The following is a 59,004-nucleotide window of genomic DNA, read 5'->3' on the forward strand; positions in this document are numbered from 1 at the left end:
TTTTTTATTTTAAAAAAATTTTAAAAAAATATTTTGGCTGGGATTCTGAACCAGACTCTGCACTCTAAACAAGCGCGTTACCACTGCACCACGGGGAAGTTATACGAAGATACATGTAACTTGAATAAAATCAAATAATTCTAAATTTAGAATTTCCATTTCGGGTTTGTAATCCTTAATAATTTTGAGGTATTTTTTCAACATATAACGTTGTTTAACACTGATGTAAATAATTTACTGAAAATCTTCTCGCCAAAACAGTCTGACATACAGTATAATTATATTCCACTACTTGACGTTCAGATTTATTTGTGTACTATGCTCTGCAGTATTCGGTAATCAACATCGCTAAAAATAGCAGTTTCTTTGATTAAAATGCTATTCATCCGCCAAATTTGTGACTGTGCATTTGTTGACATTTCTATAAGCCAACGCTACTTGTAAACTTTGAATGCATTGTAATTTGTTGGATACTTGTAACAAAATAAAAATATTTCTTTCTTTTACATTGCTAATTTTAAGCTGTTTTGAGAACTACTTGTTGTTAGGTTTGTCGTGAAATTCTGTGCCAGAGATTGAATGTCAGCATTGTATTTCCTGATCTGGAATCAGAAAATACAAAAAGCAATGGTTTTAATACATGGCCAGTGAGTTCCATTTCAGAAACTGCAAAGCAGTGCACCAAAAATATTAAAAGCTTTTGAGAAATAAAATATTCTATTTCTGGGACTTAAAAGGCAAAAAAAAAAAAAGGTCAAGGGTCACTGGTTTTATCAGAATCCTAAATTTGAACAGCCAACAATACTCAAATGTTATTAAAAGCAGACAAGCCCTCAAGACCAAATTGTAGAGTGAAAACTGCAATATGATGCATGCTGGGATAGTTCTTATAATGCTTGTGGTATTGTCTAGTCATTATAGCTGTTTTATGTCCAGAGGTTATTAGCAATATTGATAAAACTTGGTCAAAAATATTTTCATACATTTGAACTTTTTTTGATGATCAAGTGGAACCCCTTATTTTAAGAAATTTGTTTGAAAATATGGCTACAGAAAGTGGGAGTCTCCTGCTAAAAGTGGGAGAGTTCACATGTATGTATTTTAGAGCAATAAAAACAGTAAATAGGTGTCCAGCATCCATTTTTGGAACTGTCCATTATAAATGTTAGGGATATCAAGATGACAGTGTTAAGCCAGTTAGCAAACAGTATATATCATGGTTAGTCTGAGATGATACACAGACTCGGACATGCCACTGTGCTGGTGCAGGGTTTTCATTAACAGATTGGCGATCTATATCATTGGTTAAAATGCTGGTGAAATAGGTTGTATTTTCAGCCTGTTTATTAAAATATCCTCTTTGACCCTCGGCCGAATTGGTTGTTTTTGTTGGCACGTTTGTTGCCTCAAATGTTAAATGAAAGCCCTGAAGATGGCAAATTTTGGGTTCCAGCATAATTATGTCAGCACTTTAAAGGTAAATAGTGAACCGGTCTTCTCTCCCTTTTTTTCCCTCAAAGAATCTTGAATAAATTTTAAATCTGCAAAATTTTACAATAATGAAAATTATTGTTAAAGATAAATTGTGAATGTGTTGTTTTTATAATTAAAAAACAAAACAACAACAAATGATTGAACTCTTAAATTTTTATAATGCTGCTTATTTGAAAAGGCTTGATTTTTTTTCTTCAAATCCTATTTTTTTTTCTTTCAAGTTTTAACTTTTCTCACACATTAAAATTTTGTTCTCTTTACCTTAATTGCACAATATAGTAATTTATAATGACAATTACAAAAAAACTTTTTACTGTATTTAAATATGTACATGTATATAAATGATTAATACGTAACCTTCATAATAATTTAATGTTTTATATTTCACTGGTGTATTTTAATGTGCCCATGTATAGACAATATCTAACAGTTGTGTTAATGTCCTTGAGCCAGTTTTAAGAGTGATTATAATGCACATTTCTATTACATAATATTGGAAAAAATGTGCTCAGCAGACGGACAGACAGTATGTTTGTTTAAGAGATGAAGCCTCGAGGTATTGTTTATGAAAAGGACTTTCAATAGTCAAACACTGATCTGTTTTAGATGTGAAAAGACACATTTATTTATCTGCTCCAGTGATTTCCTCAGGGCATATTACTGTGTCATCTTGACTGTACAATTTTCAAAGTTTGTACACATTTGTACAGTTAAATTTCATATATTATATATATAGTGTGTGTGCGTGTATATGAATTTTGTGTATCACAAAAGCATGGAATTTTAATCGCCGCATGTAAGGATTTTAAGACCATTAGCTGACTGCTGGAATATTGAACGATTTATAAGGTAATAATAATATAAAGGGAATAACATTTTATCTGTTTATTTATAGAGGGAGTTTAATCACTTAAAATTGTGTTAATTTTCACATAATATTCTGGTTACAGGCATTTTGGTGTCAATATTGTATCATTTTATTGGTCATGAAACTAGTTTATCGAATGACCTAAATTGTCTGATTGGTTTTACTTTATAGTCATAATTTAGTTCAATATTTCAACAGTACACTTGAAACTTTGTTTATCATAAACGGCCTTAGCGTTGGTATTGTAATGACTGTTAAACCTGATATCCATGTAAAGCCGTGTTCAGGTTATTCAAAACTGGGACATTCTGTTTATTGTGTTGGTTATATTTTGGTAAGTTTATAATGTTTTGTTGAATTCATTAATGATATTTCACTTTAAATTCTCTTTGAAATCTTAAGTCAGATTTTGTATCAAATTGTTAATTATGTGTTATTTGAGAAAAGCGTAAATTTTTTTAAAATGATTGTTTTTTTGTTAACTTTTTTGACCGATTTAAATGTGACCTTTTTAATGGAAATTTGCCTCTTGGTGATCTTGTATTGGCATGCACAGTGGATTGAGGATCTATTAACATTGATTGAGCAAAGGCCACAATACTATTTAATTGATTGAAAATATAAAGATAAAATATAGTAGCATAATTCAGGTTTAACCTATAGCCTGTTTGTGGCAACAGATTCTATACACCCATGCAGCCAGTGTAGACATGTGAGTCTCAGCTGGCACGTCCCTGCAGTGTCAGATCACCGGGTCTGCACTGTCTCACAGTCTGCACTGTTGGCTATTCAGTCTGTTACTTATTTTCAAATTTTCTCCTAAAATGATAAATGGTTTTGCCCAGATTAGAAGATGGAAGAGTCCAGTTATCTTTGTTAAGGTGACAATTACTTAATATCAAGCTATAATTGCATAAATAATATATCATCTGATTAATGCATGATGCATACAATGGCCAATCACAGATCACTGTTTAATTGTTTTGTAAAATGTATTTCTGTGAGCTTCTGATGCATAGAAATGATTATGTGTTGGCACCTATACATGTACATTATAATATTATAATAAATAATTTGAGGCGTGATTGGTACATCAATTGGTATAAATTGGTGTATTAATATACCAAGCAATGAATAAGACAATATATTGACTAGATAAAGTTGCCTTATGTAAGTTAGGACAAGCTCAACCAAGCTTTTGGACCTTTAGCAGTGTTGGTGTGATTAGGCTTTAACATAATCACAATGATATTTTTGATGTATTTGAACCCTGGATAAAAGATATGTGTATATCAGTACATTGTAGGTAACCACTTTCCCCTCACCGCTGTGGGCTCGAATCCCGACAGGGACTTGGGATTCTTTCATGTGAGTAAGCTATCCAGCTAGCTTACGGAACATCGGTGGTTCTACTCAGGTGCCCGTTGTTGCCTGAAAAAATGCACGGAACGGCACCTGAGGTCTTCCTCAACCAGTAAAGCTGGAACATCTCCAAATGACCTTTACTGTGTGGGTGTGAGGTAAAACCCAATCAAACGTTAATTAATGTACGGCAATAGTGTGTCCACCTGCTTAGTTTAATAGGACGAGAGCATTGGTTTAGTAATCCTGGGGTAGCAGGTTTGATCCTGAGGAGAGGTGTAATTTCTCTGTGACAACTGATCCTAATGGCCATTTGTGTTAGAAATCATGCGGGATTAGTATTAGGCAGTCACTTGCAAAGAAATTGGTAACAGAACATTTTATATATTGAACTATGAAATGAAACCATTATATAACTAAAATGATTTTGTATCAATAATAATATATAGTAAGGTTATTAAAATGTCACATTTGTGACTTATAAAATGAATACTGTTATCCAGAGCTGGGCAAATGTAGGTTTTTTTCCTCTGTCTAAAAATCCTGGAAGTACAAACAACCTTTTACACCACAGAGCACTACTGTTTATAGTGTTAACAATAAAGTTATCAACACAATGTGGTTATTACCGGAACAGGGGAAATGTAGGTTTTTTTCCCCATCTATCCTGGAGTACAGACAACCTTTTGCCTTTTTAGCTTCACTTTTCACTACTGTTTACAAAAAAGAGGAATCAACGCGGTTGTGGTTATCATTGGTATATTTGTAACTGTTGAATTTGTTTGTACCTCAGACAGAATTATTTAGGACACACCAACATTTGCTAAGTTCTGGAGTATCTCTTATAATCGTTAAAATACTTTTATGTCATTAAGATTGTGCCAGTCACTGCCTTGAACAAGTGCAGTAAAAGCATACTTTCTGTTCTGTACTTGCAAACCCTGTTGTTTTAGACTAATAACTAAACATTCACAATTAAACAAGTTATAACGAAAACCATTGGATTTTCGCCATCCCCAAGACTTGTAAAAGGGTCAGGGCCACTTGAATTGTGAATATTAGTGTTGTAATGCCATTATTTGTTTACATAGTCTTTTTTTGTACTGTTATAATTTAGTGGTATTATTAAACAGGAGCAAAAGTTCAAATCTGACATGACTTGTGTTAGAAAATGCATCAATTTAGATTAACACCGTATAAAATAATTCGCATATGATTATGCTTTGTCCCTGTTTCTGATTGGCTTTAAAGAAGACATTGACAATTTTGTCAATGATGACTTCAATTTTACAATTGTGAATTTTCATTAAACAATTAAGTGAAGTTTTCACGTAAAAGCTTAAGTTTGCTTGGACCTTTTGACACCAAACTTGCTGTGTTGCATCTTGGGATTGCCACTTAGATATCTGGGAGCAATGTCAAGGTCATTTGCTTACAATAGAATTTTCAGATTCTACTCAATTACTTCAGTACACTTTGACCTATTGATTCCTGTCACAGTTGAAAACCTGGTTTAGTCGCATTGCCAGTTTATTGTTGATATTTATTTTTGCTGTGACATTGTGCTCATTAATTCACTGTCAAGTTAAATTGATTTAGGGATATATTTGAGCCTTGTCACGACAAAACCAACATAATGGGTTTGCGACCAGCATGGATCCAGATCAGCCTGCGCTTACAAACCCTATTACAAGTAGAGAAACTGATAGTGAACAGTATGGATCCTGATCAGACTGTGGGGATATGCGCAGGCTGGTCTGGATCCATGCTGGTCGCAAACGCATTATGTTGGTTTTGTCATGGCTCGGCTCATTTCAAGAGATTGACTATGATAATTGTGATAGACCAATAATTGATCATGAAAATGTTAAAGACAAAATATAAAATCTTTCTATAGACTGTCCCACTCTTTTTAAAAATTGACCATTACCGATACATTCCGAATGATATTTATAGAAGTATCCATAAGTCACACAGATTATTGATATTTTTTGCATTATAAGTCAAGGATAGATAGATCTATTTATGGAAAAATATAAACATATTTTGACTAATTTACATGTGCATGTTACATTTACCATTTGATGGGCATAATGTCGCTTTATAATAATAATGTATTCTTGGTCTAGTATTCTTCTACAGTTACATTGTAATTATATTCATTATAAAAGAGGGTTCAAGGTTTAAGGTTAATGAACTTTCAAAATAGCAAAACTATTTTGTGCCTCTAATTATCTATCTTTCAAGTTTGACCTTTTGGTTGAAATTAGGATTTTATTTATCTCAAAAATTTGAAAAGGCTAGGAATTCTTAAAGACGTTTGAATATTTTCAATAATAAGAAATATATATTTAACTGGTTTGATGTACACATAGCATTTGAAAATGTCACGCTGGGAAATAATGTCACTGGTATGCTTAATTAAAATAACAGATAAAGGTTAACCTGTGAATTAAAATGAAACATTTAGGGAGTGACAAAACATGTGTTTAATTGTGTTTTAATGATCATTATCGGCAACTCATATTATCAGACTTTTTGTCTTTGAAAAAATCTGTTTTAATTTCGTTTTATATTTAAGGATTATTATTATAAATTTATAATGCATATACAAGTCATGAACTTTATTAAATCACTTGATCACCAGATTTTGTATTTGTGACTGTTTAATGATTGATTGATTGTTTTATGATTCTGGGGCTTTTGCCATACAGAGATGGTGGAGCAAAATTTGTCCTCCCTTTACAAATTTTAGAGGAGCAAATGTCCACCCTTCCACAAATAATGAGGGGGCAAATGTCTGGGGTGGGCTAAGGGGCAACTGTTAAGGTTCAGGGGGCAAATGTCCATTTACCCTGTTTTATGCATAATAGTACATTTGATGTAAAGACAAGTTCAAACTTCTTATATCGAAATGTCATTCAAAATTTGCTGTAATATTATAATTTATTAATACCTGTGTGTGTAGGAAATGATCGCTTCTTATGGTCATCTACAAAAGTTGTAGCTACTGATCAATTTTTTACTTTCAATGTCACTTTTGTTAATTGGACTTGCATAAAAGCACATTCAGTCATCTTCTTTTAAACTGCTTTGTCCAGAACTTTTCGTATAAAGCATAATCATAAACTTATACAATCAAAGCACTAGAAGTGCTGTAAGAGGCAAATTCATACAATCAAAGCAAAATTCAAGCACTACATGGTTGTTAGCAGCAAGCCTTGAAAATTTTATTCAAATACATAAAATCAAATGAATAAGTAAAGACTCTTAGCTTGCAACTGATGGTAACCATAAATGTAATTTAAAAGAAATGAAAAATCTAAGCGTGATTTCTGTTGGTTCTAATCTGTCAAGCAAGCATCCTATTAGCAGTACATTTCCCGGTGAAATGGGTTCTTTAAGTTCATGAACTTATTGATAAACATGATTAACTTCATGAACTGGTTCACAAATAGCAGAAAAATGTTCATCAACTTTAGATTCATGAATAAGTGTTTATTCATGAATATGTTGAACTTTATGAACTAGTTTAAGGATTGTTCAAAGTGTTCATGAATATAAGGGAAAGGTTCATGAATGTCAGGAAAAGGTTCATGAATACAAGATACATAAGTAAAGCCTGTTCATAAAAAAATGTGTTGATTCATGATCCACACTTAAAAGTACTTAAGAAATTTTTTAATGGGGGCAGACATAATTTGTGACAAGTTCTAAAGCATATCAAAGGAAAGTTTGTAAATGTCATTACATACATCCGTTACAATAAGTTTAATATTGGAATGTACATGGCTTAAATACGTTTTAAAAATTCACCAATCTTCATTCACAGAGGAGAAATATTCAAATCTATATCATATTCAATCAACTGAATGTGCTATATCATATTCAATCGATTGATGTGACAATCTGACATAATCAAAGCCATTTAGTTTTATTTTTAAAAAAAGCGATGCATTACCAAAGAACCGTTTTGGCAAGTAAATTGCCCCTAATAAGCCCGGAAAGAATTGATTACAATGCAATTATGGGCATAACTCAAAAGTGTACAAAAATACTGAGTACAGAAGTGGCATGAATGCACATATTTTTTTGTCTCTCACAAACAGTATCAAGCTGGAAAGTGATGTAAGTCTCCAGACCAAAACTGAGCCAATTTTGTCAAAGAAAGTATCTTAACTTAGACTATTATTTCATGACTAGAAATAAAGATGACCAATAACACGTGGCAAATAAAAGGGTCTGTCAAGTTGTGTTAAACTTAACTTTTCTCAGGAAAATGAATTTAATTAAAGAACACAGTCTTTGAAGGTAAAATCATTTATTATATCCATATAAATGAAATATTGAGAAATATTGATGAAATATAATGCATATTTTCATTTTCCCTAATTTCACTGCTGAAAAATATTTTTCACTACAGTGAAATATATTTTCCGTATTTTCACTGGTGTCTTGAAGGACTACTTTCCTCTAAATATTGCCAGTACACAAAATTTTACTTTTTCAAATTGTAATGTCAAAATAGAGAAAAATGTATAAAATAAATATAAATATATGAGATTTATTTTCGTCTTGTAGCATGAAAATTATCATATTTTACTCGTGGCTACCGCCACTCATGAAATATTTATTGTCATACCACTCCATGAAAATAAATCAAGTATTTATAGAAAAAACTTGAATATCCTCTATTTATTGAAATGGTCTAAAGTATTTACTGAGTCCATAAGTTGGTTTAACGGCCTTAGGATTTAGGATACACTTAGAACTTTCTATGAGTCGCAACACTGTGGTAGAATAGAACTTTTCTGGGAGACCTGAAAAAAAAAAACATTTAATATAAGCTGCCCTTACCTGACCTTTATCATTTGATGTCCAGTCAAACATTTATATTTTATTTAAGCACTGAGAACCAAAAAAAAAAAAAATGGATAAAAATGACCATCTGTTATATTATTAAAACAGTCACTATTTTGGCAATATTGACCCGAGACCGATAATCAACTGATTAATCTTTGGTCGGTTTTTCATTAGATTACATGAATTAATAATAACTGAATTAATACGACTTAAGCATTTGCTGTGTAAAATATGAGCCACGCCATGACAAAACAAACGTAATGCGTTTGCGACCAGCATAGATCCAGACCAGCCTGCGCTTCCCAGCAGTCTGATCAGGACCCATGCTGTTCGCTTTTAAACCTTTTAACAAGTAGAGAAACTGATAGCGAACAGCATGAATCCTGATCAGACTGCGAGGATGCGCAGGCTGGTGACTGTATCCATGCTGGTTGCAAACGCAATACGTTGGTTTTGTTGTGATGCAGCTCATATGTTTTTGGATGTAACGTAATGTATATAATATATAAATATGGCTTGATTGCTTTAAAATACCGGTATTCAAGTACATCAGAATAGTGAGAGCAATGCTGCAGGTTAAAACCCTTGAAAAACAATAATTCTGAATCTTTTAGTATAATCAAATTTCTTTCAATTAAACATGTATGCAGCATGGATGAAATGATAATTTGATTAATTTGTAGTCAACTCATTCCTTAGAATGAATAAAAACGTTTTGATGATATTTGGTACATGTATGTAACTTCACTGAAAAAACCAGTTGGCATCAGACCAATCTTTTTTTACAAAGTTATGGCCCCCTTACCAATAATTTTTCAACACAATTATGGCCCCTTTTTCTAAAAGTATCAACAAACACATAACAGGTAAAAATGTAGGCGGGCAGATGGCCTGCTACTGTGTGCAACAATTCTTTAGTGATGTCAACAAAATTTTAGCAAAATGATCATTATCAAGTGCCCTGGGGTATTTTTGACAGGATTTTGTAATGTGATCATATTTTGCATAGTTTTTGCACTTTGTTGTTGTTTTTTTCCACAGATGTAATAATGGCAGAAAACCTGTGTTTTTGACAGTTTCCTATCACTTTATTACTTTTTTTATTTTGAAAATATATTATTTTTTTTGCTTAATAAAATGAGATGAGACATCTGTTGCAAAGTAAACAATTATTGCCTCAATGTTTACTAATGAAAAGATGTTTCCCATATTGTCACATATTGTCCAGGTTTCATTTTAATTTACATAAAATAAAAGGTAACATCATAAATACCTGAATGTAGTCTTTTCTTGTCCTCTTCATTTTCATAAATTTACAATTTTTGTTAGAAATACCTTTAAATGAACTTTTCAGTACTCTATGGTGCTAAAAATGTTTTGCTTGCCTCAATCATGTTAAGCCTCCCTTAAAATGGCTATTTATACTTTGCGGAACGGAACGAAACGGAACGGAACAAACATTGAGGCACCACACGGGGCACATCAATTTTTTACTAATATGTAAATATATTAAATGAAAATAATGAAATATTGAAACTGCCTAGCGAACAGTCGATCTAGGGCTTTTTCGAACTGAACCATCTGAATACCCACTTCTAAATGGACATTATTTATATAAAATCTTCGGGACTGCAAACAGTTGTTCCGTTTCGTTCCGCAAAGTATAAATATCCCATAGAATAATGATATTCTACGGAACGGAACGGAACAAGATTTATTTTTTCTTCTCAATGGAATTTTTCATCCTGGTATATTACAGGTACATGAATTTATTACATGCAACCTGTTTTAAAAAAACTATGTTCTTGACTTATTCAATATAGGAAATCCTATCGCCATAAAATTTATATATTTAAATGTTTTACACTTGTTGCAGAAATTTAATATTTATTATTCACATAAACTGACGAATGAAAAAAAATGAGTGGACAATCTAAATATTTTTTGGCGATATCAGGACCTCTTTAATATGTGTCCAATGGCCGTCATATCCAGTACACTCATTTTGTCATCGTAAACAAATTAAATTTGAAAACATGCTTGTCATATATAAATTGATATTACATGCACTAATAAAGCTGAAATATCACTATTACAGTCAGCATTGTGTACAAACCATGTCTTCAACTCTATTTATTGTGATTCCGTTTCGTTCCGCAAAGTATAAATATCCCCTAGGATAATGATATTTAGCGGAACGGAACGGAACAAGATTTGTTATTCAATATCCATTTCCTCCTTTATAATGCTGGTATAAACATCACATCTATATAAATTATCATTCATGATGCATAAACAAAGTCGCAGACTACCTATCCTGCTAATGAAGACTCGTCACTTTTAGAAGTCACAACATATAAATCAAATACAGAAATGTGGAAACTATCTTTGTTTGTTTGGGGTCTAACACCGTTTTCAACAGTATTTCAGTTATGTAACGATGGTCAGTAAACATAAACAGTGTTCCTGGATTCTGTACCCGTACTTACTTGTTCTCCACAAGTAACTGCCAACTTCCCCACATGAATCAGAGGTGGAGGACGAATATGTCACACACAATGTGTTATCAAATCGCCACGGAGAAAATGGCCCGCCCGAGGATCGAACGGATTGCGACTCTGCAATCCGAAGACCGGCACTCTTACCTACAGATATAAGTGTGCGGGTTGGAAACTATATTATCATCGTAAACAAATTAAATTTGACAACATGTTGGGATTATGATGGAGAACAAGTGTGCAACGTTTCAAAGCCATATGTCAATGGACTTATAAAATATTTGAGGTGGTATACAGTCAGCGTTGTGTACAAACCATGTCTTCAATACTATTTATTGTGATTCCGTTTCGTTCCGCAAAGTATAAATATCCCCTAGGATAATGATATTTAGCGGAACGGAACGGAACAAGATTTAATAATTGTTATTTATGGTATAATGCTTGTATAAACTTCACTTATAAATATTCATTCATGATGCATTAACGAAATAGCAGGCTACCTATCCTGCTAATGAAGACTCGTCACTTTGTTTTTAGAAATGACAACATATAAATCAAATACAGAAATGTGGAAACTATCTAATTATCGTACACAAATTAAATTTGAGAACATGTATATATATATATATATCTAATTTGAAATTAAGTGCACTAATAAAGCTGAAAAATCACTATTACAGTCAGCATTGTGTACAAACCTTGTCTTCAACTCTATTTATTTTGATTCCGTTTCGTTCCGCAAAGTATAAATATCCCCTAGGATAATGATATTTAGCGGAACGGAACGGAACAAGATTTGTAGCTGCCAACTTTCCCACATGAATCAGAGGTGGAGGACGAATGATGTCAGACTAAATGTCTTATCAAATCGGCACGGAGAACATTGCCCGCCCAAGGATCGAACTTAGACACCGACGCTCCTACCTATTGATCTAAGCGGGCGGGTTGGAAACTTATATAATTATCGTAAACAAAATCAATTTGAAAACATGTTTGCCATATAATTTGAATGTGCATGCACTAATAAAGCTGAAATATCATTATTATTGTCAGCATTGTGTACAAACTATGTCTTCAACTCTATTTATTGTGATTCCGTTTCGTTCCGCAAAGTATAAATATCCCCTAGGATAATGATATTTAGCGGAACGGAACGGAACAATATTTGTTATTCAATATCCATTTCCTCCTTTATAATGCTTGTATAAACTTCACATATAAATAATCATTCATGATGCATAAACAAAATCGCAGGCTACCTATCCTGCTAATGAAGACTCGTCACTTTTAGAAATCACAACATATAAATAAAATACAGAAACGTCGAAACTATAACACCGTTTTCAACAGTATTTCAGTCATGGAACGATGGGCAGTTAACCTAAACGGTGTTCCTGGATTCTGTACTCGTACTTACCTGTTCTCCGCAAGTAACTGCCAACTTCCCGGATCGAACTTGCGACTCTGCGATCCGAAGACCGACGCTCTTACCTACAGACCTCAGGGTGCGTTTTAGAAACTATATTATTATCATAAACAAATTAAATTCAAAAACATGTTTGCCATATAATTTGAATGTGCATGCACTAATAAAGCTGAAATATCACTATTACAGTCAGCATTGTGTACAATCCTTGTCTTCAACTCTATAAATTGTGATTCCGTTTCGTTCCGCAAAGTATAAATATCCCCTAGGATAATGATATTTAGCGGAACGGAACGGAACGGAACAAGATTTCCCTTAGGATAATGATATTTAGCTTACAGAACCGAACAAGATTTGTGACTGCCAACTTCCCCACATGAATCAGAGGTGGAGTACAAATGATGTCAGACTAAATGACTTATCATCTTCACGGAGAACATTGCCCACCCAAGGATCGAACTCGCGACACTGATGTCTATGTATCATACATGTACATGTGTGTCATAGGAGTTCATAAAAGAAGAAAAAAAAAAACAGCAAAATCATGTGACGCGGTCAATTTTGTCAAAATGTTGAAGTTATGCTGACCAAACGGTTTACAGAATTATTGTTCTATTTGATTGTACTATTTAGCAATATTCTAATGAACAATATAAAAAACATTGATATGATTTCTTAAAAAATGACGTCAATATAATTAAGTAAAATAAATGGAGAAAAAAAGAAGCAAAATCGGGTTGTGCAGTCATTTTGTCAAAAAATACCTTAATTTTGTTTTGTAAGTATCATCACCAAATGGTTATATTATTATTTTTTATTATTGTTTCATTTGACAATATGTTAAATAACAATATAAAAAAATCATCATAATATCTTAAAAAGGAAGTCAGAATAATTAAGTAAAATCGATATTAAAAAAAACCCAGCAGAATCGGGCGGTATCCCTTATGAACAGACTCAATCAAACCGAGTCTGCAATTCTTACGTAATATTGTTGTGATTAATGCTTCCGAGGGATCACTTTGTTTCCAGATTTTTAAAGTATTTATAAGAAATGTTTGTGTAAAAATCATTTAAACAAGTTCTTTCACTTTAATTTAATCAATTACAATAAATTAATAAAAATCATTTAGAAATACTGAGGAAAAATTATGTCACTTTAAAACTTTATAAAAACAACAAAAATGTAAGAAATGTTTTGACTGACCACTTTATACATTTCCATAAGTTTTTTTCCTATGTTATATAACCATGCATATTACCTCTTAATATACAAATTAGATTTATGTGAACATTTTAATTCAAATTTTATGACATAATTGTAAATGAAATGGTATTGCATTTTGTTTTTCATATTTAATAATTTATTTTTTGTAACGGCGTTTTGAAAATAAGAAACCCCTTTACATGTTACAGGGCAGTAAGGGATCATAATCCCTTATCAATTCTCCAGTCCATTATCAAGGAAGTGTTAATTGATACCCGCTGAGAACCTGCAGTCGGTAGTAAAACTATCTCCCAGAGAAAAATTCTGGTGGGTTAGACTGAATCAACATCTTACGTACAATAATTAACAGAACTCCATATGTACAGCTATCTCTCAGCTTGATACATCCATGGCACGTGTACACAATGCTGACTGTAATAGTGATATTTCAACTTTTATTAGTGCATGCATATTCAAATTATATATGGCATATATGTTTTCAAATTTAATTTGTTTTTACGATAATTATATAACTTTCCAACCCGCCCGCTTAGATCAGTAGGTAGGAGCATCAGTGTCGCGAGTTCGATCCTTGGGTGGGCAGTTTTCTCCATGAAGATGATAAGTCATTTAGTCTGACATCATTTGTTCTCCACCTCTGATTCATGTGGGGAAGTTGGCATTCACAAATCTTGTTCGGTTCTGTAAGCTAAATATCATTATCCTAAGGGAAATCTTGTTCCGTTCCGTTCCGTTAAATATCATTATCCTAGGGGATATTTATACTTTGCGGAACGAAACGGAATCACAATTTATAGAGTTGAAGACAAGGATTGTACACAATGCTGACTGTAATAGTGATATTTCAGCTTTATTAGTGCATGCACATTCAAATTATATGGCAAACATGTTTTTGAATTTAATTTGTTTATGATAATAATATAGTTTCCAAAACACACCCTGAGGTCTGTAGGTAAGAGCGTCGGTCTTCGGATCGCAGAGTCGCAAGTTCGATCCGGGAAGTTGGCAGTTACTTGCGGAGAACAGGTAAGTACGAGTACAGAATCCAGGAACTGCCCATCGTTCCATGACTGAAATACTGTTGAAAACGGTGTTATAGTTTCGACGTTTCTGTATTTTATTTATATGTTGTGATTTCTAAAAGTGACGAGTCTTCATTAGCAGGATAGGTAGCCTGCGATTTTGTTTATGCATCATGAATGATTATTTATATGTGAAGTTTATACAAGCATTATAAAGGAGGAAATGGATATTGAATAACAAATATTGTTCCGTTCCGTTCCGCTAAATATCATTATCCTAGGGGATATTTATACTTTGCGGAACGAAACGGAATCACAATAAATAGAGTTGAAGACATAGTTTGTACACAATGCTGACAATAATAATGATATTTCAGCTTTATTAGTGCATGCACATTCAAATTATATGGCAAACATGTTTTCAAATTGATTTTGTTTACGATAATTATATAAGTTTCCAACCCGCCCGCTTAGATCAATAGGTAGGAGCGTCGGTGTCTAAGTTCGATCCTTGGGCGGGCAATGTTCTTCGTGCCGATTTGATAAGACATTTAGTCTGACATCATTCGTCCTCCACCTCTGATTCATGTGGGGAAGATGGCGTCTACAAATCTTGTTCCGTTTCGTTCCGCTAAATATCATTATCCTAGGCGATATTTATACTTTGCAGAACGAAACAGAATCAAAATAAATAAGAGTTGAAGACAAGGTTTGTACACAACTCTGACTGTAATAGTGATAATTATTTCAGCTTTATTAGTGCATGTAATTTCAAATTATATATATATACATGTTCTCAAATTTAATTTGTGTACGATAATTAGATAGTTTCCACATTTCTGTATTTGATTTATATGTTGTCATTTCTAAAAACAAAGTGACGAGTCTTCATTAGCAGGATAGGTAGCCTGCTATTTCGTTAATGCATCATGAATGAATATTTATAAGTGAAGTTTATACAAGCATTATACCATAAATAACAATTATTAAATCTTGTTCCGTTCCGTTCCGCTAAATATCATTATCCTAGGGGATATTTAGGTAAGAGTGCCGGTCTTCAGATTGCAGAGTCGCAAGCCGTTCGATCCTCGGGCGTGCCATTTTCTCCGTGGCGATTTGATAACACATTGAGTGTGACATATTCGTCCTCCACCTCTGATTCATGTGGGGAAGTTGGCAGTTACTTGTGGAGAACAGGTAAGTACGGGTACAGAATCGAGGAACACTGTTTAGGTTAACTGACTACGTTACATAACTGAAATACTGTTGAAAACGGTGTTAGATCCCAAACAAACAAAGATAGTTTCCACATTTCTGTATTTGATTTATATGTTGTGACTTCTAAAAGTGACGAGTCTTCATTAGCAGGGTAGGTAGCCTGCGATTTTGTTTATGCATCATGAATGATTATTTATATGTGAAGTTTATACAAGCATTATAAAGGAGGAAATTGGTATTGAATAACAAATCTCGTTCCGTTCCGTTCCGCTAAATATCATTATGCTAGGGGATATTTATACTTTGCGGAACGAAACGGAATCACAATAAATAGAGTTGAAGACATGGTTTGTACACAATGCTGACTGTAATAGTGATATTTCAGCTTTATTAGTGCATGTAATATCAATTTATATATGACAAGCATGTTTTCAAATTTAATTTGTTTACGATGACAAAATGAGTGTACTGGATATGACGGCCATTGGACACATATTAAAGAGGTCCTGATATCGCCAAAAAATATTTAGATTGTCCACTCATTTTTTTTTCATTCGTCAGTTATATGAATAATAAATATTAAATTACTGCAACAAGTGTATAACATTTAAATATATAAATTTTATGGCGATAGGATTTCCTATATTGAATAAGTCAAGAACATAGTTTTTTTTTTAAAACAGGTTTCATGTAATAAATTCATGTACCTGTAATATACCAGGATGAAAAATTCCATTGAGAAGAAAAAATAAATCTTGTTCCGTTCCGTTCCGTTCCGTAGAATATCATTATTCTATGGGATATTTATACTTTGCGGAACGAAACGGAACAACTGTTTGCAGTCTTGAAGATTTTATATAAATAATGTCCATTTAGAAGTGGGTATTCAGATGGTTCAGTTCGAAAAAGCCCTAGATCGGCTGTTCGCTAGGCAGTTTCAATATTTCATTATTTTTATTTAATATATTTACATATTAGTAAAAAATTGATGTACCCCGTGTGGTGCCTCAATGTTTGTTCCGTTCCGTTTCGTTCCGTTCCGCAAAGTATAAATAGCCCTTAAAATTACATTTTTGCCCTTTATTAAGCACTGATATAGTGTATGCCACTCAATTTCCCCTCCCAACATTCAAATGAACATTAGCATGTAATGTGATGGTTTAATTTATGGTATTTTGAATGGTATTCTGATACTTGTATTGTCTTGTACTGTCAATGGTGTCCTACTGGAGTGTAGGACAAAAGCCCCCCAAGACAGAAGCCACCCATCTGTCCACTGTGTCATTTTTAGATGGGTCGCTTTTGTCGGAGAGGGGGTGGGGGCTTTGTCCTTATTCTGTCCTACAGTAGCTTACCAGAAGATAGCAGAAAATCCAGTATGTACCTCTCTTCAAATAAAAGAAATCGAAAATTCATAATTTGACATTTTTGTCCCGAAAACAAATTGTCTGGCTTTCTGCCATTGGTGATATTTCCTTCTTTTATTACACTATGGAGTTCTTTCATCTAAGTTATTTCTAGTAGGAGACAAATTGGGATCTTTTATCCAAGATGTACAGGGTCCCAGGTAGATATCAATCAAACATATATAATATTATATAGAGTGGAGAATAAACTGCTGTAGCTTTTAAATTACTATGAATATTATAATAAATTGTTTGTTTGTTTGTTTCATTTTACGCCTTTTCCCAACAGTATTTCAGTCATATAGGGGGGTAGTTTCCTAACCATCGTTCCTGGAGAGTTACACCAGTACTAGACTACCTTTCTCCGCGCTAAACTACCAAAGCATCTCCCGGGGATCGAACCCACGCCAGAGAGGTAATTGGATTAGAAGTCATTGACTCTAACCCCTCGACCACGGAGGCGGTTATATAATTAATTGATTACATCATATACCTATATATATAATGATAAGTACATGGATTTAAACCTAAGCTTGAAATATGATTAGAGCTGCATGAATACCAGCCTTAACATTTACATCCAGGGCTTAACCAGATACGACCAACCATCATGATATTGACCATGTTGAATAAATTATCTTTTCTATTTATAATTGCTACTGCATTAGTTACACCGTAGATTATATATAAGGACATACACCTTTTACTGACAGTTTTGTCAACTTCCTTTCTTGAATTAAAAGATAATAGATTTACATTTTAATCCTTAAAGTAGACCAGCAATTTACTTTGCACTTGACATTATATCTAGAGTGAAATTATATTTCAATTAATTCATTTCATTGTTTTAAGGCGTGTTGCTTTTACAAACCTGTTAGTTGTTTTAGGAAAACTGGCTTTACCAGTTTGTCCTAAGGTAGAGGTAAATCTGATTATTTTCAGTCACCAAGGATAGAGACTATGAAAGGAATGGTAGAAAAATTGGCTTAACCTTTTGAACTGTTCACAAATTGTTATGTGAAAATAATTCATACAATAGCATAAGAATTTCATGAACATGGATTAGTTGAAACAATATTACAAATATTATACATACATGTACATTGTATATATCCAAATAAGTCATGTATACATGGTCTACTTTGCAGACATATTATTTGAAAAAAGGATTGTGCAACATAGTTGGTAATTAATAAAATACTGTTTATGGTATTAAATGTTAAATGCAGTTTAACGTTATTAGGACATATTAGAAATTAGAAGGTTAGTATTTTATTCTTGTTGACATTTTTTATGCGAGAAATGAAGGTATACAGCTATAATATAGCTTTTGAAATGTCGCTTGTTCTTTGCAGATACTTGTGCTTAAAATAATGAAGTATTTATTACATTTTCTAAAAATCGCATTTCTTAGGATTTTTGCTAATTTTTAACTCAACAATTCGGGAGAAAGGCGGGTATATTGCCATGATCCACTAGTTGGTTGTCAGCCTCGGCATTTAAGTTAACCTTTTTTGATAGTGATCAGAACAAGAATTCTAAGTAAGTTTAAGTAGAATATCTTTGAGAAATTTACCTGAGCGAACATGAAGGTAAACCAGGGCAAAAAATTTCTTAGTCATAGAAGACTTTGAAATATTAAATTTTAGGATAATCTGCCCTGGAAGGTCTAATGTTGTGAGGCACTAACATTTTCATATTAATATATGCTGTTGTGACATCTTTCATATGTAACAATATCACTTGTTGCTATTTAAGTAAGACAAGACAAATCATTTGCAAAAGTATGTATATATATCTTGTTAAATTTCTTCAATGCTGTTACATAGAAATACTAAAAACAAATTTATGAGCATTTTATTGGACAATACTACTATACTTGTTATAATTGTATCAAACACAGACACACATAAGAAATGGGGAATAAGTTGGATTTTGTTCTTTTTAAATATTTGAATATTATACACAGCTGTTATTTACATATTTTTTTTTCACCATTATCATTTCATACCTTTTACAACTCTGGTGACCACTCATTCCTGAAATAAATCACCAATGGGGCAGTGTCCTGAGGTCTTCTCCAACAGTAAAGCTAGAAGGTCACAATACGACTTCTGCTGTGTTGGTGTGATGTAAAACCGAACCTGAAAAACCCAAAAAACTTTTATTAGTCAAAGGTTACTTAAATTTAGTTTAATAATATTTTATTGCAACTATATAATACATGTAAAATATGAATAACACAAAAACAAATGTACATATAAGTATAGTGCAAATGGGTTGGGCTACAAGTGATTACAACAACCCTTACTTTAATTGGCCTGTATCCCATGATTCTGGCACCACCAATATGATCCTTTATTTAGATTGTAAAACACTGTTATTACAGTTAATTGAACCATTTGGGAAATACTTTGTGTTTCAGGTAAATTTGAATGGATCTGTAAATTATACTGAATAGAATCCTGGTTACTTTGATGTTTGAATAATGTCAGTATTAATATTTCAGTATACGGTAATTATCATATAGACAGGACTGCTCAGTATTATAAAACATGTAGTAAAAAATCACAGTATTTCCTAAATCCAGAAATCATTGTGAAAACGTTTGGTGTTAAACAAATATTGTAATAATGTTAAAAAGGTTTAAAGTTTAAGAGTTTGCATGATACATTTTTTGACTGTAGAATAAAATAGATTCTGCAGGATTGGAGTAAATTCTGGATTTAGTTCTTTTGAGTAGATTTTCTCCTCAACAAAAAAAACCTGGGGGTGGGGGACTTTTAATAGAAATTTTATGGTATTAAAAAACCCCAAAAAACTATTGATTCATCTTGATAACAGATAATGAAGATTTAAATCTCTGTATTTTCAGGTTGACGCAATTAACGTCAATCATTTTGTCTGGTACTTGTGTACTTGAAAAAGACTAATTAATAGGGTAAGTTTTTATTTTTCCTTATAATTTTGCAATAATCTCAAGTTCTGAAAAATGCACTATCGAGCATCTTTCAATTAAACTGATAGTCAATATATGACCATATTCAATGATATGGTAATTATGTGTGAAATAAACCCAAGCTTTAAAGCTGCCTCCAGATGAGCCAAAATATTTTCAAAAAAATTAAATTTGATCTTAGATTTTGAGAAGATCAAAAATTAAGATTTAAGATTCAAGTAATAATGTACATGTTACATGTATATAGGATAAAGGACTGATTTTGCAGTATTTTTTCACCATATTGCAAATCAGTCATTTAATGCAAATATAATGGAAATTATAGATTTTGATCTAGATTTTTTTTACTTTTTACTTTTCTTAAAATCTCAGTACATTTTACTCAAGTTTAATTTGCTTGAAATATATCGGAAGAATGCAGCTTTAAATATATTTTCAAAATTTTCATGAAAAGTAGCACGAATCTCAGGAGGCATGCTGCTGTAAAAGGTGCTGTTGAGTTCATAATTTGCAAAAAGGTGTTTTACTTCACAAATTATTCATAACATTCAGATATGATTATGAAGCTGGTGTGAGTTCAGCTTGTTATAGGAAATTATCACCTACGTGAGGCTTTCTCACTCGCTTAGTTTTGACAGTATATACATGTATAATCTACATTGTAGTTGTTAAGGATTCGGCAGCCAGACTTTCCAGAAGGACCTAATTGAATTACTTGGATTTTTGGTACCTATATATTACTTTGTAACATCATTATGTGTAGAATTGTCTTTGTCTTTATAACTTTTGTCAATTTGATTATTTTTACGCTCGCTGTCACACTTTTGTTTTCAATATTTAGATTAGACTGGGAACTTAAATTAGATTAACTTTTCATGGCATCACTGCAATCAAGTTGCAGCTAATCAGAATTCTGCCCGTAAAGTGCCTCTTAATTAGGTTTAATGTCTCTCATCTAAGAAGAAAATTGAAAAGCGAAATTATTGATGAGATAATACTGTGCACAACATGAAAGACTATTCTGTCACCTTGTATATTCCATATTTACGCCCAAATATGGCAATGTGCTTTGTTTTGTAAGTGAGTGTAGAAGTAATTAAGGTGTGGAGGTGCCAGGTTATTGATGTTTAGTTAAAAAAGGAAATGCGTTCCTCCCACATATATCCGCACTTCAAGCAAACAACAACGACATGTTGGCTTTGATATATTCATTAAAACAGTTCCGGACATTTATATATATGCAATCAATCAATCAATCAATCAATTTATCAAAGTGTTTATGTTTTTTCTTATTTATTAAAAAAAAAATGTTGTTTTTTTTGTTTGTTTTTTTCATGTCAGCTTCAAATCTGTGAAATGCTTGCTATATAGTTTGAGCATGCAACATTTTAAAAGCTCATTTTAAAGGGGCTGAGCAACATTTTTACTTACCTGTTGAACATTTTTACTTACCTATTGGCTATAAGTATAATGTACATGTTAATTAAACTTTTGGAAAATGTTTTACATTTTATTAAAAGTTGATTATAGGTATAATAGGTAAATAAAGATGTCTTCTAAGCCCAGTTAATATAAATTATTAATGGCAGTCTTCCTTAGTTAATGTTGCTTGTATGTTTCTTAGTTAATGTTGCATGTATGGGTTTCTGGTAGCCATTTTAGATATACATATATCTTACAATGAGTATTTCCGACATGAAACTTTTAGCTCAAACTTCTCAAAAACTTACATTAGGTTAATTGTGCTTTATAACACTTGGCTCTCATCCTTCAGGCCAATGGCTTAATGACAGACCAATCAGCTAATTATTATAGTGAACATAGGTCTCTGTTACCTTATACCAATGGCTTATCCATTCTTCTCTCTACAGGTCTCTATTTTGAGACCAATGGCTTAATCGTGGTACACTTGGCTTTATAATTAACTGTGGGCTACACTCAGGTCTCTATCTAACCTTCAAACCAATAGCTCAATATTTGTGCAACTCTCAGGTTGCTAATATCCAACCCATGGCTTATTTGTGCTGTGTGCTGCACTTAGTTGTCTTACCTAAGACCAATGGCTTATTTGTGCTGTATGCTGCATTTAGTTGTCTTACCTAAGACCAATGGCTTATTTGTGCTGTGTGCTACACTTAGTTGTCTTACCTAAGACCAATTGCTTATTTGTGCTGTGTGCTGCATTTAGTTGTCTTACCTAAGTCCAATGGCTTATTTGTGCTGTGTGCTGCACTTAGGTGTCTTACCTAAGACCAATGGCTTATTTGTGCTGTGTGCTACACTTAGTTGTCTTACCTAAGACCAATTGCTTATTTGTGCTGTGTGCTGCATTTAGATGTCTTACCTAAGTCCAATGGCTTATTTGTGCTGTGTGCTGCACTTAGTTGTCTTACCAAAGACCAATGGCTTAATATTCAATCAGCAAGTTAAAATTAGATATAGCCAGTTATTGTGCTGCAACGTTCAAAGCCTCGAATTATCCAATGACATTTTCTGGTCTGCTTTTCCTCCGTTATAAACAGTTTAAACAAAACAGAACTGTAAAAAGCACGTTATTTAATTATTCATTTATAAAAACAATTGGTTGTAAATGGATTGGAGACTGTGGTTTGATGAGATAATAATTCAAGCTCTTTGTTATTTGTTTTAGTATCCGATTTATTAGTGGCCAATCTGTTCTATTTCGTTGTGGAATAGCAACAGATAGCAACATCTCTCACAAGCAACTTCGATTTCTGAAGAAAAAAACAAAAACAAAAAAAGCAAAAAAAAACTTTGATTTCTGAAAAAAAAAACTGAAAAAAACAACAAAAAAACTAACGCTAATTTTAAAGAGAATGTCCACCAGAGTAAGTTGTTTACTTTTTGTGTGTGTGTTTTTATGCCACCGCAGCATCTGCGATGCGGTGGCATATAGCGATTCACCTGTGTGTGTGTGTGTGTGTTTGTTTGTGTGTGTGTGTGTTATATAGATTATATAGTGAACTTAAAAAATCTTCTTCTGAAAAACCACTTGTCCAATTTCAACCAAACTTGGCAGGATTGATCCTTGGGTGAAGGGCTTCCAAAGTTGTTCAAAGAATTTCATTCCATGCAGAAATCTGGTTGCCATGGCAACCAAAAGGAATTATAAGAATAAATTTAAAAAATCTTCTTGTAAAGACCCAAAAGGCCTAGAGCTTAGATATTTTGCATAAGGCATTGTCTGGTAAACCTCTACCAAGATTGTTCAAATTATAACCCTGGGGTCAAAATCGGCCCCGCCCCGGGGGTCATTGATTTTCACTATATGTACATATAGTAAAAACTTAAAATAACTTCTTGTAAAGACCCAAAAGGCCTAAAGCTTAGATATTTTGCATAAGGCATTGTCTTATAGACCATTACCAAGATTGTTCAAATTATAGCCCTTGGGTCAAAATTGGCCCCGCCCTGGGGGTCATTGATTTTCACTATATGTACATATAGTAAAAACTTAAAATACCTTCTTGTAAAGACCCAAAAGGCCTAGAGCTTAGATATTTTGCATAAGGCATTGTCTGGTAGACCTCTATTCAGATTGTTCAAATTATAGCCCTGGGGTCAAAATCGGCCCTGCCCCGGGGGTCATTGGTTATATGTATAAAGTAAAAAAATTTCTTCTAGCAATTGACAAATGCTAGAGGTTAGATATTTTGCATGAAACATTGTGAAGTGAACTTCTTGCAAGATTGTTCAAATTATAGCCCTGGGGTCAAAATTGCCCCTGCCCCGGGGGTCATTGATTTTCAATATATACATACATGTATAGTAAAAAATCAAAAAATCTTTGTCTGAAGGTACAAGGCTTAGAGCTTGAATATTTGTTAAATGATATCATCTATAGGTACTCTACCAAAGTTGTTCAAATTTTGCCTCTTGTGTCAAAATTAGCCCCGCCACGTGGGCCATAGGTTTTCCTTATATGTATATAGTAAAAACTTAAAAAATCATCTTCTCTAAATTTACAAAGGCTAGAGTTAAGATATTTTGCATGAAACATATTATGTAGTGAACCTCTAGCAAGATTGTACACATTATAGCCCTGGGGTCAAAATTGGCCCCACCCCCAGGAGTCATTGATTTTCACTATGTACATATAGTAAAAAAATAAAAAATATTTTTGTCTGAAGGTACAAGGCATAGAGCTTTGATGTTTGCTATATAATATCATCTATGGGTTCTCTACTAAAGTTGTTGTAATTATGCCCCTAGTGTTAAAATTGGCCCTGCCCAGGGGCAGTGATTCTCATTATGTTCACATAGTAAAAACAGAAAATAAAACAAATCTTTTCTGAATGGGAGAAAGCTACAGCTTAGATATTTGACTTGAAATGTTGTTTGGTGGACCTGTATCAAGATTGTTTTGAATTAAACCCTTGTGTCCAAAAGTTTGCCTTGCCCAACGGGACAGTGACCTACTTTCTTGTCCTTTGATGTACAGCAATGAAATTTTGACCATGTGCACAGTTTTAGTTGTAAAATTGAACTTTGATATCAGGTGACCTAGATTTTGATGATGTGACCTACTTTCTTGTCCTTTTATGTACAGCTATAAAATTTGAACCATGTGTACAGATTAAGATGTTAAGTGAACTTTGATTTCAGCTGACCTAGATTTTGACAAAGTGTCTTACTGTGTTGTCCTTTGATGTAGTCATGAAATTTAGGCTGTGTGAAATATGCCCATCAAATTCACTTAAGACTCAAGTGCATTGATATATTCCTACTCTGATCTTTTATTGAGTTAACAACAGATTTAACCACTAATCTGATAATAAGAATTAGATAGGTCAGGGATCTATGCATTTTGACAATCTTCAAAATTGTATAGAAACAAAAAAAATCTGTTCCTACACTACTATTTAGTGTTGTATTAATGCGGTGGCATAGCATTTTTCTCAAATGCAATCTTGTTTGTTTTTGTTTTTTTGTTATAATTTAAAACTTTTATCTTGTATTATCTATCTTTTATTTTCCAAGTAAACAATATTGTAAATTAATATGGATAGACAAATACATGTATTTTGCATTTAGATTTCATTTCTTTTTAAAGTTTCCTTAAGTAAAAGTTTACTATACCCACTGAGAAGTAACAGAATGTAACAGGAAGGGTTGGATGTAAAAGTTACGTAAAGCTGCAATATAGTATTATGTAGGTAAACGCTTATTACTTTTTATTATAATTATGTATATTATAAATGTAACAAAAAAATGTAGTACTTTATGTATACATAACAAGTCTGGTCAGGTAAAACTTTTCGCCTCTGATCTAGAGTTAGTCATATATATAGCTATTGATTAAGTCAAGTTAGGTACTAAAACTTGCAGAGAAATGAGTCACCCACACTGAAACACCTAACAATGTGATTTATCACCGATTTATGTCTATTTCTGTCAGGTAAACCAATGACAATTCTGTTCTTCTTCAAAACTCTCCTCTTCAAAACTCCAGAGCTTAATTAGTTGTGATTGAAATACAAAAAAAACAACAACATTTTGATGTCATCTGTACTAAACCCATTACTAAAGAAGGTAAAAAATAAAATAAAGTAAGAGAGCCTATTAATTCTGAGTATTCTCTCAATCTCATAATAAAACTTCTTGTATTTTCCGATTCCAGCGGAAATCCAAATTATCGTGATTGCAACGAATGTCAGGGGAGGGTTTATGTCGGAGATGTCGGTTGCCTAGGGATACAGGTTCAGGAATTTACTAATGCATGAAGCTTTCATGCATTTCTCATAAAACATGCATTTTGTCTTAAGGAGAAAAAAACAATCATGTGACAGATGTATCATGATGGTGATTGATTATAGATCTTATTTTGTCATGCTGCTGAATTAGTAATTAAAACATGCATTGACAGAAATGGTTGCCATGGTAACTATAAATCAAAGCACTGAAAGCACTGGAGGGTCGCTTGCGCTGACAAATTTATATGACATTATATTGCTGGTGATCACTTGAAAGGCCAAATTTCCTATCCTTTTGCAACTTTTTTTAAAGGGTCAAGTCATAATCAAGTGGAAATGACTGAGTACAAAGGAAAGTGCAATATTTTGCCATATGATTTTATTCAGGGAGATTTATCATTGACATCCAACAATTACAACACGGTTTATCAAAAGTACTAAAAGCCAGTACTTTTTCTCAAGTGGTTCAGTTGAGATCGAAAAACCAAATTGCTTTATATCCTCAAAATAATACTTTAAATTGGATTAAATTTTAAGAGTACACTACTGACAGAAGCAGAAGCTGGAAGTAGATAACCAAGTCCTCTATTAACAATGACTAAGCATTGATAATTTCATCTACTTATAAGGCATATGAAAAACATGCTCATTCTTGGGGATTATAGTTATTATCAATCTGATATTCAAATTATCATCAACCCATGTGCATATAGACTGGATAGTGTTCAAACAACTCGAAAAGAAAATGGTTGAAAAATCTTTCTGTTTCTATGCATACTAGTAATAAGTGTTCCATCAGGGATAAACTTTCAGTGATTGTGAATACATGACTTATCAAAGTCACAATTTCATCCAGAGAGATTCATGAAATTCTCACAAAACAATAAGTAAAGTATGATTAGTTAAAACTAGAACTATCACTAAATGTGATTAATACCCCCACAAGACTGCTTTGGACATTAGGATGTAACAGAATACCTTGTAAAAGAATTCAAATAGAGTTATGTTTGTGGGCAATTAAAGATAGTAAGTTGTGGTTCTTGTATGTTGCATTTCCTTTCAATGTGGTTGACCATTGATGAAGTTTTATTGAATTACTCTATAATAAGTCCAGAAAGACAAGGAAAAAGATAAATAACTCTATAAATACTGCAGATTGAGTAATGGTTATTGTACACTGCACTTTCTTTCATTTCGCTTGACCATTGTATGAATTTGTATTGAATTCCAACTACATGTACTAGTTTTCAAGTTATGCACTGGACAAAAGTAATTAAGGGCACTAACTGTAGGGTCATTCCTGCAAAGTTTTATTACTGTGCAGTCTTTGGTTTCGGAGGAGATTTGTTTAAAGAAATTTTTGACGACCCACGACAACTGATGGTGGGGGATCACAATAGTTCACCATGAGCACGTTGTGCTCAGGTGAGCTAAAAAGTAATGATCAAAGTATAAGTTTGTGGATGACCTCGGCAATGCCATGACTGTAACAATACCTCTATTTTTTAAAAAGAAAAAGTCGAGCTAAAAAGGGGCATAACAGCATCAAAAATAATTTATTGAAACTAAATCTGCCTTTTGATAGTAACATGGCAAATATCAACTCACTTCATTTCCTTCATAAGTTGTCCTGCAGAAATCAATTGAACACCATAACTTATAACATGCTTTTCAGTAAAAAATGACAGTACTTTTAGATTATTTCACAATAAAGTATAATTTCAAAAGTAGCCAGACCCTTATTTGAATGAGAATGAAAAGCCTATAAACAAACAGAAATTTTGTGGGAAATACATTTATTTCTCAGAAAAATGTGATAAATAAAAAAGTAGATAATTAGTATTTGCAAATCATGAAGGAAATTAAACAAATTCAGGAAATATGACAGAATCACTTTCAAATCTGAACATTGAAAATTAATGATTCTACACAGAAAAAAAAAATCTGCTCTCTTTGGCTTGTATGATGGGCTATAGATCTCGGACATAATAAGGTGTCATATCTGAACGTCTTTCAGTCACAGTAAAATAGCAGCCTCCATTTACCAACATTGTGCCAAAGTTATACATTGTATATGTTTTTCAATGCCATTCATGAAAATATTAAATCTGCTGTTCACTCTATGAAATATATTTGGATCTTGCATGCAAAAGAAACAAATACCCATTATATGATATGTTCCAAATTTCTTCATACTTACAAAAATTATATATTTATGTAAATTAGTTCATTAACAAGCAAAACTGTAATTTCATTGTTCTGACGAACAATCTGTAGTGTTTTTGTTAAACAGCCATACTCCAAGACCGACAAGTTTTCTGTGGCATTATATTATCCAAAATTAACAATATTGGGAAATAATGGAAAACAAAAATATTAACAAATACATGTATAAAATAAAACCAATGTATATTAATTTAATGTCCATTTATAGTTGAAACTGCGAAATTTAGCTATGTCAACGTCTGAAGGGATTCCAGTTCAATTAATCTTGTGTACTCCCATAACTGAAGCTACAAATATCTGAAAATAAAATATATTTGTCATGTTGCAAGTAATTGTTTATCTGGCACTGAATATATTCAACATCATAAAGACAATGTGCTCCATACATAACAATTTACCAGTAAAATCGAAGACATATTTCTTATATATCTTATATATATATATCTTTATCATATCTTTGCATGAATTATCATAGTAAGCTTACACCACTATGTAAAATGCTAGTTTCTGGTCACAAGAAAATCAAAAGCAATGGATGGTGTGATATACAGACTTAATTAACTTTACAAATGCTGCTGAAAAACAAACAAGAATATTGTCAATTTCTTTCAATTAAATGATAGGACAAATATTGGTTTTAATTAATGCTGCTGTACAAGAATAGAACATCACTTCTAACTGCAAGCAGAACCATAGTGTATTCTGGTGTCAGGAAAATAATTATTATCGCTTATTTTTGTATCTCATGCTTTCTTTAGATGGATAAAAGTAAAAATTTAAAGTGAACTACTATACCTCAATTGGTATTCTGTATGCTGAAGTTTCCTTTTGAATACAGAAATAACTCCTTCACATAGTAAGCTTCACTTCAATTAAGTTGTTCCAGAAATAATACATTGTTCTACTTGGTACTTCAGACAGCTTCATTTGAACAGAGTGGGCAACTTCTTACTGCAAAGTGGGAGCAAGGTTTAGTAAAACAATTAAACAGCATAATTTGTTCAAATACAAGAAACTAGAAGCAGGGCATAATCTGTTATTGTTTTTCAGAAAAATAATTGAAAATTTAACTTTTGAATGGATCTTTTCACTATGAGCATACATTTCAATTTTTTAATTTTCTAGTGTAACATGTTTACAGTAATATATATATTTTTTGTATGATTACTAGTCCTACAATGAATTAATGTAATTCTGGAAAGGAAAATTTTAATTTTAAATACTTTGTCATGATTTTGAATTAGTAAAGGTCTGCAATGATATCAGTCAAACATTAGAAAGTAAAACCCTGATATACAACAACATCGGTGCAAGTTGAAAATTTGGAAAAACCCTTAAACTATAATTCATTTATTAATCATATTTCCACATAATCTAATAGTAAAACATGATGATATTAGTCACAAAATCCTAGGCTTCAGGCATATGCACCATGCAACAAGTGATTACAGTAAACATGTTTAAAAAGTTTGATGACTGTAATTAATTACTAAGGGATCAGTAATTACCACAAGATGACAAACCTTAGAACCTTATGATAAGGAAAGACCTTTAATGTACATGCAATCAACAACAGACCTAAATTTATTATTGGAAAAATGACAAACCTGTATGAATTTTTTTCTTCTCTGCAGCAGAAACCTCTTCCTTACAGATAATTGCAAAGAATCTATAAATAGGATCATGATGATCATCATCACGATGAAGACTTCATGGCTGAAACTTCATCACTTTTTGCTATAACAAACTACCAGTTTGAGCTATCTTGTCCTGTATACATGTATATAACTTGTCTGAACCTACTGTACCTTCACTGTTATCAAACAGTAACATGACAGAAGTCACCTAAAAAAAAGCAAAACAAAATTTAATGTCTTATAATATATTAAAGATCATGCACAAGTAATCAGTATTAAACAAGCAAGTTATATCATTTTACCACAAATTTTTTCTGCACATATGATATCTGCATTAAATATATATTAAATAATAACTTTTTAAAGGTCCATTAAGCCTTAGAAAAGATAACATTTTTATTTTTCAAACTTTCCTTTTACATATCTTGTTGCAGTTCTCAAATAGTTACATGTACTTATTGACCATGTACATGTAGATAAGTTATCTGGCAATTGGTATAATTACATTAATTCAGTATTTTGTATGTAAGTCAAAATAATACTTTGCTCACATTTTGCTACCTTTACAACACATGACTGTTTGTTCAGTGTTACTCTTTTCAGTTGTTAAACATTTAAAATGCTCTAAATACATCATTAAAACATAATTGAACACATATTTGACCTTTCTAAAGAATTACAAAATTATTTATCTCTGACACATTATATGTGCTTTTAAGATTTTCAATATTTTTTACCAGAGATTCTTTTACCTATACACTTACTCTATAGATAAATTACTAAGAACAGAAGATAATGTAAAATGTACTACACATTTAGTTACACACAACTTGACAGCAAATTATACATTTTTCAATATAATAAAATACAAAAAGAAAAACTGTTTCTCTCTGTAACCAAAGAGAAATCATAAATATTGTAAACTTCAGACTCATACTCTTATTACTACCTTTAGCTAAGGTTGTTATAATATATGTACTTTTCCAGTCAAAATGAGGTAAATATTTTTCAAGGAATTCTTCTTATAAATTAATATGCGAACACAAAACAAATAAATATTAACAATATGACAATAAGTTAAATTCAGTATTTGACCATGATGGTCAGTCATCTAAAGGTCAATGTCATATATGAATTACTTAAAGGGACTCCACTGAGGCTTTTGACATAACGAGAATGGAAATAATATTTCAAGATTGATAATTTGATATTCTATTTGATGTAGATCTTGGCAAAAAACCTATATGCAAAAATTTCAGATCATGCACTCGCTCTGTTTTCCCAGAATGATTACTTGAATAGTGTAAAATGTCCCAAAAATGAACAGTGCTTTTGATTCATACATGTATTGGGAAGAATAGAATTAGAATAGCACAAATATACAATTTTCAATGTATTTCTGAATATATTTCTTAATAGTATGTGCATATCATTCTGGACACAAGGAAAAAACAACAGCATTTATTGCAAAAAAAGCTGGTATACTGCTTTTGTACAGGAAATACTTCCATGACAGTAGTGTTGTTCTTAAATTTTAAGTCAAATATGTGTTTCAAATTTTCCAGAGCTCAATAAAATAAATGTGGGTTTTTTCTTATAAACAAACATTTAAAGAGAACTTACACTGAACAATACTATCATAGTATGTCTTGACCATGTCACATTAAAAAACCTCACACAACAGTTTATTATATCACACACCTGAAATAAATGCATTTCTTATTTAACATTCATATGATTTTCATATCAACAATAAAGCATTCCCAACTTATAGTTATCTAAATCATTTGGCTTAATAGTCAAATCAGCTACATCATGTACATGTATATATACCAACTCAAAACAGGTCAATGCATCAAACTATTGGGACAAATCAGAAGCAAGTAAAATGTTGACCTTAATCATTCAGACAATATCATTCATGTTTATAATATACAATGATTATTTGTGAAATTAATCAGTCAAATCCCATGACGTTATCAATTTAATTATATATTTTTCTTATATCAACAATTTTTTCATATTATTAGAAAATCCCCTAATCATCATGTAAATAAAGTGTTATATGATACACAGTCTAAGTTACTATCGTCCGTTTTTGTATGCACTAGCATAGAGCAGAATGGGGAACCACGCACTTGTTTGTGGGAGAACACTTCTGGATCAGGAATTACCTTCTAAAAAATCTAGTTGTAGAATCTTTCTTTAAATACAGGTAAATATGACTGAGTGACAGGGCTTGAGCAAAATAAATAAAATCCAGTTGTTTGCATGTGTGTTTGTCCTAAGTGGTCTTTTTATTCGCTCATTTAAAGCTTAATACTAGGTAATTATGTACATAAAGAGAAACAGAAATTCTAAAAAAAAGTCCAAAATAGCAATATTGAAAATGCTGCAGACTCAGTTTGATTGAGCCAGTTTATGGATAGTACTGGAAAGTGCATGCTACTGTTCACACCCAATAGCACCAGGTTAAGCAGTATTCAACATTTAAACATGTAATGGTAAATTTTTTAAATTAGAAACATTAGCAGGTGTATTTTTATGGCAGTGATCATGGAACCTCCAATGTGACATGTTAGTGCCATTCCATGAAAAGTGGCCTATGATTCCCAAAGAATACAATGTGTGTTCCCTTAATGAAAAAAAGAATGGGGGAACTGAACAAACAAGAGCTGTCCGTAAGACAGCGCGCTCGACTTTTTTATTGCTTGCCAATAAAAAAAGTTTTTGCAGTAAAAGGCAATACAAGAATCTCTGTATTTTTAAAGTGAACAATGGCCATGAGCATTAAGATATTTAGTGAAGAATTATTTTACTGAATTGTGTGATACCCTTGAACACTGCAGCAAAGTTTGAAATGTTTAAGTCAAAAGAGGGCTGGTAAGAAAGAAAAAAAAACTGAGTTGAGCCTTAAATAAATTTAATAGTATTAAACCCACTTTGAGAGAATAAGGTATTTTTACGTCACTCAGAACACCTTGGTAAATGACATAATAACATAATTTTTCAAGAAATCTATGCCAAGGAAGCAGTATATTTTTGTACAATCAGCATAATATATAGATTTGACTTTGTATGTGAAAGTATTATAGTTACCTTATAATACAAGTAATAGAAAAAGAGAAAAATAACTAGTTGTTTGATACCCTTGAATATTACAGCAATGTTTATATGACATAATTTATGGTAAAGTGAACAAGTGGATAGGAATGAATTTTTTTAGATTTTTTAAGTTTTTTAGTGCTTGCCTATAATACAAAACATTGACAGTTAAGGGCCATAATTCAAATAAAATCTTTGACAGAATTACCTTCTCCTGGACATGTTTGGGAATCATGATTGTAAACAAGTATTCCAACTTTCAAATTAATATCTCAAACAGTTCAGTCAAAAAGTGGACTGGTACTAAAAACTTAACCAAGATTCTAAGTCGATAAAAGGCCTTAATTTTTAAAACAAATCCTTGACAGAGTTACCTTCTCTTGCGTACAGATGGGGGTAATGATGTGAAATAGCATTAAAAGTTTCAAAGCAATATCTCAAAGGGTTAAGGCAATAAGTGGATTTTACCCATATTCAATGTATTTTCTAAGTCAAAAAGGGGCATAATTCTGTCAAAAACCTTGACAGAGTTATGTCCTCTTGTCTGTTGATGAAGGTCGTGATGGTAAACAAGTATGGTCAGTTTCAAAGCAATACCTCCAATGGTTTTGAAATAAAGTGAGGTGGTACAAAAAACTTAACCAAGCTCAATACACTTTCTAAGTCAAAAAAGGGCCATAATTCTGTCAAAAACCTTGACAGAGTTATGTACTCTTGTCTGTAGATGGAGGTTATGATGGTGAACAAGTATGGTAAGTTTCAAAGCCATACTTGTAATACTTCTGAAATAAAGTGGGGTGGTACGAAAAACTTAACCAAGGTGTGACGCCAACGCCGACGCCGACGCCGGGGCGAGTAGGATAGCTCCCCTTTTCATAGAAAAGTCGAGCTAAAAAGGATACTGTTCTTCAAGATTCTGTGTATTTTTTTCTGCGTTTTTCAAAAACTTTGGTTTAGATTGTTTCAATAATTAGAGTAATTTAGACTATAAAAACTGAATTTGCAAAATATTTGAACTCAGTTAGTGTCAGTGTGAGAACTGAAGCCTAAAGAATAATCAGACACCTCCTCTAGGACAGACTTACTACATGTAAGGCCTTACTGTTTGCATGTAAACAAAGTAGTTTTTTGACTTCCATACAAAATACTAAATCACTTTAACTATACTGATTGCTAAAAAGCAACAGCTGAGGCAAAAGTTGGTTCAGATAATTGCCCATTGAGTAACTTTTTGGAAGTTATAACAGGCCACCGATAACAGGCTTTTGAGAAATAAATTAAAATCATTTCTGGGGCATAATGGGCCTTAAAGCCAGTATGTGCTAGGGGGGCAAGGACAGTAACTTTCATTTTCCAGTACTGTTTAGCCTCAAACAAACCGAACCTGCAACATTTTCAATTGTGTCATTTTGGGTGTTCTTAAGGGATTCTATTTTTCCTCTATGATATGCATTGTAAACATAAACAATAATTTTTGATTCACCAATCTGCCATTATATAATGTCATGCGACAAATACCATGGCCAATAGAACAATAGAAAATACAATGTATGACAATCTGCTTGTAGAAACGAATATCTATGAGTAAATAAAATCAATATATTATCATACTTATCTATTACATCAATCTATTATCTAGTTTATTTATTAAAACTCTGAAAGTTATATTAAATATCATAATATATTATTGATACAAATGAGAATCCAGATTAATTTAATAATTTATTATTATACTGTTAGTTCTGTTAAACCTTTATCTGTTATCTATTAAATATAAAGGATATACTAAACAAACGGTACAAGTCAACCCGGCCCCAAAATTGGTCAACCCGGCCCCAAAATTGGTCAATCCGGCCCCACGGTAATTTTATTTGGTCAACCCGGCCCCAAAATTGGTCAGTGCGGCCCCAAAATTGGTCATTCCGGCCCCAAAATATATATTTTTCAAAGATAATTTCAACTTTAAGTAGATATCTATTATTGTTAATTGCTAAGTCTCATGAAGATATGTTGTTAATAACTTCTGTTAAACATTTTGTACTGTATTATGAAAAATTTATTGTAAAAAATGTCTTACATATTACCTATAATTACTATGTGATAATGGCTATATGCTATATGTAGTTTAATGCCAAATAAAATATTGAATGGAATTGAATAAATCTTGATTTAATATGTATAACAATGTGTATTGTCATTCAGTAAATAAATAATTAATAAATTGATTGTTGTGGACAAATCTATTGACACGTGCAAATCGTTACCCACGTGTGGGTCCAGCGATAATTGCATTATCGCACTTATCAAAACTGTCACACAATTAAAGACATACGTTATCTAAATCAGATACCGTCTATTGTTTTGCGAGGATATTATCAAGTCGAAATGAAATTACTCTTTCTAATTTAAGTAAATTAACCAGTATTATTATGTCTAAATTTAACTAGCATAAGTAATGCCATAATGAACTATATAATATACAAGTTGCTTGTTTGTTGATATTGAAAGTTGATATTGATAGTTTTTATATAAAATGAATAATAAAAGATATCATCATTGAACTTTTGTTTTTGTTATTTTTATCTTATTTCTTGATAAGTGTTTACATTTTAAAGCAAAATAAATAATAAAAAAAAATGGGGCCGGGTTGACCAGAAATAAAATTGGTTTGGGGCCGGGTTGACTTGGGGCCGGGTTGACTTGGGGCCGGGTTGACTGTAATTCCAAACAAATTCCAAAAATACCCAAACCATAAATATTTTTCAGTCCAAATGTATTTTAAAAAATTTTGTTAATTTTAGGTGGGGCGAATCGTCACTAAATTCGGACGAATCGTCACTGTGGCGAATCGTTACCCTGTTACCGACAATTTTTATTTATCTATAAACAAATTAATCTCCAAAAATTAATCTCACGGGTGGTTCAGTTTCATAAAGTCTTTCTTATTTAATCGAGATAAACTGTCAAAATTACTCAAGAACTTACAATTTCTTCAAAATATCCTGGATGTCTGTATCAAATAACGAAAGTCGAATCAAGCTGTGGAAGAAGCATGGCTGACCTCAGTGACCTGTCACGTGATTCAATCGCGCATTGATATTTTTTCTGTACACAGCACAAATTTACTGTAATTTTCGTTATCATAATACATTTCAAAATGTATGATAACCCTCCTGTAATGAATGAAGGTACGGATTTTCTAACTTGTTACCGACAATATGGAACTATTTACTACGTGCATGTATAATTCAGCCGAAATTCGGTTTGCAGTAAGCCTGAGATGTAGCTTATAACTTTGGCTCGCTTTGCGCAAGCGCAGCGACCCAAAAAGAGTACTTTGGTTGTCTGCATCAGACTTCATTTGCTTACGATTTCTTAGGCCTATCTTGGCTGGTTTTGAGATTTTGGAATTATATAAAACAAAAATCATGATTGCCAAAACCAAGCAACAAAAAGATAAGAAACTAAGGTATTGTCTAGCCCTATGTCGTTTTGGACTTTATAAATTGAAATTTTTTAAGAGTTTTACCATTAACGTTCTTAAATTGAATGAACATTTCTAAACAGTTTTGGGAGACGTACAACATAATTAATGTAGACTGGAACATAAAATTACTTGTTCATCGATATAATAGACCTATTTTAAATATTTTGTGAATCATTTATGAAAATGTCATATTTTGGAAGCTTCTTGGGGAGGGGGGAATTAATCCATGTTTAATTATGATGTTTTCCAGACTTTTACTGCCATAAGTCATGAATACCATTAGATATTTTAAATATGGTTGTCATGGTAACAGTTTAAGCATCTTGCTTGAATTAAGATCCCTAGTGCCGGCATATTTTCTTTGTTAAGATTAAGTTACTCATTAGGGAGCAGAAGATAGAATTACAGCCATATTTGGTTGACAAAAGAAATTGTTTTTCGAGCACCTTTTGTTCTATCGCCTTGAGTCAGCACCATTTTGTTTCTCTCCTGAGTGAGAATTTTATTGTTCTACCCTGAATAAAACAGCTATGATAAACTAAGCTAATATTTGTTATTAAAATATTTTGTCACATTCTAGAAATGATAATATATCAGTTTTCATTTTGCTGTACAAATTAAATTTATAAAGCAGTCCTGCGAAGAAAAATTTATTTCAAGTGTTTTTGATTTTTCTAGAATTTTTTTAAATTCAAATATACAAAAATTTGTTTTTTTGTAAATAATTTTACTGTTAAATTGAATACGATACACATGATGATGTATTATTACAAAATTTATGTCAATGAGAGTAAAAGGGTATAAATTGTAACTATGTTACTCATAGAGACTTGGTGTTTTCATTGTATATGAGACTATTTGGTTGGATAAGTAAGATTTTGCATTATAACACATTATAAATCAAACAATACTTTATAAAAGAAATATGTAACTATGTACATTTCCTTTAAAGAGTAAAATATTGATGCATGCATGAAACCATTGAGTAGTTAAAACCAGCATAATATTCTATTTTAGAACATTTTATTCTGTTTACATACAATATTCATGTGTGTTTAATATTAAAGAGAGACATTCTAATTGTTACAACTTGTTCTAGATAAACAACATACTGGTAATTCAAATTACTGTTTATAGATATTGTAAAAATAACTTCATAAGATGCTGCAACCTTGAAGTTGTTGTTTTTAGCTCGACTATACGAAGTATATGGAGAGCTGTCTTACTCGCCCCGGCGTCGGCGTCGGTGTCCGCGTCCAGATTTTAGATTAAAGTTTTGGTGCAGTAAAATATTTTTCACTATAACTTTGTCATTTCTTTAGGTATCAACTTCAAACTTCAAATATATATTCCTTATCATCAACCCCATCTTATGTGACAAGGTTCATAACTCTAGCACCAATATTTTCAGATTTATCTCCCCTTGAACTTAGAATTTTCCTTTAAAAATACTATTTTTTACTGTTACTTCTTTATTTCTTAAGGGATCAACCTCATACTTCAAATATATGTACCTTATCATCATCCCCATCTTATGTGACAAGGTTCATAACTCTAGCACCAATATTTTCAGATTAATCTCCCCTTGAACTTAGAATTTTCCTCAAAAAGTACTATTTCTTACTGTTTCTTCTTTATTTCTTAAGGGATCAACCTCATACTTTAAATATATTTACGTTATCATCATCCCCATCTTATGTGACAAGGTTCATAACTCTAGCACCAATATATTCAGATTTATCTCCCTTTGAACTTAGAATTTTCCATAAAAAATATTTTTTTTACTGTTACTTTTTTATTTCTAAAGGGATCAACTTCATACTTCAAATATATTTACGTTATCATCATCCACATCTTATGTGACAAGGTTCATAACTCTAGCACCAATATTGCAAGAATTATATCCCCATAAACTTAGATTTTTTTACTAGAAAAATGTTATTTTTTATTATAACTTTTTTATTTTTAAAGGTATCTACCTTAAACTTTAAATACTTATTCCTTATCATCAATTACATTTAATGTGACAATGTTCATAACTCTTGAAGCAATATTTACACATTTATCTCTCTTTGAACTTAGGATTTTCTTTAAGAAATATAAAAACTTCTTTACTTTTTAAGGTATCTACTTCAAACTTCAAATATATATTTCTTATCATTACACAAATGTTGTTTGACAAGGTCCATAACTCTAGCATGACTATTTCTAGAATTATTCCCCTTGATCTTGGAATTTATGTTAACAAATATTATTTTTTTACTATAACTTAATACATAATTATACATAATTGATTTTTCTTTCATAGTTTTGTCCTCCTTACTGCGTCCAGTATTTTATTAGTCGAGCTTCGCTGTCTCCTGTGACAGCTCTTGTTGGTTAGTAAAGTCATGTTTCAAGATGGTTGTGTTATGAAATTTCAATGGCTTTGTGGTTTTGTTTGATTTATACTTCTAAAAATGTTAACTAAATTAATGATTATTTTACATTAACTACAGTTATAAAACCTGGAGCAAAACCAGATATCTGCATATTCGGGGTCCTGAATTTTTCCTTTCTGTTTTCATTATATAAAAACCAGAAACTCGTTATTCAGGAAAGCGGACAAAAAATCGAAATAAATTGTCATTTATATTGTCTATGGAATTTTACCTCACAATAGCGGACAAATATTTCACATGTAAAAATCAAAAGAGTCTTTTTGATTTATAAGAGAAGATCACTAAATTACGAATTATGCTAATTCAATAATGTTATTCCAATTAACTGCATGCTAATTACATTCTTGAAAGAAAGGATTAATTTATTTGTTGCAGAGATGCCATTATATTTTAGTTTCAACAAAGTTCATATTCACGATGTCTATAATTAATCAGGAATCATAAGGTTATGTAATTACAATCGTATACAAATCGTTAGTAACGAAAATTACATACATTACATAAATCATTGTTGACTTTTACAACCATGTTTGTATAAAACATTGGTATCAATTAACAGTGCCGATTCAAGTACAAAATGAATAAGTTAGCATTTAATTATTTATAATTTAGCCCCCCTTCCACCCTAGCCTGTATAAGTTAGTAAAAAACGTCCATGTCTTAAGGCTTAAACCCCCTGTAAACCGGAATCCTCACTTATTTGGCAAATATGTTTGGCCCTAAGACCTTGGTTTCCGATTTAGTGAGTTTTTAATGTATTTCATCTGTTACGATACTTTTCTGTTGAAATTACATAACATGCATATTCTAGTCAGATGATGTTCTCATACGACACATGACGAGAAGGAAAGTGGGTTAAGTCTTCATTGATTTTAAATTTCCTGCCTCAATCTCGATTTTCCCTTAATTATAGTGTAGCCTGTTTCATAAATGATCATACTTTTTAAAAGCAGCTTAATGGAAAACCGTCTCCAAGATTTGATGACATTTCGTTTCTATGGCATTTGTAACCATAATGTATCATCTTCCTTCAATGCCATTTGCTTTCGATGCTTTCGAAAATCAAGTCTAGAGAATTAATTAAAGGCATATTACTGCATGGAAGTAGAATTTACATTTTGCGGTTATCTGCTATTTTCATCTTGTTATGATGTACTTATATTTACTTTTTAATTATACATTTTAAAGGCAATGATTTAAGTTGACTTTGCTGATATTTTTATCATGGGTGTGAAGTATGGGGTACTTAAGTTGACTATGAAATGAACAAAATAATACTAGACTATGCATTAATGTTGATATTAAGTTGAGTTAAAAGTAATTGGTCCAGACTTAGGCCATAGAAAATTTATCTTTAGACACTCATCCAGGTTTCAAGAAATAATTGGGGCGGGTGGGCGGAATTTATAATTTATAATTTATTTTATCCATCACTTTTAAGACCTGAAAAAACAGAAATGTATAACGTCGCATCATTTCCACCCAGATTTTGATCAAAACTAAACCCAAACCAATCACAAACAGTTTTCTTGTTTACTGCATCATATATTTCACATATGACGAACATTTTGACAATTTTACTGATCGAAAACGAAAGTATTTAAAACGCTGTAAACCTCAGTCTGATTTTATGCATTCAACCACGATTTTCGGACGTCTGCGAAATCATAGCAGGGTTCCCGCTGTCGCTCGCCAATGGCGCCAAATGCAACAAAATATTCATTCTGGCGCATAAAATCTTTAATTTGCAAATTTAACTGGCGCCAACGTAAGATAAAAGCATCCGACAACTAGTACACTTAAATGTAATAAGCGGCCGCGTCAATTACATAAGCGGCCCAAATGTGAAAGGTCACGCACTATTAGTTTATTTATCAAACTGTATAATCGGGTACCGTATAATCAATTATGTCATCAATTGTGTGACACTTCAGGAACATGTGAAGATGAAACTAATTTTGATCCCTGGAAATGAACAATTTTTTTTTTATGAAAATAAATTATTTTGGGGCGGAAAGATTTTGATACGGGCGGGCTAGGATGAGAGTCTAAAAATTAATTTTCTGTGGCCTTACATCAAATATTTACTATACCCAAATCTGAAAAAATATTCATTTTCCAGTTCTGTTATGTCATGAGAAGCATCAGTGAAGTCCCTTTAAAAATTTATGAAATGAAATGCTGGTATTTTTTGTCCGCTTTCTTAAATTATAATGTTTAAAATTTGTTTCGTTTTTTTTTTTTTATCATGTATTTGTTTTGTTAACTTATAGCTATTTGTTAATATTCCTACCAGCAGGTCATCAGAAATAGGGACGCTAAAGGTTAGCAATTTTTCAAATTTTTGCAAAGTCATTTTGTAATAATAATCTTGATCAATGAGTATAGAAGTTTATAAGAGGTTGTGATAAATTCACCTGTGAAAAAATTTACAATGTTTTATTGGTTCAAATAGGCCTTTAAAAGGGTGATAAAGGCATTACTCTCTTAGGTAATGTTCTCCTTGATTTAAGGGTAGGGAACATCGTAAAGATGTTATCAAACTTTCATCAGACAAATATTGCGGTACCTTTTGATCTAAATTATTACCTAGTCCAACAAGATCAACATAAATTATTTTATCTGAAAAATGGTTTTGTTGTAAATTAGAATATAAAATTAGGTTTATGTGTCAACATTGAAATTTTATTTGTTCACTTTTTATTAAATATTTGATTTTAAAATGTGTCTGTTGTTTTTGTTTTGGAACTCTCACAGACCCATTTTAGATTCAGCAGAAATTTAAATAAGAAGCAATATAGTCTTTTGTAATAATTGTTAACCTGAACTTAACACAAATTTGTGTTTTTACAAGCTAAATGGAATTGTTAATTTTATAATTGTTACATGTATTTAGTTGTATTTAATACTTACTGAGTGGTTTGCCGTTGTCCACTGATACTTTATATTTTAGCCATGCCTTTACCAACCAAGCTCTTTTTCTTTGTGTAAACATCATTGTCAGATGACTTGAAAATATTTATTTTATGTCAAAATCGATTGTGATTGTGTGTCCACCCACTGAAGAAAAAAAAACTTTTTTATGTGCGTCCTTTTGTCCACCTAGAGACTTGGTCCAGTTGTAAAATTTCGTTCAAAGAATTCAGTTTCCTCCTAATAGGGTATTGTTTGTTTGCAAGCCAGTTTACACTGTGCTCTAATTGTTTTCCGATAGCTGAATATTTAGAACCCAGGCTCTCAGTTATATAGAGGCTTGAAATTGAGCGTAGCAAGCTTCTCAGTGATACAGTGTATATATTAGGTATTGGATGTCTCAAAACAAAATTATTTGTCATTGTAAATACCGGTAGATATTATGCCTACTTTTAAGCGAGTAAGGTTTTTAGAAAAATAACTGCTTATACATTTTGACGGACAATTTGTTTTTTTTTTACCTAAATATAGACAGTATTCTATGGATTAACTGCGGAGTTAAATCATTGAATTATGTTGACAGGATATATCAGTTTATAATACGGTACAGTAACTGTTATTTGTTGTTTTGTATATCATTCATGATTATAGATCGTAAAATCGCCCTGTGTGAATATTAATAGGTCATGTTGTAAGTGTTAAAATTTGTACTTATAAAATTAGAATCAGGTCAAAAAATTATAATTTTGTCAAAAGATTTTTTTTTTTTTTTGAAAATATATTTTAATTTTTTAAGCACACGTAACTTGGCTTAAGAACCGTATTTTACGTGATGTGTTTTAGAAATATCAAAAACATTTAATACAGTCATGTATCAGGCTTTTAATCAGAGATTTTTTTCATAGAAATTGAAAGATTATATGTGTTATTGCCATAACTTGTTCTTGCAACGGTCTTGAACATTTGACATGTCAAATCAGAGATTATGATAGTACCGCACATATAAGCTCCTCCCCAATTTAAGAAATTTTTCACTACAACGAATTTCTATGCTGATGCTATAGGGAAAACTGATTTGTCCATTCCCCCACCCTCTTTTGTTAAATTTGCCGTGTAAGAAATAGAATGACTTTTTAATAATATTGTAATATTTAATTGTTTATTACGACAGTATAGCTCATGTTAAAAAAAAACACTATACAAACTGCTTTTAATCAGTTTTACTTTGTGGATCATTAATAGAAAGGAATCAGTATCAACAACTGCTTAAGAAAATGGTAGAAACTGCAAAATTTATTTAACAACCACCTACGTAAAGAAAGAACATGACTTTGTCTTGTAAATTTTAGTTATCGATGATTACAGGTAATATATAATATAACAGTTATTACAGCATAACAATTAACAACTGTATCGCTGTAGACATGAGGCAGGAAATGTCTGCCTTTTAAAATATACAAGGGGGGCAAATGTCGGCTTCAGCAAAATAAGGGTGCAAATTAATGTACCATGGGTAGGGGGATGACAATTAAATGTCTTTTACATTTTTATTTAAATTCGATTGCGAAAACATTAGTTCTTGCAGCTTATATTAAACACTTTCGAGTCTGCTTTCTGGAACCAACCAGTACTGGTGTCATATGAAAAAACATGGTCATGACCCGATTACGGCTTGAACCCATGATCTATGGCTTGAGAAGCAGATACCTTTACCACTAGGCCACCACACCCCTTAAAATGTCTTAGAAAATTGTACTATAGATATTATAAACTTATATGAAAAGCTCGCACCCACTGTGATTTCAATAATTCAATATTAAAGCAAATCTCTTTACTGACAGATGTAGTATTTTAGAAATTAAACATAAAATAGGTCAAAGGGTGGTCAGAAATTAATGTCCTGTGTGTCTCCTGGTCAAGTACAGGGTTTTATCGCATAGGTTGAAACCCCATCTACTTTTGTGTGACACTGATACTTGATACAGTAATATAAAATTTCACATAAAAGCAAGTCAAAGGATTGTCTGAATTTGTAAAAAAAAATGTAGTGTTAGTACAATTAGGTTTTATCAAGTAGTTGATGTGTAAAAAATGTATAATATTACATCTAAATGATATGTTTGATAACCAGTGTGTTTTAAAACTCATATGTTTGCATAATGTATGACTTGTGAAATATTTAAGTATGAAGTCGTGTTGACTGAACCATGCAAGAACAGTTGATTTATAATGCACAAGCATAAATTATGTTGCATAATGATTCAATAACATTTTGTTGGCACATTTTTATTATGCCCCAGTGACAGTTTATTCTCTTGAAGTATTAATTTGATGACAATTAAGTGTATATATATATTTTTTAAAGGTTGCCGCCCAAACTGTGATATGTCTGTTATACGGAACTCGGCAAATGTGGGTTTTTCCAAAACTAAAACTAATACTCCGGTACAAACAATCTTGATCTGTTATAGCTTCACAGTACACTAGTCTGGTGACAATAGATTTATTTACCTGTTGCATTTAGTTTCAAAGCTGTAACTGTAGAAAAAATTGCTTGTATCCTCCAAATTACCTTGTAAAAACTCAAAATATTTTTTATTCACGAGTAAGTCTATAAATATGGACATTTCTAAGCTATAAATATGGACATTTCTAAGCTATAAATATGGACATTTCTAAGCTATAAATATGGACATTTCTAAGCTATAAATATGGACATTTCTAAGCTATAAATATGGACATTTTTAAGCTATAAATATGGACATTGCTAAGCTATAAATATGGACATTTCTAAGCTATAAATTATAATGGACATTGCTAAGCCATAAAAATGAACATTTCTAAGTTATAAATATGGACATTGCTAAGCATTTCAGGAGTTTACTTGAAGTGACACTATAGAATTTTGGCTGCTAAAAGTAGTTTTTGCATGTAATTGAAATCTTGCCTACTCACAGCTGAAGAAACTAGTCAATTTACATAAGTGCATCACAACAGAAAATAATTCCACATCTTGAATTTATTATATTTGAAGGACTCCTTACAACTATCATAGCAAAAAAAGTTAACTGGACCCATAGCATAAACTGTGACTACAGGTTTTTTTGACATGTCAGAATAGATTATCGAGGCGTTTTTTTATGATCTGATTAAGATTATAGTACCTATTACTTGTGTTCAAAATTTCAGGTCACTTGCCAACTTCCTTTTTGCAGAATAATCATTTTGGTGTGCATTAATAAAAAGTATTTGAAATACTTTTTGACTCAAATTGGGCTTACAGATGATAGCTCTTTTTATATTATCAATTTAATTTTTAGTATATTTCGTTATTATCTTTTTCCTATTTTTCCATTCTAAGTGGTCCAATTCAGCTGTGTTGGATTTTGAAAATTGATGGTTTTGAATCTAAGTGGAGCTCCTCCTTTAAGTTTGCTCTTATGTGGTCCCTTAAGCCTACCCTTGCAGAAATATATACTGGTATTTAAAAAGTCCCAGTATTTCCCAGTTATGATCCTAGAAAATTCCAGAATGTTAAAACCAGTCTTGGCTATTCTAGTGTGGCCTAGGAAATACCAGTTACTGAGAACTAGGCATTTCTGATAATTTTTAAACAACTCATCAATTTCTAAGTTATACTAGGAATTGTAATTTATTTTCTGAGATTTCTAAGACTTAAGATTTTGCAAAATTCCTAGTCTTTAGGAATTACTTAGAATTTATCTTGTAGAACAAAATCCTTAACATCTGTGCTAAATTCCTTGAATCTTACATAAATTCCTAAAGACTAGGAATTCTCTTTGTTGAAAGTAAACAAGTAGATAAAGAAGGAAGAGAATAAAATTGAAAATAAAAATGTTTTTTTTTTAAATAAAACAACATAGGGCCTACTGATCTAGATCTATTTAATAATATTTTTCTAGGATTACTATTATTATTTAGATTCTAATTGAAATTTAATAATAAATTGACCTTAATGGTCAACCTGCATTTCTGACAATTTTATCATTGGCCATTTAATTAATAGATAATAGGAGTATATAATCCAAAAAGAAATAACAAATATACAGGCACTCCAAGTAAATCAAAGACGTATTATTATAAACCTTAAAAAAATCAATAATTGACATCTGAAGTATGTAATTTTTATCAGTTGTGTAGAGCTATTTTTAGCGCTGTCAAATTGCATCCACTGATGTCATGCTTCAGTGCACAGGCTGTGTGTATAAACCACTTTATACATTATACTGCCTGCTGACATTTTTATGGAGTGTGATTTGAACATATGTAGATCTAATTAGGGGTGGATTTAAGATGATAATTATTGCATAGTTGAAAATCCAAAGTGGCAAATTGACTCTTGTGCAGATTTTTTCACGTGTCATATTTGTGCATTTCCAAATTTTCACGAGTCAAAACCCGAATCCCCGCGTCAATCGAGAGTCCTGAATTAAAGTAGGCTGACGGATATTAACGATGATAACTTAGTCTTTACTTAACCAGCGAACCTTTACGATTATACTCGAGCAATATCCGTATATATACGCTAACCAAGACGAGCATAATTTCATGACGTATTGGATACGTATACTGATGACGTAGCAACACAATTGTTTTGGAAACTACTGTAGCATTGTATGAAATTCAAGCGCTTGTTGGGCTTAAAATAATAGATTTTTGAAATAAAATTCAACGATATAATTGAAATTATTCAGTCATTGTATTGACGGCAAAAACAACAGAAGTACACGAAATTTTGCGAATCAAGCACATGTTACTGACGTAGTACACATGTTTATTACGTAGAACACAGGTTTATTGTGCGCGCAATATTCAAAGACGGCAGACACTTCGTCTCTTATCAACAGTGAACTGATATCGTCTCCCCAATAAAGACATACAACGAGGAAGGTGAAATAGCTCAAGCAAATTATCAGAAGAAGACCTTCAAAGCTGCAATCGGTGAAATTCACTGTGAGTATTATCATAAATGCACTGATTTTTTCCCAAACTGAGCCGGCGTGTTTATGACCCCTAGAAAAAATGAAGAGTCTAGAGATTATTTTAATGACCTTTCTTCACTTCTAAAAGCATTATTTTGTAACAATTTGCCGACTGTAACAATAGAAATAATAATTGTATTTCCAGCTTCTTCCTAGTTACAGTTAAGATACTTAAACCTTACTGGAAAAAATGCGTAAACGGACATTTGTCACATATTTTCGCGACCTGTTTTTATTTATTTCTTTGTTGAACAGGAAAGATATAATAATAATGAATAAAAAAACAAAGCATCGTTGAAGATGGTTGTGCTTCCCTGCAGGAAATTATTTGCTTATGCCCTCTAAAAGTTTAAAATATTGTTTTGAAAAATGCATATTAGCAAGTTTTTTTTACTTCCAGACAGTTTAATACCCTAGTATGCAGACAGTTCACTACCTTAGCAATTTTGCACTTGTATTAGAAAAAAGTTTTTCATAAAGAAACAATATTTTTATATCACCATTAATTTATGTAGATCTAGTTATATATTAGAATATGATAAACAAGATCAACAAGAAAAGATAATGTTCAATAAGCCTACATCATGTCTGTATTTTAAAATAACACATTACTGACTGTATTTTTAATCACAATAAGATACCTCCAAAAATTTATTTGAAACAGAAATCATGTTTTCTGTTTGTTTTTGATTTTTATGTGTGTGTTTGAGTGTGATTTAATCTCTAGATTTCTGTGCATGTATAGGAATTATTGGACCACTAAAAAGTTGTCAAGGCCACCAAAATTTATCGGTCAGTGGTCCAGTCCCAGGTGACAGCCTAGCTAAAATGGTTTGTCTTTGACACTGCCTAATCCTATACTAGAGAATCTGAATACTGGTCCATTAAAATAAATCCCACATGATGATTTGCAAAGAACAAAAATAGCACAAACAGTGACTGTCATACTTTAAGCACTAACCTGAATACATTGCCTTAATCTCAGTCATTGAATTTAAGATTTTTGAATATACTTGTCCGAATTCCAGTTTTGAATTTATTCTACTATATATTTAACTTAATTCTCTTAAAATTTACACTGGTCATGGGCCACCGGGCCAGTGCTTAATTCGATGACTGTAATCTGTTATTGTATTAGGGGGCAGGACGTGTAGTGGTTGAACACGCTTGAACAAGATATTTTTGTGGCCCCACTTTAGTGGCGAACATTTAGATTTACCCTTGTCCGTCTGTTTTCTTTTGTGTTGGATGTAACTCAAAAAGTATTTGACCTAGAGTCATGAAACTTTACAGGAATGTTGATCAGCATGTGTAGTTGTGCACCTGGGTATTTTTGTCTGGATTTATATAGTATTTTTAGAGTAATTGCCCTTAACTAAGTAAAATTTTGCAATTTTCAACTTGTGTCGCATGTAACTCAAAATGGGTTTGACATAGAGTCATGAAACTTTGCAGAAATGTTGATCAGCATGTGAAGTTGTGCACTGGATATTTTCGTGTGGATTAATTATCTTTTAGAGTTATTGACCTTGACTTAGAAATTTTTTGCAATTTTCAACTTGTCGCATGTAAATCAAAAAGGATTTGACCTAGTCATTAAGCCTTACGGGAAGGTCGGTCAGCATATGACTAGTTGTGTACCTTGGCTTCCGCTTGTGGATTTATCCCGTATTTGTAGAGTTTACTGTTATTTCCCTTGACTTTGTAAAAACCGTTTCATTATGTTGTGTTATTTGTTCCTTGAGTGCTTGAGTTAGAATCAACCAACTTTACAGAAATAATGATCAACATCACTAAATTACAGGAATAACAATGATAATAAATAATAATAAAAAAATACACAGTATATTTTCATAAGTTTGCCTTTTTTGGTGAACTTCAAAACTTACATATGTGAATAAATGAGCATAAAAACCGCCCTGGATTTTCACTTATCAAATTTCAAAATATGTACATGACCAGTTTATAACTTCAATAGCTTTGTATAACCAAAAGCTACAAATCTGAGGCCCAGAACAGAGTGTGTCATAAACACTTCCTTCATGAATGGCCATTTAAAAAGAAAATCAAATAACATACAAACCCACTTACCTGAAAATATATGTGAGAGTTTTGTAAATATTTAAGACACAGAAACCATTTTGTCAAGTTTGCAATGATTTTACTCGCTTGAACCAAGTGTGCATTCACTTCACGTCCTGCCAAGTGATTTGTATTTATTTCGTATTCAAATATCTTGGTATATTTCCATATGTAGAGAAATGTATTTGTTTGATTTCAGATAAGAATTGGTACCACAAGGCCACAAAGGGAGGAGTTCAACTTACTCGTGGATGATGTTCAAAGCTGAGGAGAGTGAGAGCTTAAATCTATAAAACGGGTCAAAAACTTTTGATATAGAAACTGTCATAAATTCTTCAGTTAATTGAAAGAGGGCAAGTTGTACAAAATGCCATGGAGCTAAATATACATGGAGAAGAAACTGTGATGTCACACAGTTAAATTCAGTATTGTGTTCAGAATTGTGGCAGAATTGTGTTCTTATAAGTTATCATATGTCGGGGATTTTCAGAGATTTGATGCATCCTGGGTAAAAATAGCCAAAACACCGTCATATTGAATTCCCGGAGGAAGATGAAACATTTTTTTGCTTAAATAAGAAGCAATAGTTATTTATTGTAAAAGGTACTATACACACTTTTCTATACAAATATTTCTCTGATGAAAATCTATGTAGGGGTATGTAAACAATAATTCATGGATATCGTCCAAGTTTAACGAGAGTGCGAAAATTGGAGACTATCGGGAAAACCCAATTATCACCGAAGCCTGCAAAGGATTGTGGGTCTGAATCTGACTATTATCTATTTTTAGAGCTTCCTATCTGTTGTGTGTATATATCTGTGAAAATGCAAAGAAGTCGTTGGATTACCAAAGATCAACATTTCATTTGATTACCAGAGATCATCAATTCACTGGATTACTGAGATTCTCTGTATGAAAGATTTGATGACAAGAAAATTATTAAACCGGCAAAAATTGGATCTTACAGCAAGGATTTACTCATTTCAGAAGACAGCAATAGAAAATGTAGGAGTTGCATGTAATACTGGAGGTTTCTTGCGTCATGTTTTGTACTGTTTCAGTGACATTTCTTAGACTGTTTAAGTGATGTCCCTCATTCAATCAGTTAAGAAAATGATGAAAAGCAAATTAAAATCTAGGAGTGACCTAGTCAAGTATTATAATGTTTTAACTTTTAGTGCTAAATTCAAAGAGGTGTCACATGTTACACTATTTTAAAAAAGGAATCTTAAGTCAAGTGTTATTGCCAAAGCTCATTGCATTCCAGTAACTACAATGATATATCTAAAGAAGTGTGTCTAAACAATACAAAAACAATTAAACTGTAAGGAAAATACTTTGTTTCATATGCAATCATGCTTTTTATTAAATTTAATAGTTTGCTTATGACTGATGTTGAACTGCTTGTCATTTAACTGGATTTAAAAGTGCACATTTTAGTTCACATCAGTACAATGTGCTTATGTGAAGTAATGTGATTGCCCTGTGTCCAATGGCATCTTGTATTGTCAGCAATTTCTTGTAATGATATCTTCTACAAAACTGATTATTTGATTTTAATCATAATGATCCTTTGGTGGCCCTAGTAACAGTAATTCAGCTGTGGTCCAGTCATACGGGCAGTTGCTAGGAATTTCCAGTACAATGCAATCCTAGGCTATTCCAGCCATTCCTTAGATCATGGAAATACCAGGAACGTCTGGGATATCCAAGTTCTTTGAAATGCCAAGGAATTACTAGAAAAAATGTTCCAAATACCGTGGGCAAGTCATTCTCAGTCATTCCTAAGATTATAAAAATACCAGGAGTTACTGGTATTATCATAGGTCTTTGAAATGCCTTGAAATGCCTGGGATGGACTAGAAAAATGTTCCAAATACCGTGGGCAGGTCATTCTCAGTAATTAGGATATCCAGTACAAGTCAATCTAAGGCATTCCTGGATTCACATTTTTTTTCTAGTTATTACCAGTAGTTTTCAGTCGTTCCAATTACCGCCAGCCAGTAACTGGAAATTCCTCAGATTTCCTTGCATTTCCTAGGAATTATCCCTGTAAATATTCCTGGGATTTCCCAGTAAAATCCTAGTAAAATCCTGGTAAATTACCAGTAATTTCTGCAAGGGTAAAACATGGAATTTGAAAATCTTTTGAAATTTGAATTTGAAAGTCAACTGGGACACTTGTTATGGAATAATAGACAAAAAAATAATAAAGTTATTTACACGGAATTAAATTGAAAATCATTTTTTGCCTAATTCTTATTCAGCCGACTTGCAATTTTTAACGCTCAAAGCGTTTAAATATTTTTTACTTTTTGTTCATTTTGCAGTTCTGAATATTGATATGAAATTTTGTACACAAGTTATTAGTCCAGTCATAATTAATAAATGATTCAGAAATCTCATAAAAATTATTTCCGGTTATGAACAAAAATCTGAGAGGAGTTCCTTTAAGTGTAGAAGCAATATAACTACCAAATTGAACTCTGAGTAACTCTAAAGATCCTTGAAAATTTATTTAGAACATTCTATACAAAATTTTTTTTTTTTTTTGCAAGGGTTTAGTCTTCAAGGATTCATTGATGGACCACTTCATATTCCATTTATTTGTAAATTTCATTAAGAACTATCCTTTGAGGCAGTGAAGCAATTTATTGAGATAACTTCTAATGGAATGGCATATAACGGGTGTTAAAAGCAATTTTCTCCGGCTTCTCTCAAGGGGAATAAATTTCTTTTGAGGACAGTAATAAGGAACCTCCAGATTGTAAAGAATAAAAATTAAGGCGGTAGACTAAATGCTTAATGTTACCTACGTTGTAAGAGCGTAAGAGCATCGCAAAATGTCAGCGCAAAATGTCAGCGTACAGAATCTAGAGCACGGAGATCTCAAACTTCTAATTATAATGTCTCCATATTACCTTTTAATTGCAATACTTTATGTATGATAGAAACGTTTACAATTTCATTAATTTTCTTTCATGGTTTAAATCTAATTTACCATTTGACAATAATTGGCTGATAATGAATAAAAAAGAAGGGCAGCCATTGTTGAGAATATTGTTGTGCTTTTTTTTGCTGTGTAATTTAACTGCAAATTGAAATTTCTGCAACGATCCAATCTTTAGATGGTTTCATGCATTCATGGGTTTTGTTTTCCAGTTGCCATGGTAATGAACTAAATTGCAAGCACCGTTTTCATTGCAATCTCCATTTAAACCATGATTTATTTCTAATGTTGGAAGGTTTGAATAAGAGAAAGGTTTTAAGGTAGATATTACAGATATTTAGATGCAAAATGGAAGAATTAATGAGTTACTATATTCAAGGTTTCAAACGTTAATGGCAATCAACATGAGAAATGCCTTTTAATATATTTACATAAAACATATATGGCAAAGAAAGACATAAATAAGTTTTTATAATACTGCAAGTTTGTAACATCACTTATCATTGAATAATCATGATGTTTATAACACGACTGCTGTCAATTTATGAAGAAATCTCAATTTTTCTAATTATAGATAGTTTGATGTATTACACAAAATTTGTTACAAAGATTCCTGCCAGGCACTGATTATATATATGACAGTATATAAAAAAGTATTAAAAACATTTTTTGTAGGCCAAAAGACATAACTATGACATTTAATTCTAAGGTTTCTGTATTTACTGCAACAAAGCATTTAATGATATTCATTTTCAATTACATTTTGGTCGCACAATTTACACAATCTGTTTTCTCTATCCATATACCATTAAAACAACCGGTTTCAATTTCTTATTATGTAAAAGAAATCTCAAGTAAGCTGAATATTTTCTAAAATTGTCATTTACATTTTCAATATCATCAAGATAGCTTTCAAATTGAAACTCCATTTTGTAATTACATTAAGGCATAGATTGTATAGATGCTGGCCGAATCTTGCAAAAAATTGATTCCCTCATATAAGTGACTTATTGGCATGTCCTGTCAACACCAGGTCAGAAGTGTAACAAATAATCAGCCTGATTTATGTTGTATTAAATAGCAGCCTTCATTTACTGCCAAGCGATGTTGTCAGTCATTATGGTCAATGTCAAGTTCCATACTCTTTATTGACTCTACACCATTAATTAACTTTACTGGTTCTTTACAGCATGCAGAATTCAGGAAGGGAATCTGCACTAAGGCAGATTGTTTTTTTATAGAATTAAGCTGAAATGTTTGTGGGTAGTCAATGCAATGCTTTAAAAGGTATTAAGCTATATTTAATGGAATATTTTTTATACAAAATCTATAAAAAGGTAAGAAGTATTGTTGTTTCCATAAACAGTTTTCTTATGGTTGATTCTCTAAAAAGTTGTTACTTAAAGCACATGAATATTGTACGTTTGCAGATTAAAGTTGAATTTGGATTAATTGTAAATGACAGTTAGGAGTGTCTGGGCCGAGCTAATCGTCAAATTCAAACTACTTGCCACACACCGGGGTTCAAATCCTGACAGTGACAGAAAAATAATGCATGGAAGGGCTGGGTCTTCTGGAAAGTCACCTATACCTATACTATGTTGGAGTGACATAAAAAAAACTGTAAAAAGTAAGGCATTTTTACTTGTTGAAAATCAACAGATGGCTGAGACAAAGGATGTCCTAACCTTTGATTACATCATGATGGATGTGTCAATGCATAAAAATTTACACATTATCTATAATCTCTAGTGTTTAACCTTAATAACTTTACCGTGCAGAATTTGTGTAATGTACTTATACAGCTTTGATTCTTCACCAGTCTAATGCAAATTCGAGGTATTTCAAAATCGAGCAAACTGCCAACGCCAGCCCACATAGCTCAATCGGTTAGAGCGCGAGACTTGTAATCTCAACATAAAAATGTGGGTTTGATTCTCGGGCTAGCCAACTAAAATTTCTAATCAGTCTTTCGAATGAGGTTTTAAATGGAGGTCTAGTCCCGTACTGTATGCGTGCTTAAACATTTGGCGCAAGAACCAGGAGAAGCTAAAAGTCTGGAAAATGACTAATACTCTTCTGGAGGACTCGCCCATATGGGCAACCAGTGGCAAGTATAACTAAACTGAAGTACTCAAAAAAAGCAAACCGCAGTTTAGTCACAGTTCAAACTGCATATAAATGCCCTTTACTGGTGGTATAAAACCTGTCATGTTCATCACAAAATGTGGTCTAGCTCAAAACCTGAGAGTGTCAACAGATTCTACCCATGTAATCATTTTTTGCATAAATTTACATCAGCTGATTCTGATGGCACATCCGTGTGGTCTGATCTTTAAAAGTCTGCATTTTTCACTATTAGAATCAGTACTAAAAAAAGAGTTTTCCCTGTAAATGATGAATGATTTGATCCAAACTTAAAGATGGACTAGTCCATTTAATATATTAAGCATGGTAAGGATTAAAAGTAACAATTTTATAAGATGTAAAAGCCTGTTATAAAACACAATAACAATTTAATGAGATGTAAAAGCCTATTGTGTCATTCTCTGCATTTGATGAAGTCTTGTGCAAAGCATGAACTTTCAATGCCCCTAATTAAGTCACATTTCAAGTTCTTTGAAGGATGTTTTTTTTGCTGATTTGAATTACCAGGTGGTCTCAAACTTTAAAGTGTTACATCAAAGTTTGTATTAAAACTCATTTGAGTGCTATAATGTCATAACAATGAATACAACCTATGTCACCAGTATGGCCAGGTCTGAGTCACCACATCTAAACGCCTCACTAGCATTTTGCTGCTTGATTAAATGTTATGTAATTTTTGAAGCCACTAAAAACAAAAAACAGATAGCTTAACTATGACATCCATTTAAAGGTGGGTTTAACTTTCCATATTTGTGAAGCATGGCTGCATCCTTTGATGGTTTATATTCATGAGGTGATAAAAACATGGTAATCTGTCTTTATACTGGTCAATTACACCTCACACTTGGCTGATCAACAACCAGAATTAACAGTCTGATTGTCTCAGATCACTGTCTCAGATCGTCTCATCATTGGTGTTTGATTGATTCAAGTCTGCCTATTATAGTCCATACATTTACATATTAAACATATCTGACAATTATATATGTAAAAAGAAAAAAAGCGAAGATTTTGAGGAGTTTTGAATTTTTGTTTGTTTTTTTATGTTTTATTTGGTTTTAAGCCACTTTGACGCAGTGAATGGTAATTATTTGGTGATTTTTCAGCTCTACTGGTATAGGAATACTTCAGGTGTGACTTTGTTGCCTTGTTTCAGACACACAGCTACCTGAGTAGAACCATTGTCACAGTCTGCCATAAACATAGCTTAGATGGCTTCCTTGTGCATGATATAGACAAGACGGACTTTGCTAAAAGGCAAGAGTTTTGAAGCTGAACATTTTCAGTTAATGTTAAAAAACAAGGTTTTCCTTTATGAAGTTATTGTTATCTCAAAGCTAATTGTAATGGTTTGCAGAATACATTGGAAGTAATGTGATGGTTTGTTGTTTGGTTCATTGCAAGCTACACTTAGTAATATTAACTTCTTGGCTTTGAGGCACTATTGGTTTTAGTTAACTTCCAGGAACTCTATGGATTTGAGATAGTTTTGTAATTATTGCGTTGACAGGGAATAAATATTGCAGAAATGTCACTGACAGAGTATCAAATAGGTCTTATATGCTGAGACAAGGTTTTAGCAAGAATCTGATTATGATCCATCTTTTAGAGACATAATACCATGTAATTCTAGGTCTGATTCTGGCTAATTCATATTCATTTGGGGAGGATTATTTCATTAGTTGGGAATTCCTGATTTGGATTCTTGTATCCACATCAAATGTCGCTCATTGGCATACTCTTTTGATCTCCTGTGGAAAACACTGGTTTGATAGATATCTGCTATTGTGTGTCCCTGTTAAAAGCAAGCAGATTTGTCGGGGCTTATCTAATTTGCTATGTCAAGGAAATGCATGCTAGGGAGGGGCTTTATAATGATTTATTCTTGCTTGTTTATCCGTACCATCTCCCAATTGTTGACCCTAATATTTCTATATATACAGTAAGCAAAAAGCCTTTATTCTATGACATATTGATGTATGACCTTGACCAAAAATGACCTTGACCTGTAAGGTCAGAAATTGAAAATTCTGGAAATTATTAACAATAAATGACAGAAAAAGGCACTGAATTTTGCAAGCAATTATCTTGTACTTGTTAGAAAAATATTATCATTATTGGAATAATGAATTGAAGATAATTATTCTATGTGTAAGTCTTTAATTGCTCTTCATATACATCTGGAGAAAGTTAAATTCTAACGATTATCTGACATAAGTATTGAAACCTATTTGCATAAAAAACTAGACTTTTTATGATATTGTTTATTTAACAGAAAGCGAAAAGGTCTTATGTACATTTTTTGATGGGTTCCTGTACGAAAAAGTCTGGGCAGAATTAAGACAGAATCTGTACAGACTTTATTTAGAAAACTCTGTACAGAAAAAAATCTGGTCAAATGAAACAAAGTTGAACCAGAATTCTATTAATAAATTTTAGCAATAAGGATAAAGAACGAAATCTGTACAGATTTTTTCTGAAATATTTAAATTAAGCCGATTATTTTCTGGGCAGAAAAAAATCTGGGCAGAAAAAAAAAATCTCGGCAGAAAAAAAATCTTCATATTCTGTACAGAATTAACCCTGTCCATAGGAAATATCTGAAAGGGAATTCTGCACAGAAAAAATTCTGTACAGAAAATATTCTGTACAGAAAATATTCTGTACAGATTTTCGTTTTTTTGGCTAAAAACAAAATCAATTTTCATTTTGAACATTTCTTATTTATTAATTTCAATTAACAATTTTTATTCATTTCTTTCCTGGAGAGGTCTATCCAATGAGTAATAGCCTTGTTGAGGGCGCTGTCATCAGGAATTGGCTTGTCTTTGTCTTTGCACCACACACTCATCCTGACATAATCTAGAGTAAAAAAAAAGGAATTTGAATAATGTTCATTCTATTATTAAATGATATGCAAAATTTGTAAAATATTTCAATGTGTATATAAAACAGTTAAAATTGTATCCCTTAATAATATACCTTAAGTTTTTTTGCACCAAGTAACATCAAAGTCACTGACTAATAAAACTGTTTACATATATCATCCCTGACCAAAGCTTGTGTTACAAATCTACACAGTCATGTAAATTGCAACATAACTTAAAATAGGAGAGATTTACGGAAGACGGACAAAACCCCACCAGTTAAAACCCCACCACTCAAAATTTTATAGAGTGGACAAAACCCCACCACTAAATTTTATAGAGTGGACAAAACCCCACCACTAAATTTCACAGAGTGGACAAAACCCCACCACTTATTGGGCAAGATTTGATGAAGTATAATATATATAATACACACATTTTTTTCACATTTTATTTTTTAATTTCAATATAACATTTGTGTAATATAAGAATGAACAATTTTATTAACAATGCATGTACATCTTGCATGTGCAATATGCAAAAAAGGTGTTACAAACTGTACACAAAAAACTTAATCCTAATCCCTGAAGAACAAAACAGATTATTTATTGATGTTTTGATTGCAAAAAGGTGTTACAAACTGTAACTCCTTATTGATGAGTTGTTCACACATTATTTTGAGTTTCTGCTGATGCACAATTGTTTGTTTTTTAACATGTTTACAAGAAAGTTTTGTCCACTCTATAAAACTGAAGTGGTGGGGTTTTGTCCACTCTGTAAAATTTAGTGGTGGGGTTTTGTCCACTCTATGAAATGTAGTGGTGGGGTTTACAAGTGGTCAATATTCTAAAAATAGAATTGCTGATAAGCACTGACCATAGCAACCGTTGCTGGTCGTACATTCTACACAATTTCCGGGAGTTTTGAATTGATTAATTTAAACTAAATGAATTGAATTATAGAATACTGTAACCCAACGAATATTCGCGACCAATTAATATTCGCTTTATTCGCGGATGGCCACGAAGCGCGAATATTTGTTTGCGCGAATAAGTCCGCACGATTTCGCGAATAAATGGAGAGAAATTTTTTATTTTAGACGTTGTTCATGCAAAGCTACTTGACCGGATATATTCGAATTTTACGGGCACCTGTTAGGAAGTAATGATTGTTATGAATATTGCCATAAAGCAATAAAAAACACAAACTAAGTAAACTACTACTATTTTATAAATATCAAAAGACATCTATGTCTATGGAGGCAGTATAATACCGCTTTTTAGTACAGGTGAGAAGTGCAGTAATTTGCCTTTTGTCCTCAAGTCCAGTGACCTCGACCTGTTTGGACCCTATAAAATAAATGTTTGAATAAATCGTTTGACAAAAGTGGGAAAACTATCGAGCATCACAAAAAGGCTATTGTTTTTTGGATCCTATAAAATAATTGTTTTGAGTGAATTGTTAAGACAAAGGTGGTATAAACCTATCGAGCATCACAAAAGGGTATTTGGTGTACATAATTACAAACAGTGAAATACAAGATGGTTTCATACTAGTATCGATTTTTACCCGTCAAACTTAACAGTCTGTATAGCTCAGTTGCTTTCCAGATCATGATCAGGCAAAAACGATGCCGAAACATCCCTGCATTCTGAGGGTTTATTTTTAATCAACCACCCTTTAAACGACATGTTAAACGATGCGTACATGTACATATATGGAGAATTTTTTTTGCTGAATTGTGATAACAATTCACTTACCAATACAATATAAGGCTAGCGTATTTTTAATCCCATTTAAGACACCAATAATGACCTCAATTATTAAAGATTAATAGTCGGCTTATGGATTTTACGGCCTCATCGGACTTTCCAATCCGCGAATATTTTTTTTCGGAAATCAAGAAAACGCGAAAATTAATATTCGCGAATATGTCCGACCTCGGCAAAACGCGAAAATTTGTATTCGCGAATATAAATTGGGTTACAGTAGCAAAACAAAAAACTAAACTATTTATTGCATAATAGAGCAAGAAATTAAAAAAAATTGATCTTGACCTATCAACTGATCAAAAAGCAATTTTT

General features: G+C 32.1%; 2 long non-coding RNA genes across 3 annotated transcripts; one reads left to right on the forward strand and one right to left on the reverse strand.

The window, feature by feature from the left end:
- Positions 1–28,454: 28,454 nt before the first annotated feature.
- LOC132734996 (uncharacterized) lies at positions 28,455–36,296 on the reverse strand. 2 transcript variants are annotated; one of them, XR_009626394.1, is made up of 5 exons: positions 36,012–36,296; positions 31,545–31,622; positions 29,892–30,129; positions 29,080–29,235; positions 28,455–28,581 (listed from the first exon to the last, which is right to left on the reverse strand). It is a non-coding gene; the product is annotated as an uncharacterized LOC132734996 (long non-coding RNA). The 2 variants fall into 2 exon arrangements; XR_009626395.1 differs by lacking the exon at positions 31,545–31,622 and having other exon boundaries at positions 36,012–36,295.
- Positions 36,297–45,327: 9,031 nt separating this feature from the next.
- On the forward strand, positions 45,328–50,344 carry LOC132734997 (uncharacterized). The gene is made up of 2 exons (XR_009626396.1): positions 45,328–46,841; positions 49,152–50,344. It is a non-coding gene; the product is annotated as an uncharacterized LOC132734997 (long non-coding RNA).
- Positions 50,345–59,004: the final 8,660 nt, after the last annotated feature.

This window comes from Ruditapes philippinarum, unplaced genomic scaffold (genome assembly GCF_026571515.1).
Source record: "Ruditapes philippinarum isolate M1 unplaced genomic scaffold, ASM2657151v2 ctg5546_1_1_1_1, whole genome shotgun sequence".
Classification (NCBI taxonomy): domain Eukaryota; kingdom Metazoa; phylum Mollusca; class Bivalvia; order Venerida; family Veneridae; genus Ruditapes; species Ruditapes philippinarum.